Raw genomic sequence first — 57,806 nt, forward strand, 5'->3', positions numbered from 1 at the left:
GATTTACTGGCCTGCTGTATCAGCACGTTGCTTTAATAGGCTGCATGCTAAGAGAGGCTACAGCATAAATGTTAGCGCTGCTGGCTGGCTGTGAAGCTTGGCTTGGCTCCAAGGCTAGGGAGATGCTTGATGTCTCGGAGGTCACACAGCCATTTTCTTGGGTGGCAGGAGGGCACATGGGAGCAGGGCCTAGCAGTACCTCCCAGGCTTAGCAAACTGGCTGAGAAAAGGCAAGTCTGGCACTGGAGTCAGTGCACCGCATCTCTGGCCACAAGGAATGCACCGCTTATCGCAAGGCATGCACCCTGCTGCTGCAGAGATATGTGTGTAAAACTTAGCTTAGCCAATAGCAATGTATAGACAGGCGCGTGGACAGGTTTATGTAGCCAATGAAAGATGTACAGCTGTCACGTAAACTATCACCAATGGTATAAATTAGGTGAGGCTGTGCAATAAATGGAACGAGAAGCGTAACTCATATTGGGATTGTCTTCTTGATTCGGGTCGCTCCTCCGACATCGGTACGCAGGTGAATGCAGTAGCATAGTCAGAGCGCTATGAAATTGTGTGTTCTACTGGCATCCCTGGTCTCTTCTCTCGAGTCAGCCCTGCAGGGAAGGGTAAATGATGGACAACAGTCTGGGAAGCCCTCTGTTCCCAACCCTAAAGCCAAGTCTTTGCAACTAAACCCAGAAGAGTCTTGAAAAGAGGCCGTACTTCTCATTTTGGTAGAAATGTTTTAATGTTTTAAATGATCATCAAGTCCAACTGTCGTTTACAGAATAATGGTTTACTTCCTGGAATGTTTGGAGAATGGTGTTTTATTCAGGAAAAATTTTCCAGATAACTCAAACCAATAGCTTAAAAAAAAGTGCCCAACTTGAAATGCAGTCACTTAAAAAATCATTCTTACAGGCACAATTTCAAGTAGTAGGTGTAGCCAAGATCCCTTGTAGTTTGCCTTATAATTCCTCTTAGGTTTTTGTCTTGTGCAATTGGTATCTCCCATATCTGGCAGCACAACGCTTTCCTGGCACATAGGGCAAGCGATCAGCCACATGATTATGTATCTGAGATTGCTCACATGCAAAAAATACTGAAACTTCTTGACTTTTAGTTTATGGCCATCGGTCCTCGTCCTGTTGATGAGGACCACTGAAAAGAGTCTGGAACCAGAGTTTCACAATTCAATACATGGATAGTTTTTCCCTTCCCACCTTTCTTGATGTATGGTATCAAGAGTAGAAACCACTGAGAAGGATGCTTGCTGTACCTTGCATGTATTATATTACCGTGCAGTGACATAACTGATTTGGCAACTGTAAGCATCCTGTTCAAAATGACTTTCATGCTGGACGTGCACTGTTGTTTGAAAAGCACAGTAGGTGCTTGTTGATAACAGTGGTGTAAAGTGTTAACCATCCTTTCTTTCTCTCTTTCCTAAAGCTTATACAATGAGGACAGAAACCTGCTGCGTGCTAGAGAGAGAGAGAGACGAATTAGGGAGGCTCAGCAGGAGAAAAAGAAGCTCCCTGTGAATCCTCCCCTCTTTGCAGCACCCTATAAGGTAATGGGGGTGTGGGGTGTGGTGGAAGAAGAGGAGGAAAGATGGTTGGAGCGTAAGAGCAGAGCGCTGGCTTCTGCAAATGGTGTAGCAGAGTATGGGAGGTGCAGAAGCAGCATCTTCCCATCTGCTTAACTTAAACTCATCGGAGTATGTGTTTACTGTGTTTGCACCATCTTCAGAGCTTTAAGGTCTTTGGGTTGGGCAGATTCATTTGGGGGCTACTTCCTGTAGTTTGGGAGTTTGAGGGAGAGCACCCAAGAGCAGCTTGGCTGCCTGTCTGTGTGCAGCTGTGATAGAAACAAACGGCTCTGATGTTAGTGTTCCTGAAGACTGCAGGCACACCTACAAGTTTGGCTCAGAAGAACTAATACTGAGTAGAGCAGTCCCACTTGCTTTGGAGGGACTGCACTGCAGGGTCAAGATGAGCTTGCATAACTTTGCTTGTGGTGATACATGGTGATGAAATTAAGATCCCGAGGAATCTCTCTTACAGAGCTGAGTCTCTTGAAGTTGAGGGTCCATGCTTTTTCCATTTCTGCCTCTGTTCTCTTGCAGGCTCATAAAGGAGATGACTTGTCAAACCGAGTTCGGGACGTGCTGGGCAATTATGAGGATGTCATGGGGCTCATCAATTCCAAAACCCCGTGGAATTTCTTAGGGCTTGACAAAGTTCTGGTGAGTAGAAGTGCCATATCTTCGCTGAGTTTTGGGTAATTGTCTGTGAACACCACAGGTTTCTGCTAAGTGATTTCTACCAGATGGACTTAGCCCTTGGGAAGCATGACACCATTCTGTTTCCTGCTCCATCAAATGGTTTTTGAGCAATTTCTTGAAGGAAATTTAGTGCAGAAGTGGAATTCTAAATCATAAGCAAGATCCTGAAAGCCCTCTAAAATGTTTCAGTGACATAAGTTCAGGTTGCCTTGGAAAGGAGAGGAGTGGACTTGAATGGGTGAAGTGCGCTTGCAAAATCGTCCACAGGGGACTTGGTTGCATGGAAACTGCTGGTTAAACTGGGCCTCACAGAAGACCTGAAATAGCACCCAGATAGATTATTTTAGAAGTCTCCTGTGGACTTTGAGACTGGTGGCTTTGATTTGTAGTCTGCCATCAAGTCTTGGGTGTCAAAACCAAGCAAGCAGCATAAACACAAACATGAGAACAAGTCGATTTGGGTGTCACTTTAAAGATTTCTGTCTCGCTGGATGAGGCAGAGCCCTTCTGTACATTTCTGTGGTGCCTCAGTATTGCTTTAGTGTGCGTAAAGCAAAAAGTTTAACACGGTTGTTGTTTTTCATGAAATGTGGAAGTGAAACTTAATGCTGGAAGCAATGGAAAGCAGATGTATTTTAGCTTTGCTTTGCTGGAATTCTAAGAGTCTTGCTCCATTACAGTCAAGAGCTAACTTGGTGAGAGGTGAGATGTAGGATGTGTTGCTTGTTTCTGCTCCTCCTGCACTGCTAAGCCCACCCAGCTGGCTGCCTGAAGCTAGAACAAAACTTGAACAAGTGCATCCCCAAACGTACATTTTACAGCTGCTGCAGTATGAGATGCCTTGTTAGTGCAGCACTGGAACCAAGTTTCTTCTCGTTCTGCAAAGAAAGTCAGATAGGAAGGTTTCTTAAAGTTGGTTTTCTCTTTCAGCTTTCTTTGAGTTTCATTTTGCCTTTTCTCTTCCACCTTTTGTCTTGTCTATAAGAGGCACTTCAGATTTGTAAAATGCAAAGAATTGTAACATTTTCCACTGCAGTTGATGGGACTTTTACCACTGCAGGAGCAGGCTTGAGCTGTGACCTGTGTCTTCCAGAGAGAATTTTGCCCGTAGGCGGGGAGCCCCCAGGATGCATTTAGAGCTAGAAGCCCCCAGTGGCAAAACAGCTTCATCCCTTAGGATGAAGGGCAAAACACAATGGTGGTCCCTGGGCATCCTCAGCCCCTGACTGCTGTGGTCATGGCCTGTTCCCAGTGGGATTTAGTGATGGAAGAGGAGGAGAGCCAGGCACATTGAGCCATGGTTGTCACCGTGCCCCACGATGATGCTGGGAATCGGTTAAAGTTGAAGCACGCGTTTGTAAAGCACTGGTTGTCCTCCAGGTGCTCCACAGGGTCCTCACATGAGCCCTGTGAGGTAGGTTGCTGTCTTCTCCTCCATTTTACAGATGGGGAAACTGAGGCACGGAGAAGTTTAAGGGCTTGCCAGGCAGAAAAAAAATGGCATCTTCTGTTCTGGGACCTCCTATCCTGCTATTTCAACCCCAAAAATGCTCCATCAGCTGCTGGTTACTCCCAGCTTATCCTCCAGCCTCCATCTGCAGCAGATGATGGAGCAAGGGAGTGGACATGGGGGCTTGGGAGATGCAGCAGCAGAGACTGTGCTCACACTGGGTCATCCACCCCCTGTCCCTTAGGACCACCCATCACCCCAAGGGGTGTCCCCAGCCCAAAGGCTGATTTGGGGTGCCCTGGGTAGAGACCCCCCAGCAGCCCTATGCCAGAGTCATACACCTAGAGCCCCTTATAGGACCCTTGTGCCTATGGAAGGGAAAACCCACAGGATTCTTTTGTTGCCCTGGTGACCACAGCCACAGTCAGGAGGGGATGAGCATCCGGATGCTGTCTCTTTGGTAATTTGATGGGTGATATAGAGCTGGTCCTGGGGCGATGCAGGCTGGGGAGACCCTAAGCTCTGTGGGAGATGGAGCAGAGCCTGGAGCTCGGCTCCTTGGCTACCAGAGAAACAGGAGACGTGGGACAGTGGCCATAAATCTCCTTCATTTGCCTCCTTGTGCCAAGGCTGCTGCAGCCACAATTAATCAAGAGGCCCAGAAGAGCTGATGGGAAATCGATGCCTCCAGGGGCTCCTGGGGAAGGTGCAGGCAGGACTGAGAGCAGCGATGCTCTGCGGGGTCCCAGCATGGACCAGTCCTTAACAGCTCCAGCAGCCTGGGGAGCAGGACCAGTGTGGTTTCCCCGTTCCAGCACCATCAGGCTGCTCCTGAAGGCTGGATGGGTGCTCCATGTCTTGTTATCGTACCCTGGAAAGCACTGTGTAGCTGTGGTTAGGTGTTTAATAGCCGAGCATCACTAGGACCTCTCCATTCAGCTCACCTCCAAGCATCACGCAGATGCATCTTTCCCCTACATCAATTCTGGGAATGCCAGAAATCCTCCCAGGAGTGGAGTTAATGATGGGCAATAGGCTCATCACCAGAATGGGAGCAGGAAAGGCAGGTAGCCCCATGATCCCAACCCAAGGAGGTTTGCTTCCCTCCCTCAAGGAGAATGAGAATCCCCTGATGTGGATGGACTCACCCCAGCCAGGCGGATGCTGGGATCCAGATCCCCCCTCTGCTCCCTGCTTGAAGGCACAGGTAAGAGCCTGGGAGCGGGGCTGTGCTTTGAATCTGCCACGGCACTGAGATTGGAGGGGAAAACAAAGCACCCCAAGGACAAAACATCCCGGTGGGCTCCCCGGGCCCATGCAGGGGGGGTGTGCTGAGTTGTGCACCTAAGACTGGCTTAGAGAAAGGGTTCTGCAGTGCTTGGGGACTCTGGGGTGCCCTGGAAGAGATCCCAGTTTCCATCTCATATAAGGCTTTGTTGTCCCTGGACTTTCCCATAGAGAACCTGGTTAATGCTGGCATGATTTAGGTCCATTTAGGAGCTGAGCCCGGCTGGAACAGGGGTGCCAATGTGTCCCCTCCCAGGCTGGAGCATCCCAAGGGAAAGGGGCTGGATCTGCCCCCTCATCCCAACTCCTCCAGTCCCTTGGGTGGCCCATGCTAAGGGCTCAGCAGCCAACCCAGGGTGTCACTATCCAGAGGCATGTGGGGTGAAGGACCCCATGGGATGCTCAGGGCCAGGCAAGTGAGTGAAGCCTCCCCAAGCCCCTTGCACACGGTCATTCATTCCCCTGCCACCAGCAGCCCCTTGGTGGGTCACTGTGTTACAAAACCTGTGCCTAAAATCCAAGCAGTTCCCGAGGTTAAAAGAGGAAAATCTGTTTAAAATCCACCTCCAGGCTCTCCTGGCTGTGCAGGAAGGGCACCAGCAGAGCTGCCCATGGGGCTAGTGGGTGGTTTGGGGTGAGCGATGGCACAGGCTGTCTCCCTGCTCCCCTCATACCCCCATGGGCTGGTCTTTAAGGCATCTACCGGGATGTTTTAGTGTCCAGCGTGCCGGGCCGGTAGAGATACCTCCAAATGGCATAGTAGTGGATGCCAGCTCCAATGGCCACAAAGAGGTGCCAGATGGCATGGGCGAAGGGGATGCGGCCGTCGCTCTTGAAGAAGACCATGCCCAGGCAGTAGGAGAATCCACCGGCCACCAGCTCCGGGAGGCCATCCCTGTTGGGCTGGGAGCAAGCAGGGAGATAAGGCTCAGTGATGGCCACGGCATCCCTTGCCCTTCTCTCTGCCTCCTGCTGCACCCTGCCCTCCAGCCAGGCAATGGGGACCCAGCACCCTGGCTTGGCTTGGAGGACTTCAGTGTGATGGAGGCTGGGTAGGAGGTTCAATGGTGACACCTAGATCTGGTGGGGACCCAAAGCACTTGCAAAACCAAGCTGGGCCATGTCGTATTTGGGGCTGGCTTTATCCATCCCAGGACCCTCCAGAGACAAGCAAGTCCCACTGGGATTTGCCCCTTGCGCTGAGCCCACATGCTTCCCAACAGTGGCTTACCATGGAGAGGATGACCAGTGCAGGGAAGAAGCCCATGATAACGTAGCACACCAGCTCCACCAGCTTGTACCTGCGACAGACAGAGAAGCTGCTTGGAGGCAAGAGCGTTGAGTTTTACACTTGTAAGTGCTATAGGAAAAGGGCTGGAAGTGCCACCTCGGCAGGTCCCGTGTCCGCATGTGTGAGCCACACCACTGCCATGGGGCTGGCACCCTGGCGTCAGAGCTGCCAGCTCAGAGCCGGGAGCTTGGGGCTTCTGGGACAGGTATCTGGAGCCTTTTGCTTTCCGTTTGGTGCCACCATGTGGAAGAAGCAGCTCATAGCAGCACATCCCTGCTCCGCGTCCCTCTTCCCGCATCCCTCTTCCCGCATCCCTCTTCCCGCATCCCTGACACCGAATCTCCTAAAGCCAGAATACAGATGGGGAAGGACGTGGTTCAATTCTCCACTTCCAGCTGACCAGAAGCCTGCCAGGAGCACTGTACCTGTCTGTCTGTCTGTCTGTCTCCATCCTTCTTGCTCTCCCCTGCAGCTTTGGGCATCTATAGGGGCTGGCAGAGCTGGGCTCTGCAATACCCCCCAGCACAGAGCCAAGCAACGGCACTCACCGCTCATGGAAGAAGAAAACATAGACAGTCCCGACAGATGCCATGATCCAGATGATCCAGCGCATGTGGGAAGCCCAGGGACCCAACTCCCTCAGGTTCAGCCTGCAAGACCCAAGGGCTGGTGAGGATCTCGGGCAGCACCCCAGTCCTGGCCATGGGCAGAGAGGTGCCCCATGGCTATCCCATCAAAGGGTCTTCCCAGCTTGCAACTTCAAAGGGGTTCTAATCCATAAGATAAGGTTTTGTGGAGCAGGGTAGGGTACAGCCCTGAGCAGAGACAAAGCCACAGAGGGAAACCCTATCTGTTGGAGCTGTTGTGATTTTCTCCCATCCAGGGGGTGGCAAGTGATGGCCCCCACTCCCCAGCAACTCACCAGGGAGCATATGATGCTGCGATGAAGAAGTAGATCACCATCCTGTCAAACATGTGCAAGCAGTGCTCCACTGTCCTGTGGGATGGACAGACAGACAGACAGGTCACAGCCCATAGCACCAGGGGCCTCTGGACCCTTTCCCCCTTCTCCTGAACCCCCATCAATCAGGGCTGGTACCTGAGATGCCTCTTCTTCCAGGAGATGGTGTGGAAGATGGTGGAGACAATGAAGAGGCTGGACAAGCCAAAGCCATAGATCCAGGCTGAGATAGTTTCCCACTGGTCATCAGAGAGGATGTAGAGGATGGAGCTGCCAAGGATGCTGGGCAGGATCCAGAACTGGAAGGGAGAAGCAAATCTTTGCTGACTCTGCATTTCCATGGAGCAGCTACGGTACAGTCTCTGATTTGCCTTTTAGGTGTTCCTTTTGCTCCTGGTCAAAGCCACCACCCACCCATGAGGGGCAGGCTTTCTCCCCTCTATCTTGGTGCAGCTCCAAAACAGCTTCTCCAGGTGAAGATGAGGAGGAGGAAGGCACAAGGAGGATGGCTACCTCTGAGTCATCCCCCAGGACTCAGAGTGGGAGGAACCCTGATGTGGGAACCGCTGTGTAGGCAGCCCCGTGGGGCTCCTGTCACCATCCCTGCTGTGAAAACCACTCTGTTTTCATGGAGCTCTGCAAAATACTCCTGCCCCACTAAGCCCACAGCATCCCTGGGGGCATGGGGAGTGAGAGCAAGGGATATGCACACCAGCTTCCCAGTGCAGAAGGAGGGAGAGTATCCCATTGCCCAGCATCCATCTGCCTCACCACAGCCCTGAGACCCTCAGCAGCAGGGCTGAACATGGGCATTTCTAGGAGTTCCTTGAGGTTCCTCAAAGGATCCATGGGGAGCTGAGCACCATCCCACCTAGCCCTGGGGTAGGGACAGGGACTCACTGCATGGGTGGCACAGTTGGCTGCGTGCTCATACTCCGTCGGCTGGTACCTGCAGTTGGATGGGACGCGGTGATTCATGAACCTGCAACGAGAAGCATGGAGAGAAACTCACTCAGAGGATGGGGTTTGGAGGAATCATGGAATGGTTTGGGTTGGAAAGGACCTTAAGATCATCCAGTTCCAACCCCCTGCCATGGGCAGGGACACCTCACACTAAACCATGGCACCCAAGGCTCTGTCCAACCTGGCCTTGGACACCACCAGGGATGGAGCCTTCACAGCTTCTCTGGGCAACCCATTCCAGTGCCTCACCACCCTCACAGTAAAGAACTTCTTCCTTATATCCAACCTGAACTTCCCCTGTTTCAGTTCAAACCCGTTACCCCTTGTCCTATCACTACAGTCCCTAATGAAGAGTCCCTCTCCAGCATCCTTGAATCCCCATGCTGCCTTTGGTTTCTGGGTACCACCTGCAGCTACCTCCTACCCACACATCCCAGCACAGATTACTGCAGGGGAAACCCCACCATCCTCCCTTGGAAACCTATAGCTTTATTCCTGTTTCTCTTAGTCTGAGGTATCAGCTTGCTCTCGGTGTTCAGAGGAACATATCGATTTCCCCTTGCCAGATCAACACACAGTGATAAAATATAGTGTCTGTCTTGGCCAGTCCATTGCTAGGTAGGTACGGCTGTATTAAGAGGCAAATTAAATATGCATCTGTGGTAACAGGTCAGAGCAAAGCCTCACTCAGCATCTTCTTCTGGCAAGGGCCAGAACTGGAGGCTTTGCAGAAGGGAATAAGAACCAGGCAAACAGGGAGTGATCCTTCCCTGCCTCATCTGGTAATCAGGGCTTTAAAGACACTGCCTCTGCAGCTCCACACCTGGACTAACTGCTTTAGGACCCTGTTTGCTTCCACTTCTGGCACCATCTGTGGTGGGGTTCACAGCTGAGCTGTGCCCAGCGAGGGGGCTCAGGGGCTGGCAGGACCTTGCTGCTGGGGACAGGGTGATGCAGGGCATTGGGGAAGGCAGGAAAGGTCCCCTCTCTGCATCCCTGAGCCACCCACATCCATACAGACTCTTCTGGCATCTCCTTGCTCAACCCCTCTGAATGAGCCACTCGCTGCTATTAAAAGTGAGCCAGGCTGGATTAAATACCTCAAATTACATGGATTTGAGGCCAGGGGGAGTGTGGCCACAACAGACCCAGGCCAGGGAACCCGTCCTCAGCCCCTGTCCTGCCTGCTGCCAGACCTTGGTACCATGGGAATATGGGTGCTCATCACCAACTATGAGTTAAGAGGAGAAAGCAGAGGGGGTAAGCTCCCACTGCACTGCAATGGGGGATCCACACTGGGTAAATCAGCACTTATGAGGACTGAGCATCCCTCGGGGTGTGCTTGTGCCCAGTGCACTGTCACATCCATCCAGGATGCCCCCCCATCCCGATGCTCTAGTCACAAGGAATGGCCAGGCTGGCTGTGCTGGAGCCATGTCCTCTGGCAGGAGGACATTGCTGTCCCCAGCGTTGCCAGGAGACTGTCCCCAGCTCCCCTTTGCTTTCTGCTTCCCTTTCTTTTCCCTTCCCATAATAAGGCGGCGGGCAGGGGAAGGCCAGACATCCCGCGTGACATCGGTTGCTGAGGAAACGCCTCCCAAGCCTTTTCCTTGGATTTATTTGTTTTAACAAAGCCCTGCACCATCTCCCCTCTGTTCTGAGCTCTTCAGAGCAGTAACAAGGAGCAGAGGCAGCGCTGGTTCCCACAGCCCCTTCCTACAGGGCTAAGGGACATCCAGACCCTTTGGAAAGGGATCCCTGGGGTGCAGATATCCTCCCTGTCTCTGGTACAGGGATGGACAGGCCAAGAAGGACCACCCCAGCCATTCCCATGGGATGAGGTCAGACAGCATGTGTGTCCCTGAAGCCCAAAGCCACGCTGGTGCAGCACACTGCTAACATCTGCTTTTCCCAGAGGGAGAAATAGCCTTGAGGAGGGACTTCTTTTTGACCTGCTCTTGTTTCCTTGGCCTGCTTTCTAATAAGCATCATCCTGTGAAAGATGGGAAAGGGAGCATCACAGATGTGGGACCTGGCTGCACAATGCTGGGACAGCCTGGCTACAGCAGCTCCTCCTGGAACACCCAGCATTGTATTTAGGGGTAGCTGGACACAATTTCATGGTCCTCTGTGCAGGGCAGGATGGTCCTGCTGCAGCACCTTGCTCCCTAGGGGTGCAGAGGGCATTCCCTCACCTTCTCTCCTTTATCTATCTCCCAGACCATCCTGGGATGGTAAGCATCCATCCAGCTCCCAGACCATCCCGGGATGCTAAGCATCCATCCAGCTCACGCCATCCCTGCGATGGCAGAGCATGGGGAGCCCTGCAGCGTTCCCAGCCTGCAGAAAGTTGCTGTATTGGTGTGCCAAACCAGCCTCAAATCTGAGCCTGGACAGATACACGCTTGGAAAGGGCACCTGCAACTCTCATTAGAGCTGATGAAAGGCCAGAGAGGCTGGAGGCTGCTCTGTGTTTCCCAGCCCCAGCTCTGTGCAACTGGGATCAGGAGAAAGGGAATTGCTGCAGCCAGGCAGAGCTCTGGGGCTTTTCAATGCAATAATAAGAGAAACACCTCTCCAAACTTAGCTCTGATCCCTGCAGAAGGACTCCTGCCCGGCTGGCTCAATCCACAGCCATTGCCTGCTCCATGTCATTGCAACCCAAGGGTTGGGGATACCCTGGCTGTATCCCTGGGGTGGGAGGAGGTGAGGGAGATGTGTTCATAACAGCATCCAGCCTACACTGCCTGGGCAAAGCCACAGTGTCAGACCCCACTTGGAGCACTGTGTACGGGTCCTGTGTCCTCAACATAAGAAGGACATGGAACTGTTGGAACAAGTCCAGAGGAGGCCATGAGGATGATCGGGGACTGGAGCACCTCCTGTATGGAGACAGGCTGAGAAAGTTGGGGCTGTTCAGCCTGGAGAAGAGAAGGCTGCGTGGAGACCTCAGAGCAGCCTTCCAGTATCTGAAGGGGCCTATAGGGATGCTGGGGAGGGACTCTTCATTAGGGACTGTAGTGATAGGACAAGGGGTAATGGGTTAAAACTGAAACAGGGGAAGTTTAGACTGGATATAAGGAAGAAGTTCTTTACTGTGAGAGTGCTGAGGCACTGGAATGGGTTCCCAGGGAAGTTGTGAATGCTCCATCCCTGGCAGTGTTCACAGTCAGGTTGGACAGAGCCTTGGGTGCCATGGTTTAGTGTGAGGTGTCCCTGCCCATGGCAGGGGGGTTTGAACTGGATGATCTTATGGTCTTTTCCAACCCAAACCATTCTATGATTCTATGACATGGCTCACTCAACACTGCGGGTCTGGGAAGCTGCAGGCAGGCGATTACACCTTGGCTGGATGCTTCAATGCATTTTAGCAGATGCTTTAGGATTGCAAAGTCCAAAAGACACAGACCTGTCACACCTCTTGCACAGCAGGAGCAGGGGCATGGTCATTCTCAGGGATGCTGCATGGGAAGCAGAGACCTGAGTGGCTCCCAGGCACCTTTTGCTCCCAGTGCTGCTCCTGGCAGATGCTACACAGACCATCTATATGAAGATGGGGGGCCTGGTGGGGGTCCAAGCAGGGGTTATTCATGCAGCCCCAGGGTTTTCCCCTGCCCTGCTTGTCCTGCTTCCCCCTGGCCCCTTTCCCAGGGAGGGAGACTGAAAAGGGCCAGTGCAGCAGGCTCCGGCCAGGGGAACAAAGAGCCCCTTGTCACAGGCAGCCAGGGCAAAGTGCAGAGCCAGCTTCCCAGGCTTGTTCCTTTCTCCTTCTCTTTCTCCCACTCTGTTTTTTTTGTGGTTCTGGGAGCATTTACTAAGTTTTTTAGAGACTTTTATCCAAGAACAAAGTTCTGACCTCGAAAATCGCTCCTGCTTTGCCAGGGTAGGGGAGAAGAAGGTAAAATGGGGATCCAACTACTCCTTAGGAGGGCTCATGTGTGAGCATCTGAACACCAAGACAACCTGCATCAGCACCATGCACTCACACAGGCAGAGCCACGGGACACTTTGCAGAGCTGGGCCCTACACACACAGGGTGGGAACAGCCCTGATGGAGACCCAGGCCAGGATGTGGCTCAGGAGAGATGGGGTTTAGCTCTGCCTTCAGTACTGACTCTCTGCCTGGCCTCTGCCACATCACTTCATTGCCCTTTCCTTCCCTTTATCCCTCTCCAAGTGAGGATAATGATTTGTCATCCTTCAGGTGAGCTGGTGGATGGATAGCATGAAGAGGGTGCAAAATCACAGGCATACAGATTAGGTATGGGTATATATGATATATACCAAGATAGATATACATATATACACACACATGGTATGGACAGGGAGGGATGAGCTGGGGTCCCATTGAGCAGCTCATCCCTGCCTTTGGAAAAAGCCAGTCCCACACTCACATTCCCAACCCTGCTATAAATCAGGCTGTATACATGACACATGGCTGTGCATCTATGCATTGAGGAGCTGGGCTCCCCTAAATTTTGCCATGGGGCTGTGACATCCCCTTCACAACCCATGAAGCACTAAATGTGCCTATCTATGGTGCTCCCAGGTGATGTGACTCTTCCTCAAACCAGCTAATGTCTACAGGTTTCACCTGCAAATAGCTTATAAAAGGGCTGGGCTTGCCAAGGAGCTGCTTTAATGTCTTTGGAGGTTGGATGCTGGTTTGCTTTGCATCTATCTTCTTGTCCCAGGGATCTGTGTTCTTATGAGGCAGCTCTTGGGGATTTGACTGCAAAGAGAGGGGATTTCTCCTTCTCTTTATGACTGGTATCTCAACTGCTTTTAGAGTAACAGCATTGTATTTTCATGGTGGAATCATGGAGAGGAAGGATAGAGAAAACATTTGCTGGATGCTGACCGGCAGCAGTGGTAAGTCCTGCTGGGGTCTTTTGGGTTGTCCCTTGGTGGAGCAAGTGTTGTGATGCCTGAGGTGACATCAGTGGCACAGATGTGTCCCTGTAGGGCAGGCTGGCCCCAAACCCCTCTTCAGTGCATGGTCTGGATTTGCCCTAACGGACCCAGAGGCTGCACACCCAGTGCTTGGTCCTCAGACTTGTGCTCCCATGCGAGCTGCTGTGGTGGCATCCCTGTAAGCTGGGGCTTGGCATGTGCTCTGCTTCTGACCTGTAATCTGGTAATGCTGCAGCTGCAGCCCCTGGTAAGAGGCTTCATCCCCTTGAGCTCCTCTGTGGCTTGTAATTAGCTCAGGCCTGGGGAGCTGTGTGTGATGATACTGCTTACGTATGGGATGCAGTCGCTGGATCCAGGAGACAGAGCAGGACCACAGGGATCTAGTCAGGGCCTCATCAGGTCCAGGCCATAGATTCTGTCACTTGGTAACATGGGAAAGGCTTCAGCTCCCAGTGCAAAGCCCCCAGATCCTGCAGTACCACAAAGCTGCCTTATCCAGCCCAAGAGCACTTGGGAAATCCCGTTTTTTCCTTCTTACCATTAACATGGGAGTGTTTGCCACTGGAAGCAGAAATGCTCAGGCTGATGCTGCCCAGCATCACCATCTGCAGAGCCACCCACATGGGCACGTGTGGCACCCCATTAAGAGCTGAAACCTCTGTTTCCATCCCTGCTCTTCAATGCTTACATGCTCCTACGCGAACATATGGTGCTCCTGTTTTGGGAAGCTGAGCTGTGTGCTTTAAGCTTACAGGTCAGCTCCCTGGTGAGGGGAGAATGGGCAGATGGGGCAAGCCTGCTCCATAGGCTACTCCTTTGACTCCAGCTCATCCCATATGGGAAGAGGCAAGGAGGGCTGATGAAGCAAAACAGTGCAGTGTTTTCTGTTGTGCTGCTTCTTGGCATAGTGCAAAGAGCTGGCAGCTTGGGTAGGGAGCAGGAAATGAAAGGCTTTTTATTTAAACCAGCATTTCTCAGCCTTTCTTAGGGGTAAAGAAGCAGATCACCAGATTCCTGGAGTAACCTGCCCAGGTGGATGCCCTCAGTGTGAGCCTTGCTTCCAGAAACGGGCTGCAGATTGAGTCATCATTCATCACCTTTGATTACCTTCATCCCAGTTTTGCTTGTTCCCAGCACTCTGACATGTGGTAACACCCTGGGCTGGCTGCAGACCATCCCCTGCCAATGCATAGCCTGTGTGCCATGGGAAAGGATGAAGATGTCTGCTTGCCAGCTTAGAGATGCTCCCAGACAGGGACCATGTGCTCAGCCCTGTCTGTGCTGTATCTGGCTCTGAACTGCAGGCACAGATGAAGGGGCAGGGAATGCGCTCCCCTGGCACATCCTGCTGCTGCAGGAGTGGGTATATGAGGGCCTGAGACTGGCAGGAAGACAATGTGCTGCTATTTCCCTGAACACCCTAAGGCTATATCCAATTCCTGTTCCTTGCTCCTCATCCTAGCAGAGACAAACATGGGAGGCATAGACCATTTCTGCACCTGTGAGAGCCCCTATATATCTATAGGGCTTGGCTGGCAAGTGGAAACTCAGCAGGTAATTCCCAGAATGGTTGTAACTGTGTTCTCATCCTCTGTGCAGGGATGTTTCTCTTTCTCTCCAGCAGGCTTTCTGCTCTTTATGTAGATGGTATCTCTAGCTATTCCAAGACAAATCGTGACCCTGAAGCTGCAGCAGAGCTGTTTATTCACAACAGATGGGATTGGTGAGCGTTTCCCAAATTACTTTCTGAGCTGGGACTTCTTGTTTCACTTGGTACTCGTGAGACAACAATAGCTGATTAGTCACAATGACTCTCATGTCCCAGGTGCCTTGTGAATGTGAGGAGGGCTGATTCCAGAACTGAGGATTCTCTGTTATTCGCTATTTGCTTGTTTGGGAAGTTGTTCCTTGCTGCCTTGCCTGCATTGCCCTGAGCACAGAAGTTAGTGGAACAAATCCTGAGCTGGTTCTGCCTGCTTAAACTCCGCAACAGCCCAAGGAGGGGTAAGAGAGAGTGAAGAGTTTGAGCTCTGGAGCCTCCCCAGCCTCTGACCCTGCCTGTCTCTGTGACTGAAATGACATGGGCAGGGCATCGTTTCTCACGTCCATAAAGTTTCCCCATAGCCTGAGGCAGGCTCTTATTTGGGATTCCTGGAGGATGCTCATGTACAAATGATAGCTGTTTTGCTCAGTAAATGCCTCTGGACCACAAAGGCACAGAAGGAGAACAATGAATTTCACCAGCCAAGCAAGCAGATATGAGCATTTCCATTAGTACTTGCGACAGAGTGCAGGTTGTTGTCTAATGCTGCAGTACCAGCGTGTGCTCCTTGCCCCTGACCTGCCCATCTCTCTCTGCTTAAAATCCCTCTTCCCCAGCAGCAAGCCTGGGCTCTAAACTGGAACAGACTTGGATCTGAACTCTTCCAAAGGTCAGCACCGCTTGGCTCAACTAATAGGCATCTGAAGTAAACATCTATGAATATGATGCTTGTGTTATCACGTTATGAGAGGTTGCCAGTGGATCACATAGAGCTCATCAGACTCTGGATCTTCACTGCATAAAAGCATTGAGGTTCAATTACATCTGGACAACCCCAAAGGGAGAGCTCTGGTGTTTGGTCACGTCTCTGCCTTGCTCAGCCCCTGTTCTGAGCATTCATCCCCTTGCAGCATCTCTCTGGGTACTCAACCAATCTCCTTTTGCAGCCAAGCACCTCGTAAGAGCAATGAACTGAAATAAGCCATGTTCTTTCCCCTTCCTTCCTGTAGCAGTTGTAGTCGGTTTGCATTGCTTTGTCTTGCTGTGGAGCAGTGTGGGAAGGGAGGAGGGTAGAGGAAGGCAAGCCTGGGAGCAGTCCTGGGAGATCCCTGTCTCTTGTATTCAGTGACCTGCCATGCTGGGAAGTGGCTTGAATTTCCCATGCATAGCGTTGGCTGCTACCCCATGAAGCTGGCCATAGTAAGCAGTGCCAAAGAATCACATCAGGCTGATATCCAACACCAGCTGAAGGAGGGAAGAAACCATGGGGCATGTGTTTCCCAGGCACCCAAGAGACCTTCCTTCCCCCACAAGGGCAAGGCACAGGGCTTGGCTTGCCCACTCCAGTGCAGTGATTGTCCTGCTGGCCCTCTAAAAGGAGGGAATGGGGCATTTTGAGGGACTATCCCATTGCAAATGGGGTTTTGAGTACTTGTTGCCTTCTAAAGACCTGGATCCAATAACTGCACCCTGGGCATGTAAACCACACATAAAATGAATCCTACCAGTGCCATCTCAAGAGGGTATCTGAGTCAGCCTGATGCAACAGAGCAACCAGTATGGAATTGGCCGGTGACACTGGATGATGCTGGGGATTCTGGGGGTCTCCCCATCTCTTGGAGCAAGTGCCTTTTGCAGCAAGGGGATCTGTTCAGCTGGGGCAAGCTGGCAGATCTCAGTGGGGATGGTGGGATTGGGGCTGGTGCTCGCATGGTGAGGAGCCCCTGCCTCTTGAGCATCTCTGAGCTGCAATACCTACACTGAAAGCATTTCCCTTCTCGCTGCTCCATCCCACGCTGGCTGTGGGGGAAGCAGAGCTCTTGGAAAGCATCTCGACATGTGTGGGAGCAGGCGAGGGCTGCTTGCGCTTTCATTGCACGCGGGGACCAGATCTTCCCAATGCAATAGCTGTGTTCAGGCTGGCAGCCTGGCGTTGTTTTCATCCTGTTTGGGGGCTGAGCACCCCAGTGTTTTCTCTCTCTCCTATTCCTACTGGTGGTTCTCTTCCTCTCTTGCCCAGAGATGCTGGAGGAGGAGTCAGTAAGCATCTCCTTGCTCAGTAACTGCAGGTGCAGGGAGCAAGAAGGAAGGTTTTCCCAGCTGTATTTCTCCAGACTCGGAGGCAGGGGGGTTGGAACTGGATGATTTTAAGATCCTTTCCAACCCAAACCATTCCATGATTTGCTTGTGAGCAAGTGTGGAGTCCAGATCTCCATCCCCTTGTGCTGGTGAGGAGGTAGCGGTATCTACATTGCAGACACCAGGCAGGTGAAGACAAGCCTGGACCATGCACCTATTGAGGCCCCTTCTTCCCCTAACCTCCTGCTTCTGTGCTGAGAAATGGTTGTGGATTTTCCTGGCTGTTCTTCCCTGTGTTACTCTGCACAGGGTGAGACAAGCAGACGCAACAAGATGTAGAGCCTTTTACATTAACAGATCCAATCGTGAACTGCTATCAGTTTATTAGGATGATTCAGTGCCCTGCACAGCCTGCAGCTCCAGAGCTGCTGAAGCTGGCCAGACACAGCAGCATCCCACTTAATCATGTTTCCTTTCAATTATGGCTTTGGATGGCCTAACTCTGGGAAGCATTCTGTGTCCCTGAAGGGGGATTTGGGCTGAGATGCAACCCCACAGAAGCTACACAGGGAGGAGGCACTGGTCCATCTCAGTGGAAAAAGTGGACCAAAGTGGGGTCAAAGCTGGTGGTGAGTGGAGGGAGGGATCGGTTACCGGCTCAGTGTAACCTGGCCGATGAGTTTAAGTGATGAAGATGCCACTTGCACCGATCTGCTGCTCTGGGGGGGGGAAGGCAGCACCACGCTGGTGAGCTGGGAGGAAGAGAGGAAAGGGTGGAGGGAGAGTGGGGGAATGACAGCCTGGTGGTTGGGTAAGCAGGAGGAATCGCATCTGCTTGCACCCTGTCCCTGCATGCTGCTGCTGGCGTCACGGCTCAATTTGGCCTGTCGGCAGGAGATGGGTATCATTGCCACGGCGCAGGCTGTGAGCGACAGGGGAAGCCTTGCAGCAACTGTGCTTTTCAGCTCCCTTTCCCCATGGTGGCAGATAATGGAGGAGTCTCCTGCACCCCACAGCGGAGCAGAAACCACAGGGCCTGGTTTATAACCACGACCTGCTCGAGCGGCATTGCCATGCATCCCCTGTTCCCACCACGGTGACAGCCCCTTTATCACAGCCACAATCCTCTCTGAAGCCCAGCTGGGAAGGATCTGGGGACTCCTCAGTGCTGCTCCAGCCCTGAGTTTTCTCCTGGCTCTCACATCCTCTCTCCTCCTGAATGCTCTCACATTGATTCCTGCCTTTCATCCCTTTGTTCAAAGCCCGGTGCCCTCGCTGCAGCTTGCACACAACAGGTTTTCCATCAACCACACTGTGTTTTATTTATTCCTTTTGGCAGGTATCTTGATGTCCAAGTTTCCTTTCTTGCTCCTCACTTAAAATTGGATAAAACTGTGCTAAAAATGAAGCTGTTCCAGACTTTTCCACCACAATGAAAACTTTCTGTCTTTATTTTTCCTTAAGGAAGGCCACAAGCAAAAGCTTCTCCAAGATGCTTGTGATTGCCTTGAAGGGATTGTGCTGCTGTGAGCCCTGTGGCTCCTGCTCACCCCAATCCCCATCTGGTGTGTGTGGAGTGAGGGGGGAACAGGGATTAGCCAACTGTTATTTTTAAGCACTAGGCTAAGAGGATCTCTGTGGTGATGGAGGAAGCTCTGGGTTAGCATCGGGTGTTGCTCACTCCCTTGGGGTGAAATCCAAGGAAGCCCCCATCTCCTCCTGCTGCCCATCCAGCCCTGGTACCTTGTGGGAGATGGAGGATGCTCTGTGGACCCAGTCCTTCCTGTGTCCCACAGCCCCTACCCTGCATGTGGGCTCTCTGTCACACCTCATCCCCATTTAAGAAGTCATCTCCAGAAAGGACCACAACAAGCTTTGATTCTGGACAAATCCAGCAACAGGTTGCAGATGGGTTCTGCTTGGGGACTGAGGTAGGGAAGCAGCCCCTTCTCTGCTAACTCCCAAAGAACCTCTGCACTACTGCTATGGGCAAAGGCATGGTTGTCCTCATGCTTTGGAGGAGTACAGCCTTTAGCTTGGCTCCATCTTCCCATGGTCCTGTCCTCCACATGCCAGCAAGGGAGTAAAAGGTTTGAACTCTCTGTTTTCACAACCGGGTGATGTGCAGAGGGTACCTCCTGCATCTCCTTACAGCAAAAGTGGTTAGGAAGCAGCTATAGGATCAAAATGGGGTTTGAGCACAGTTTTTGGAGGTGCAAGCATGGATTATCCCTATGGGATGCCTGGAAGGAGAGGAGCTGGTGGCTTAGGGGGTGGAAGGGAGGTCTCCTGCTCTTACCCAGCCCAGCATCCTTCAGAGATGCTCCTGCCTGGAGCAAGCAAGAAACACCATCACTGCTTCTTTCCATTCAAGTTTTCCTCTGGTATCTGCCTCTAACAGGACCTCTGGGGTTCTGATGATGGCAGCACCTGAGCTCAGCGTCCCCAGGAGCTGCATGAGCCTGTGGGACCCTCTGCAGCCATGAAAACATCCCCAACGCAGTCACAGGGAGCTGGGAGCAAAGCATGTCCTCAGTGCAAACCTGAGCACCCCCAGCACCATGCTGAGCCCCATCTGGCTGTGCAGCACGCAGCGCTGCGCGATCCAGCTCATCCCTGGCCACCCGTTGTGCTGGAGGTCTGTGGGTGACTGATGTCCCTACATCACCCACCAGCTCCCTCCTAAAGGCCACATCTGAGCCCCCAGCAGCGTGCATGGCCGAGTGCCCTCTGACCCGTGCACAGCAGTCCTCAGGTTTCCCCCTACACAGGTAATGCCATGAGGTTTCTCAGCGCTCCTGGGCTTTTCAGACCAGTCCCTGCTGCTGGAAAACCTCACCAGGTATTTCATGGAGCAGGGAGAAGGATCTACCACCGGTGCGTTGCATTGGAGCCCCCGAGGGGGCTTCTCGGGTGATGCAGGACCCTGGGCATCCCTGGTCCTTCCATAGAGGGTCTGTCCCCAGGGTCCTGGTCCCCCAGCAGCGGGAGAGCAACAGTGAAGTTAGACCCAGCAAAAGGCAGCGACAGCTCTCAAGGATGCTCAGAATCCCTTAGGGATGCAGAACAGCAGGTACCCTTCTCCCAAAAGAGCATCCCGCACCTGCCCTGTGCTTTGGGGCACTCAGCAGCTTTTGAAGGTCCTTTTGGGCTCTATCCCCGCTGGAACCGAGCTCGGGCAAGGGGGCTGGGGCTGCCCTGGGGCTCCGCAAGCACCCGGGGGTCGGGGACCGCCGCACCGACGGCTTTACCTGGCGTAGCGCGTCTTCTGGAAATCCAGGAGCCGGGACACGAACATCGCGGCGGTGCCATGGGGGGTCCCGGGGGGTGGGGGGGGAACCGAACCAAGTCCGCCGAGGGGCGAGCAGGAGAAGGGGTGGCCGGTCTGGTCCAGCCCGGCCCCGGCCCCCTCCCGATCCCCCCCGGCTGCTCGGGAGAGCGACTCCGGGAAAACAAAGGCGACCTCCGGGAGGGGGGAGCCAGCCCCGCTGCCGCCCTCGGATGTGCAAAGAGGAGGAGAAGGAGGAGGTGGCAGCGGGGAGGGAGGGGGGGGGATCCCGTCCAACTCTGCCCGGCCACAGCAACCTGCCCGCTCTCCGTCAGCAGCCACGGCGGCTTTAAGCACAGCTAAAAATACTCCCCCCTCCCCGCCGCCAACCCCCGGCGGATCAAATAGCAGCAGATTTGAATTGAAAATGTGATTAAAGCATCGCGGAGCTGGGGGGGGGAAGCGGCGAGTGCGGGCAAGCAGCCCCCCTCCATCCCCTCCATGGCTGGGTCCCCCGGGATGGGTACCAAGGCATCGCTGCCTGCCCCAGGGCAGGGCCAGCCTGCCCCGACATCCCCAGGGAGCTGCTTGGCTTGGTTTGGCTTTTCTCGATTTGATTTTAATTGTTTTTGTGTTTTCTCTATTATTTTCCAGAGGCCCCGGCAGGGTGGGTGGCTCTGTCCCAGCCCCATCGCTGTGGGGGGTCCATGGGTGGGGATGCAATTCCCTGCTTAGGAGAAGGGGGGCAAAGCAAGGCAAGGGCTGAAGAGCCCAGAATCCTCACCCCGTCTCTACCCTAAGCTTTCACTGCTCCATCTTCTCCATCACCCAGGGAGGCTTTCAAAGGAGGTGACGTCCCAACATACATCTGAGGTTGCGCAGCTTAGAAAGGGGATTCAAAAGGTAATGGGGGCTCATACATGCATCATCCGTGCCCACCGTGTGCCAGAGATTGCAGGCACCTTCAGGTCAGCATCTAAGGGACAAGAAAGGTGACATAAGGTCAGCAGCAAGTGGAGGAGGAGAATCCTGCTTCCCCCCAGCTCAACCTCTCCTTGCTGATGCTGTAATGATGAAAGGTGGAGCAGATGAGCACATCTCAACATGAAGGGTTATGCTTGTATGGCTGTTTCCATAGGAAATAAAGCACGCTCAACTCTTCCAAAAGCCAAAAGAGACAAAAATTAAAGAACCCCTTAATTCAAGACATGAATTAATCCTTGGACGCTCTCCAAGGCCATCCGAAAGCAGCTCATCCCCCCAGGGAATGCAAAAGGGGTGATGCTCCAGGTTCATGCCTCATTGTGGGGTGTCTACAACGCACACAAGAAGCACCCTACTTCCCCAGTGCTGGGAGCTGGCAGCGGGATCAGCCTTCCTGCACACTTCCCATCATAGATGGAAGACCCTGTTGGAGACCATGCTGGTGACAGCAGGATCCAGGAGGTGCAGGGGGGAACAAAATGAGGCCCATCTTCAGGAGGACCTTCTCAGCGTATCTGGGACAACCAATCCCTGGCTGAGAGCAGCAGGTCCAGGCTGAGATGCAGAGTGAGATCATCCCTGAAAACCTCTCCCACGTCCTGCCACTTAGCTGAGAAGGTATTCGTCAAGCTCCTTCCCCAACCTGCTCGATGATGAGGCTTTGGCAAAGGCTATTTCGTGATGCCTGTGCCCTGCTTTACCTTTTCTCTGGGCCTGAATAAGGAAAGGAAGGAAAACAGCGATAAACTGTGTTGAACAAACAGCCCCCATCCCCGAAGCCCCCAGGCTGCAGCCAGGGGTGCTGGCAATGGGCACTTGAAGCGAACCATCGGTCCTGAAATAGAGCTGTCTCAGAGGGCAAAAGGCAAATCGAATGAAAAATAAGTTACTATTTTTGAAGCCTGAATCCAGTTGTTATGGCAACCAAAGCCTCGCGCATGGTGCTGGGGAATGGCTCCAGCCGCGGTGGCGCTGCCTCCAAACCTGGCAGGCGGAGGATGGTGGGATGCGGAGATGTCCATGCTCACATCACCTGTACCCCACTGGGACACGTACCCTTCCTCATGGCAGCTCCTCTCATGTATTGCTGCCCACAAGAGCACCTTGGGTTTCTTTCCTCCCCTATCCCTGGTGCTCTCCCCATCTTCTTGCAAAGATCTGAGTAAGTGTAATGATGTTAAGGAGAGTTCCCAAGACTCAGGAATTCACTGAATGCATTGACCTTTGTCTCCAAACCAGAGTTTTCCTTTAGAGGAGGAATGGGTCATGAAGGCCAGGGCTGCTTCCTCCCCAAACTGTGCAGATCCCAGACCATGCAGGAGTCCCGTAGTGGAGACATGCCTCTGTGTTGTCCCCTGCTCCTGATGATGGATCCCAGCACCTTTGGGTGCTACAACAGTGGTGCTGGACTCTGGCAGGGCACAGTGTAACTGCATTTCCACAGGGAGGGGGGTTCCTGCAGGAAAAACCTCCCTGTGGGAGAGGATTTACGTGAGTAGGAGGCACAGGACGCATGGGCGCATTGGTAGCAGCTGTAGTGGAGGCAGAGGTGAGCAACATGGGTGCCAGGACCGGCTCAGGGGTGACCATGAGCCACGGCAGGATGGACGTAGGGCAGCAGGGAGGTGGGGCAGGGCCACTTGGGTTTAAACCATTGGAGGGGTCCCTTTGCCAGCAGCGTGGGGGAGCCCAGAGAGTCCCTTTTATATCGGGGGGAGATGGCTCCGTCACTCATGAACCCTCCTGGGCAAGCTGTCTCAAGTGGCACAAACCCCAGTACTCAGTGCTCCCAGCACGGCTGGGATAACTTTTCAGGCCCAAGTCCTTGATTTTGATCCACTTTCCAGACATTCCCTGTTCAGTTGCCTTATTTTGCTTGTAATTTATATTCTCTCCTGACTAGCTGCTCCCTGTATCTGTCAGCCCGTGACTCCCCTTGCTCTGACACCGTCTCCTGCCCTGTCCTGCAAGCTGGGGACCCTCAAGAGCATCTTCACCCCAGGGCACAAAGCCGCTGCCCTCAGCAGTGTGCCCAGGAGCAGAGCCCGCCGCCCCGTCTGCTGCGCCCTGGAGACCTCCGGTGGCACGAAGCAGCACTGCAGAGGCGCCGGCAGCGGGGAACGGTGCTGTTTGACCGCGGAGGGTCCACGGGGACCGCGACACTGTCACGGCGGTCCCGGGTGTGGACAGCGGAGACATGCCCGTGTCGGGGCGCGGCTGTGAGTCTCCCATCCAGCCGCCGACCCCGGCGGGCCCTGCTTAGCTTCAGAACGGTGCTCCTCCCCTTTCCCCCACCTCCACTGCTCCCAACCAAGTTGCGCGCCACCACCCGAGCGCATGCGCGTCCCCTCCCACTACCGCAGGGCGCGGCGGCAGTACGGTGGCCGGCTGGGGCCAGCGGGGCGGGACTGCACATGCGCAAGGGCCGCTTTGCCCGCCTGCCCGCAGCGTAAACAAGGGGCCGGCGGGTATGAAGAGGCCGCGGGTGCGCGGCGGGGCCTGGGGCCGCCGGGGTTGAGGGTCCGCTGCCTGGTGGAGGCGTTCTCCCCCCCGCCGGACGGGGGTGGCGAGGGCCGGCCCGCCATGAACTTGGCCAGTCAGAGCGGCGACGCCGGCAGCGGCCATCTGCTCTTCGCCAACTTCAACCAGGACAACACGTAAGGGGGCGGCGCCCGGGCCTGAGGTGGAGGGAACGCGGCCCTGAGGGGGAGCCCGGGGGATGCTGAGGTGGAGGGGGTCGTGGTGGGGTCCCCCCTCTGGTGCTTCCCCTTCCAGCAGCCTCTGCCGTCGCCGCCACAGAGCGGGTCTCGTCCCTGTGTGTGGAGCTGAGGGGTGATGGGGTGCCTGAGCATAGTGCCTTTACCGCAGCCCCGGGTGTTGCCCTGCGGAGCTCTTCTTTCTTGTGCGTGTGAGGCATTGCTCGCTGTTGCTTTGGGGAAGAGCTGATTCCCCTTCGTGGTGGTGCCCAAGCTTTTAGGAAGACCCAGGCATTAAGACCCAAGTCTTCCAGGAGGTGCAGAGATTTTATCTGAAAGCTCATTATAGTTGTCTTTTCATACAGCTTATTTTATTTTCCCCTGTTGTCTGTGTTGAAGCAGTGTAGAATCATAGAATGGTTTGGGTTGAAGGGACCTTAAAGCTCATCCAGTCCCAACCCTGTCCCATGGGCAGGGACACCTTCCACTAGAGCAGGTTGCTCCAAGCCCTATCCAGCCTGGCCTTGAACACTGCCAGGAATGGGGTAGATTTAGAGGTATTTTAATGAGCTTGTGCTTATTTTGGCTTTGGAAAAGAAGCCCTTCTCCTGTAGGCCTTGAAATTGTACTTCTTTGTATTTCAGCTCTAGAAATAGTCAGATCATTCATGCTGCACGTCTTGGAAGTCATTTAACTGTAGCAGTGTATTTAGCTTAATTAGCATATTAATTTTAAATGAGGTATTAAAACTCATTGGTTTTCAGTTCAAGAAATCACTTATAGTCGGAACTGGAGCCCTGAAGATCCTTTAAAGAAGGATTTGACCATCTTAAATACCTAAGAGATGAAACTGGGGGCCAATAACCGAAAGAACTTGTACTTGAGAAAGGAGGAGTTTTGTTTTAGGAAGTGAGTAAGAGGAAATGATCTCAGGTTGGCATCACAGCATAATCCACGTGTGTGGTGGTGGTTTCTTCTTTTAACAACTCGTTGGCTTTACAAGAACCCATATCTTGTCCTCGCAAGAGAGATCTCTTGACTGTCTTCAGGATGTAGGGTGTTATATGGGGACTGTGAAGGTGAGAAGGTTATTTGTGGTGGCTGCCAAGATCAAGGAGGAAGGTCGCATCGCAGAAGGAAATACTCTGTTTGCTTTTGTAGGTTTTGTTGAGGTGAAGAGATGAACAAGTGGAGCTGGATAGACTTGAGACAAAAAACTTTTAACAGTAAATAACTTATGATAAAGGATGGGGGGGAGGCAGTAGTCTTCTGTGTGTTTGTAAGTAAATCATTATCCATATACCGATTCCAGCCAAAGACTTCTGCAACTACTTTTGAGGTTTTTTCATCAAGTACCATATAGAGGTCACACTGCCATTGTGCATATAAAACAAGCCCATGTTTTCCTTAGATACCATCCATTTTTTACCTGTTACTAGCTAAAACAAGTCATAACAACGAGGAAATCTCTCACCTTTCTTTTGCAGTTCATGAAGGTCATTATATGAGGTTTTGAAGTTCAAATGTGCTGTCCAGCACTGTGATCTGAAAGTTTTAGTATTTCCTCTTCTCTAAAGCAGTTGCCTGTTTTCAGTTGCACCTTAGCTTTGTGGAGAGCTGTGTGTATTCAAAGATCACTGAGTTGTGACAAAAGAACCCCAAGAACTTCTACAGGACAAGAGAGCTGCAGGCTTGACTGGAGAACAAACCTGAGACAGAAGTAAAAAGAAAGTAAATGTAATAAGTTTATTTGAATAAGCTCTTTGGCTTGTACAGCTTGAAATCCTTCCTCAAGGACAAGTGCGATTCCTTTTTAAGGGAGGGGGAAAGGAACAACGGGATAAAGATTTCTTTCCTCAACTTTGTATGTTACTTTTTCCATTTAACTTTTGTAAGTATCCAAAGAGTATTCTTCGATTTCTGTGCTACAGCTGATTATTTTATTTATTCAGCATTTGCATGCCCATGTTAAATATTATTTGTGTATGTAAATAACTTAGTGATTAGCTGATGAGAATTTTGGTGCTGGCTCTTCATGTGATCCAGACCTGGCCCATATATATCTTTGCACTTCAAAGTCTTGGGTTAGTAAGTCTTTTGTGTCACTTTTGAATACTTCTGCATTTTCAGATTCCCATCATAGAAATGTCATAAATATAAAAAGGCTCCTGTCCATATTTTTGTCTCAAAATCAGGAGAATAATTTAAAAGGCTACTTACTTTGAGACAAATGAACTGGCTGGCTGGTGTCAAATAAGTATTCCTTCTTTCTAATAGTGGCTCAAAGGAATCTCTGTAAGGAAAGTGGTAAGAATAAAACAAGTCTTGCAGACATCTTAGTGAGCAGCTTCTTACTCAGACACTTGTCTGATGTGGTAAGTGACCCAAATAACTGCATTATGTTGTAGTTCTTAAACTGTGTAGAACTTAGTGACTGTGTAATTTCTTTAAACTGAAGTTTATTCTTTTTTCCCCACCCATGATCTCTCTTAGTTTCTTGTTAGAATAGAGAAGCAAGAAGTGGACTCCTTGTTTATTAGTATACTGTTGTATATATCTAGAAGATCACCAAGTGACAAGGGTGCAAAGAACTTACCAGGAATGAATTACTTTCCATGCTAGGCCTCAGAAAGCTTACTTATTTTCACCTTAAATTACAAGTAACAAGTCTTTCTCCAGGCAGGCAAGGTAAACACATGCATATTCTTTCAGCCGGTATATGAAAGACAAGCTTTGTTTATGTTTTCTCAGTCAGTAGAGCTCACATCATGCTTTAAGGTGTGCTTCAGTAATTAGAGGAATTGCTGACAGACAAAACCGAAAAACAAATGACCCGGGTGCATTGTTGTTATAGCATTTAAAGCTTTCACCTTCAACTTAACAAGGTGCTGGTTACACTCTGGCTCAAGTGTGTTTTGCTTACCTAGGCAGCAGTGCCAATGGCCTTGTACTTGTTGCTGGTAAAAATAGGTATTGAGCTAATGTGTCATTGGGTTTATGAAGGGTTGGTAATTAATTATTGTCTCTTGTAGGAAGGACATGAGCTTCATGGTGGCTTTTAGTCTTGGGAAATCGAATTGCTGGTAGTGAGAAGAAAGTTGTCAACATAAGAGTTGCTGTTGCTTTTCCCTTGGTTTTTAGCTGTTTTGTTTTTCCCAGACTTAACTTTTCCTTGTTAATATTCATTCATGGATGCTTTATGTAGTGACATTGTCTCTTGGAAATAGTATCTACATTATTGCAAGTGTTGTCTTGCCTCTTTATTCCATATTGCCTTAAGCTTTATTTACATGGGAGCTTTGAATTATTGGCTGGAACTCTGCCTGAAAACACTCCACCTATAATGTAGGAGAAGCAGTTGGTTTGTGGCTTCTCTTTGATATGATATGTTTTCATTAAGTAGAAACATAGCGAAGGTCATTTTCAGAAGATGTTAATGTGCTTGGTTTGGTCCTGGACCTTTTCCCCAGTGAATCAATCATTGCACAACTCGTTGTGACTGGCAGTGTCTGGAAGAAGCTTCAGCTTGCAGATGAAAGTGAAGTAACTGATCTGAATTTGGGTGCCAGCAAAACCATGCAGTGGAAGGTTGTGGGTGATTTCAGTGTTTTAGCAGTTGGAAGCCTTTAACAATAGGTGCTTCGTAAGAAGTACAGCTTAAGCCTGAGTGCTCTTTGTATTACTTCTGGTAGAACTGCTAAAACTGAGCACAGATATATTTATTGGAAAAGCAAACTCCTACAAGCTCTAAACCCACGAGGAAAATAAGTAATGTACTAGAAGCTTGTAACTTCTGTTAAGGATAACTTCAAGATCTCAAAGCTTGTATCTGTCTATAAAACTTTCAGTCTCTAAGTTGTTACACAAATATTCCCAGAGAAATGCCTTTGGAAAAACTTAATTTGTATGGTGTTCAGATTCAATTTGCAGAAAACCCCAAAACCTGCTTGTGAAATAATGCAGGTCAAGAGACTAATAAGTAATTGTGTGACTGCACATGGAAACAAAATAATTGCTGTAGCTTTGAAAACATATTCCTGATGAAAGAACAAAAGGGAGCCTTGCATTTGGACTTGCAGTGAAACACTGGTGTATGCCTTATTTGCAAGGTTGCCTTTAGTCTCTGCTTTTGTGTATGTATGGAGTTATGTCTGACAGGTGTCAGTCTATATATGTTATTTCTTACCTAATTCTACCTTATTTTTTTCCAGGTGAATCAGTCTTGTTCTGTGTTCTGAGCAAATGCTTACAGCTTTAAAGTTGTATAGCATGCTTCATGTTGCAGAACTTCTAGTTCCCTAACTATATGATGTTCGTATTTCTAGTAAACTGCTTGGGGTGAAACAAACAAGGGTTAGCTGCTGAGCATTCACTCATCTCACTTTGTTTCTAGGTTCAAGTGTTACTCACCCATGATCCTTGAGGACAGGAGAGCTTGCAGGCTTTAAAGCTGGATACACAAAAAAGAAGGAAAGAGAGATCATGTAGCTGTTGTGCTCAGGAAGGATAGCAGAGAGAAAGAATTGTATGCTGTGCATTCACTGGTGTTGCAGTGGAGGTAGCAGCCAAGGTGGGCTTGCAGAGGAACTGTTCCTCAGCAGGCAACTATTTAGATGGAAGTTTGGCCTGAGAGTACTAATATTTCTTGGATTATGAACTTTGTTGTCCCAGCCTATTGCTGCATGTTAAGTGAGGAGCAAGTGTGGTCTCCTTTTGCTGCAGCAGATTTCAGTTTGTGTTGGTTTTCTTTTAAAACAGGAAAATCTCCTGTGCTTTGTCAGAGTGTTGCTGACAAATTTGTTGAATGTAGGAGTTTTTTGTGTCTAGATCTTGCCCAAAATAATGATGTTCTTGACCTTTTGATTAAAACCTGTCTGTGAGATGTTACAGCTTTGCTTTCAGCAGACATTTAGTAGGGGGAAATAAAGCAAAGTAAGTTTCCTTAGTAATTCTTATGTCATTTCATTGATTTCTTTTATTATTCCACCCCTCATCATAAGCCTTTGTTCGCATAAAGTTTTGTCTTTGGAAATTTACATTGGTTTTGAAATGGAGCATTGGTATAATGAGACTGTATTGTAATGAAGGTAGGTTTAATTAACCAGTTATTTAAAATAGAAATGGCTTCTGTTTATACTGCAGCTGCAATTGATTTTTGATCTTTGAGAGAGATGCCCTTAGTAGGATCTTCCTGATTAATGTAGAATATTTCTGAGTAATAGTTTGTCTTCTGTGGTACAGAAAGGGAAAAACTGGTTTTATTCCTTCTGTATGTATATTAAAGAAGCAAAAGAAAAACCTTTATGATTCTAACCCATCTGAAAGAACTTGTTTCTAAAGAGCCAGAGATTGAACCAGCTGATTTCCCACTCTAGGTGAGTGCACTTACAGTGAATGTCAGCATCTTGAACTACCTCATACCACCGTTTGCTTGATGAGGTTAGTTTTAATTATTTATGCCAGCCACTCTTGGAAAATGCTCTCAAGATTCATGTAGCCTTGGATCAGGCTGCAGTATTATCTTTGAAAGAAGGGGGCGAGCACAGTTGCATAAATCATGGCCGTATTGGTCATTTTGTACTGAGTAGACAACGTTGATGATGAAACAACTCAAAAGTCTACAATCTGGGATGTGTAATAGAGGCTCCACATAGCAGAGCTAAAAAACCACCTCTGTGTAGCATAGGAAAAGGTGAAATTTTTAATACTTTATTTTCAATTTCAGTTTCTTATCAGCTGCTGAAAATTGGTGGTAACAAAACATAACACTCGCATTGTACAAGGAGCTTCTGATAAACCACAGTAGCTTTTTGTTGGTCCCTATCTGTTTGAGCAATAAGTGAATGGCCTATTGATCATATTTCTTCCCCCATATGGTTACACATTTTTTTAGAGGTGAGGTAATTTTGGCTAGATACTTGTTTTGTGAGTTCGGTCATGTAGATAGCTATCAGGCATCTTAAAGGCTTAAGTGTAATATCAGTGCGGGGGAAGATGAGGGATTTAAATCACTGTGGTTGTGCTGGTCTAACTCAGCCTACTGAGTTCTCCTATTACATATAAAAAGCCTTTTTCCAGTAGTTTCATAAGAAGTAATTTGAGAGTACATTGAAGAAAAGCCCTCCAAGACCAAGAACGCTGTTCTAGAAGAAAAATGGATTGTTTTGCACTTACACTTGTATACTGCAATGGGTTTAATTATAGTGACTCGAGCAGGTCTGTGCAGACAAATTATTTGGGACTTCATCACCTTGATCCTGAAAGAAATAACAAAAAGCAGTTGACATGGCTGGAAAGGTCCATTCTGTGCTGCTGGTTTTTTGGCTTCTACTCAGGCTAATAATTTTTGTCATGTATGCAACTCGCTTTCACCAGTGTCTAAAGCTTATTTAAATGAGCTGTAGGTAGTCAGTAAGAACACGAAAACAGGGCTTGCTCACTGGTTTCAGTGATGCTGTCAGGAAAACAGTGATACAGCAATATTGCTGTGTTTAAAGCTAAGTACAACACAGGGTTCAATTCCGCCTAGTAATAACACTTGCAGGCAGAGCTGCTGCGTGGCATTCTCAGTGAGGAAATCATCCCATGGCTTTTGTAGATCGTTTATATTGCAAAGAGTCTTGTGACTCCCATTTATTTTTAACCTGGTTGAGTGCTTGTTTACCTTTGTGAAGTGACAGTTTTAATGCCATTCTTTGTTAAACTTCCTTTGGTGGGAAGCAGGAGATGATCTTGGAAGAGGTTTTTTTTCAGTTTCATAATTTTCTACAGAATTTGGATTTCCATTGAGCTGTACAGGAGTAGGTGAGGAAAAACATTGAAGCATCTTTGGCAACTCATCAGATAGAATCTGCTGAATGTACCAGATTTGTCTGAAGAGAAATGAAGTTCAGTATTCCAAAGGTGACTTAGAGGAGCAGCAATGAAATCTTGTTTTATAGTTGCTTCTCTGTCTTTAAGCCCAATATGCTTTTTTAATGTCTTGGTTATTGAATCTGAGGAGATTTTCTTCTCTTGCCTGGATGTTGCATATTGTAATTTGAAGACTTAAACCTTCTCAAATACAGTTTCTTAGCCAGACTGTGCTGGTTGTATTTTTTGTCTAGAAGAGAAGGTCATACCATCATAGAGAGGTTGATTTTATAGCCTGGGATCTTTATTTCAGAGGGAAGGCCATGTGAGGAACAATTTTTAGTCTTCTAAGTACCAAGAAATTGAAAAAAGGGGCTCACTTTGGAGCCATGAGAGGAAAATACAGAAAGAACAAAAAATCTAGGAATCTGTGTTGTAGTCTAAATGCAGAACTAATTGTCAGTGCATGTGAAGTAGAGAATCATCTTACTGAGTTCAGAAGGGCATTTTGGCAGGGTTGGGTTTGAGCCTTGTAGTGAATGACTCGCCACATCTTGGCAGATCGAAGCACATTTATCGGGATTTAATTAGTTTTACTCCATGTATCCTGGCAGGAAGAAATATATGAGCTATAAGCACAGTAATACACTTCTGCACAAGTGTATTGACTGTTAATTTTCTTTTTCTGTGGCGTAAAAATCCTCCTCTGCATGGGGAGAGGAAAATAAGAACGTGCCATTGTCTGCTGCCTTGATGTGTAAAGACCTGCAAGACAAGCCTAAAGGTTTTCTCTAGCATAAAATTGAAGACCTGTCTTTGACTCTGACTGGAAAAGCAATTAAATAGTCTGTGAGCTAAGTGTGAAAAATGAGTAATGGAGGAAAGAAGGGTTTGTAGTCAGGTTTTGAATGTTCTGCTATTGTTAAAATCTGTTTAACGTCAGTGAATAGCATTTTTAAGAGGGTGCCTCTGATCAGAGATTCAGCATAAGTACTTGTAAGGCTGAGACTTGCCAGTGTGCTTTGGAGGTGCTAGAGTATCATCAAATAAAACCAGAGAAAATTAAAGCTGGCAGTCTCTAATTCCTTTTTATTATTATTATTTTTAATACGAAAGCAATTTTGGGGATGCTTGGGGCATTTTACAGTGTAAGGAGCAAAAATTCCCAGACAGCCTGGTGTAAAAGGTCTTTGAGGTCACCTCTAATGATGAGCCAATGATGTAATGGGTTTGCATTACATTATTCAAGTCATCATCTTTCCTCCACGCTAAAGCTTTTAGGTTGTATGGAGAAGTCACTGGTATGAATGGGGCAGCAGGCTTATGTTAAGCTGTGAACTCTCATTCCATTAAATATGAAGCAGGATTGCACACCTGGGGTAATTCTGAAGCTACTGGGTATTTTCAGAGCTGAGGAAGCTGCTTGTGTCTTTCGAGGCTTTTTTGATCAAGCTTTTTATTGCTTTGCTTGCTGAACTAACCCAAGTGGAGTTTTAGAATAGGGTAAGAATCTGTCCAAGGGTAATCACAGCTGATCTAATTGATGTTCCTGACTGGTTTGTTTCTTTTCCAGGTCCCTTGCAGTTGGCAGTAAATCAGGCTACAAATTCTTCTCCCTTTCTTCTGTGGACAAATTAGAGCAGATCTATGAATGCAGTGAGTATCTTCCTTTCTTTTTTTATCCCCTCAATTGGCTTAATTTGGGAAGGACACCTTTCATTTTTTCACAGGTTGATTGACATAAAAGGAATCTTTAAGTGTATGATGAAATGCCACACAGAACAATAGAATGCTGGCAGGGTAAAACCATGTATCAGTGTTCTGTATTTAAATTTTTCTCATGCTGTGTCCTATAGCCAGGTTATATAGCAGTTTGGCATTTAAAATACTTGCGTGGGAAGTGTGTCTTTTGGGTCTTTATATTGGCTATTAGGGCAGGCAACCACTAATACACTTTCATCACATAAGCAAACAAAGCCTTGATTATCCTTAATCCTAATATTTGCTGTTAGACGAATACTTTTTAACATTATAGTTGCAGGTTTACTTGTCCAAAAAGGTGAATAATCCAAACTCCCATAACTTCTCAGTACTCATCACAGTTGAGTAGGATATGAGGTGAAACAGAGGGAAGTTTGGGGAGAGAAGTGGTATCCCCTGTTTTGCCAGGACTTCAGAAGTAAACTATGAGTGCTATGTGTAAACTCCATGTGAACAGATGGTACCAATAGCTATGATGTCAGCACTTATGGTTGGATCCTGGTGTGCCATGCTATACAAGAGAATTCAGCCTCTGTTCCCTAAGTGACCTGACCCTGTGGTATCTTAAGTTTGAAAATGGTGTATGATTCAGATCACCTATTACCTGTGGTGGCAGCCCTATTCTGTATACAGTCAATGGAGAGAAGTAATTGTGAGGTTCAAATTAGGCACCTGTGGTCAGGTTAAGCTGTGTTGCAGCTACCTTTGCCTGTTTGAGTCATGGGCTGGTTGTACTGGTTAATGGGTGGCTTGAATTCCATTTTATGCCGTTGAGTTGGTACCTGACCTCTCTAGTATGTGAGGCACTTACAATATCTTGACTGATATCACCTCAGGGGACCCAGTGAAGATGACTCCTGTTACACGAGACACTGACTAAACATATTGAAAGAGACTGGACTGAACTGTGTGGGACTGCTGCTTCTAGGTAGTCCTTGCAATTAAAAATACAGGTTGGGTCAAGTGCCTTGCTTAGAAAACCTTGACATGAACTGATAAAGCAGCTGGGATTGGCATTTAGACCGTGTAGTTCCAGTCTTGTCTGAAGACTGTTCTGGGATGCCTGTGTTGGCTTAACCTCATGAATATTGTGACGTTTCTTCCATGAGTGTTAAGTCTGTAAATACAGAGCATAGCATGAGCTAACATTTAGCAGAAAATTTGACAGTTTGACCTGTGTAAGGCAAACTTTGCTCATGGGATATGCAATATCTGCAGCAAATCTAAATATTTGAGACCTTCATATTTGGTTTTGTATGTAGTTAAATGATTTTCAGCCTTGGGCTTGCAAACCATGGAGGGCTTCCTGTCTGTTGGTACCTCCTTTTTGCAAGGAAGGGTATCTTTGAGGTCTCCCAGACATGTGCCACCTCCTCCTGATTTAGTTTAAGACTTTGCATTGATTTGAGTGAGCACTTTTAAGGTCTCCTCCCTTTCTTCTCTAAGAATGATCTGCAAGTTCTCATGTAGGTGTTTAAAGTAAACTACGGAATACTCCCCAGCTCTCTTGTGTTTGAAAGGTCAGCTGAACAGACTGGGAGGTTTCTTTGCTCCCATCACTGACTTCTACTGTGCCTCTGTACAAAATCACCTAACTCTGTGCTTGGTCTTGATCCCCCTGAGAAAATATTAGATTGGAGGGTGCTTTAAGGCTTAATAAATGCTGATAATGTGCTTCATGTTCTTGGGTTAAAAATGGAATGAAAGCACAGCTGATCATAATCTGGCTGGTTCTAACCAGCTCTGGTCTGTGATGCTACATGCTTGTGTTTATGATACTGTCTGTAATCTTGTTATGTATTTGCTTGTTTTCCCCTCACTGCTGATAGGTACATTGTTCTGCAGTTCTTTTTGTTCTTACTGTATTTTGAATTGGAGTTTCTAGCAAGGCTCAATTGTGTAGCATAAAGGAGAAAATACAAATAGAGAAACCCCTGTGACTAGCAGCATTGCTGTAGGACTTCACTAGTGTTTCTGAACATACGATGACTTCAGGTCAGCTGAAGGTAGGATGTGCAGTATACTGCACTGGTACTGGTACTATACTTGAATGGTTGCTTGTGAGGGAGCATACATGACTTGGCAGTTGTAAAGAGATTTTTATCACTTCTTCCTGTTAGGGAACACAAAGGAGCAGAGGTGCACCCTGTATTTTAAGTTAATTTAAATTAAGAGCTCATCACTAAGCCTTTCTCTAAAGGTAATTATCTGTATTATAGTTGTGAGAGTGGAGGATAGTCTATACCTTTTTAAGCATTTTCCTTGTTGAAAGTGTTTTCATCTCTCTGTGACTGCTTAGTTCTTGACAGTGCTCTTGCCTGTGTGCCTTCCCTACTGCCTACACTTCCCATCAGCGCAGTGTAGGACAGCGCTTTTCCATCTGAATCTGCTGCTAGTCCTCTTCTGCAATACCAGTTCTCCTGCCTGGGAGAGTAATAAAGCACAGAAGCTGTGTCTTAACACACGGTTTCCCCTGAATAGGAAAGAAGCTGTGCTCACCCAGGAGCAGGGAGCAGTCAGACTGTGGTTTCTTGGTGTCTGTGTGCTGCTCTTCTAACTCTTTACAAGAGATGCCTTCATTGTGAAGGACTCCAGGCTTCCATGGAAAGATAACCTATACTGTAAAACATCTGAGAATCTTCTGTGCTATTGGTCTGATTCAGAGAACACGGATCTCTGTGTTTGAAAGTCAGCTAATTGAAGCAGATTTCTGTTATTCATGTGTTGTGTGTGGCATCAGCAAAATGGAAAACAGTTCCTTGAAAACAAAGTCATTGCTTAAATGCATTATCCCCTGTTGGATGAGGAAATTGAATTTTCAAAGCCTCAGTAAGCTGTTTTGTCTCCTCTGGAAAAGTACCATATTAAATAGGAGATTTAGATAAAAGTCAATTATGTAGCATAGAATGCTGCAAATGCTTAGTATAAGCCTGCTCCTTTTCCATAAGGAGACTATTTCTCTCTCTCAAAAGAACATAGAGCATTAAATATTTTCTGTTCTTGAAATAACTGCCTAGAAAAAGCCACTTTCAAAGCAGATGTGTCACACAGCAGTGACTTTGTCATGCACTGAGAATGCTGGACAGGACTTTCTTCAGGGAGTTTCTGTCACTGGTAATGAGAACAGTGCCAACTAATTATTTAATGTGTCTCTTGGCCAAAACAGAAGCCTTAAGAAATAAGCTTGCTCTTTTTTTCTTATGGTAGCTTTATGGTTTGGAGCATGTTAAGCACTGAGCTAATCCAGATACTGATTTAGGCTGTTCTGATTTGGTTGTTTTGGTGGATGAAGGCCAAAGGCTCAAGTCATTTGTCTTGATTCAGTTCTGTAATGGAGGGGTAGGTTTAGCCAGTAGCTGAGAGAGAGCTGCAGAGTGTGATAATGCTCTCTCCAGCTTTCTCCTGCTGTGAAGACTATGTCCACTATGTCCCTAGGGCTTTTGGAGAGGAGCTTCAGGGGATGAGAGGGGGAAGCAGACATGCAAGAGTGACTGGTGGTGGGACATGCACTCCTACTGTACTATAATCCAATACTGTACTACAATTGAATGCTCTAAAAGTGCTGCTTTGCCAGAAATCCTGGACTCCCCTCCCTCCTGCTGTCTTCTCCACACTTTGAATGGTGACTTGTGTTCCTCCTTTGCCTCCAGTGCATAGTAGAACACTTGACAGAAGTAATGCTGTTTTGTGGCTATGCAGACACACTGGGCTTGGGTGATTCCTTTTGTATGAATTGCTTACAGGGACTGTCAGGTAAGAGGTCGTTTGTGTAAAAATGCCGGTAAGAGACGGAAGCAGTCTTATAGCAAATGGGTTTACCAGCTTCTTTGAGTACAAGAAGACAAGAGGTGTGTAGAAACTCCAAGGTGTTTGGTCATCAAAAATCTAAAGTAAAGTATAGCTTTAAAAATGAAACACACACACCAAAAAACCCTGAAGCACAAGTAACCCCTTTGCTTTCCTGTATTTCTGCAGAGGTAAGAGAAGATTGTAAAATACTGGAATTTGGCAGCTTTTTTGTATCTGGGATTTTTTTCCTGTTGGATCTTGGGTGGGAGCAGTAGGTGCTCTGTTCTGAAGCATAAACTGGCATGAAATCATGGGGAGATGAAGGGAGGAAACCTTTGTAAATCATCATTCACTATAGATTTTCTGCTTTATAAGCCTGTCCTGCACCCCACCTCAGCTCTGAGCTGCTGTGGTAGAATGTTTGCTGTGTTAGACTGTATTGTCTTGGACAGTATTTCCTGTTGAGGTGCATAATTCATCTTCCCTGAAATCTCCCTCTGTTTTCCCCTCGCTATTGTGATTCCTCAGCTGACACAGAAGATGTGTGCATTGTGGAGAGGCTCTTCTCCAGTAGCCTGGTGGCCATAGTTAGCCTTAAAGCTCCACGCAAGCTCAAAGTTTGTCACTTTAAGAAGGGGACAGAGATTTGCAACTACAGTTACTCCAACACCATCTTGGCTGTCAAACTCAATAGACAGGTGAGTAGTAATTTTGATTAGATGAAAACATGGGAAGGGGTTGTGGCTCTTATTCTGGCACGTCTGTTGATTGATGTTCTTTGCTTTGGTGGCAGAATTGCTGTTTGACATTAACTTACACTTTCACAACTGTAGCTTCTGTATGGCATCTTGGTGCTCATATTTAAGTAGTTTTGGTTCTATGTGTATGTATTTACTTGGGGAAAATGCCCTGAGTAAGCTGAGCATGCATTGAGTAGGAGGTTGGGCTAGAGACCTCTTGAGGTCCCTCCCAATGTGAATCATCCTGTGTCCTAAATAAGACACTTAACAGTTTTGGTTCAGGCCTAAATTTGAAGTTATGTGTTCACTTCTTCTGTCTTTTGAGTTTGCTGAATTATTTAAACATAAATAAAATCACTGAACTAGTGAAATTCTAGAGTATAGGACCAGGAACCGTAGTTTGCTGTTATTACTAAATCATTAGTAATACATTAGTCTGCAAATACAGATGAGTCTGTCTTCAAACAGCTCATTCAAAATAAAGAATGGCATCTCAAGAACATCTTCATAGTATCCATATCTGCCCTCAAATTTCAGATGTGGGAGGATGGGATTCCTGTTTAAAATAAGGGGAACAGTGGCTAATTTGATATCTGACATAGTAAGACAGCATTAGATGAGTAACATCTTGTTAGTTATCCAGATGTAGCCTACAGAAGTGTAAATGAGATGCTAAAGAACTTAAAGCCCCTCACAAATGATTAAAACATAGGCTCAATAAATGGTAAAAAAAGATCTTGTATGGGGCTTTTTTTCTGCTTACCCACAGCAGAAAATTATTCTCACATGTGAATTTGCCTCTTGAAGGAGGGGAAATACGTAAAGGTAGGTACAGAGTAAGTATTAAATAGCTTTAAATGAAGGTTTCTGGCTTGCTGCCTTAAACTAGTAATGTATTAAACTAGTAATGTAAATCATTTTCACTTAAATCAATTTGCACTAGTGTGACTGAGAGAAGTCAAGTGCACTGGTCAGTTCAAGTCATCAAGTGTAATGTTGCACTGTTGAAGCCTTGTCAAGAGGTGTATCTTATGTGTCTTGTGTCATACTTGTTTCTTCCCATCAGGTGGGTATAACTTTTTCTCTGTTGGAAGGTGCCTACCGCGTTTTTGGATGCATTTTCTTTTAGGATTGGTAAAGTAATATAAACTCCAGTTTGATACCAGCATTTCATCCTTTTTCCCACGTCTAGAGGCTGATAGTATGTCTGGAAGAGTCTCTTTATATACACAACATACGAGACATGAAGGTACTACATACAATCAGGGAGACGCCTCCCAATCCTGCAGGTAAGCGTGTTCTTAGAAGCCAGTATAACTCTGAAAGGTGTACTCTGTGTCAACATAGGATGCTTCCTACAGGGAACTGTAGCATTGGTAATTCCACTTTCAAATAAAAGTAACAATTAAATACATGAGTGCTGTCTTAAAGCCTACCCATTTAATCCAGGTGAGGCTTTTAAGAACAAATAGCAGGCTCTGCCTTAAAGTGCATCCTCCCAGCATTTTAACCTCCTAGAGTGGATGTGTTAAAACGTTAAAAAGAAGCAGTAGAACTACAGACTAGATTTTGCTAGCACTTAGTTAAAGGCTTTGCCAAGTTAATGCTTTAGGAGTCATGGCGGCCATGGAAAATTCTACTGCTTAATCAGTTGTAGCTTCCTTTTCTCATTTAACATAAATTAAAGCTTTAAATAAATAGTTGAATATGTTGCAGGTTGACTCTGAGATTATTTATCCTTGTTGTGATTCTTCTGATACCTTATGAGGATAGCTTGAGTTATTAATTTAATATTCAAATGCAGAACCAGGAAGTTTTGCTGCCTAAGTCTTGGAATTTACCCCTTTCTAATTCTGTTCCTGCATGCCTTCTAGGGTTGTGTGCTTTATCAATAAACAATGATAACTGCTACCTGGCCTATCCAGGAAGTGCAACTATTGGAGAAGTACAAGTCTTTGATACGATCAATCTGGTAAGGATCTTTGTGAATGCTGTTTCCACCTCTAAAGATGCAGTTTGGGGAAATGACTGCATTGCTCAAAGAGGAATTACTAGACGTTCAGGTTCCCCTGCATCAGTTTGCAGTGTGTCTTATAGCGAGGCTTCACAGAATGCTGGCAAGGAAAATAGATGCTAATATTAGATAGGGTGAGCAGAGTTGAGCACATGGGTAAAGTAATTTCTATCTGAATTGCCTTTTAAGTATCCTTCTACTGCTTGGACTCTCTATGCACATGCTTCTGTATACTTAGCAGATAGTAAAACAAACACTGAAGCTCTTTTCCATAAAGTGAGACCCATATTTGCCTTGAATGTTATTAAATATGCAGTCTCAAGCTGCTTTTAACCTGTACTGTCCTAAGGTTATATTTTATTGATTCACTCCTGCAGAGAGCTGCTAATATGATCCCAGCTCATGATAGTCCCTTGGCTGCTTTGGCATTTGACGCGAGTGGTACTAAACTTGCCACTGCATCAGAAAAGGTAAAGTGGCTTTTTCTTGGCTTGAAGCGTTTTCAGTAGGTTTAACCACACACAATTCCATCCACAAGTGCCAAAAAAGAAGGCTTAGACTTACAATGACAAATCTTAGTTAAGAGCTGTTAATGATATTTGACACACTTTCCATGCTGTGAAATGCTGGATGATAATAAGATTATTTAAATAAACACATTTTAATCTGGTTGTAATCAGGACAATCCTCTTTCTTCCTTCAGTGCAAGATGCTTATTAGAAATCAGTTGTCTTGGTTTAATGCTGTCTTCCTAATGAAAACAAGACAGTTAAAGTCAGAATAGAGAGAAATGTCTTGTTGGTCTTTGGCAGACAGTGAGAAATTGTCACTGTACAGTGTATAAACTAGAAACTCTGAAGCTTCTACTCTTTGAGTAATAGGCTTCGAATATAAAGGTGTAACTGATTGCATCTGATAAAGGCACAAAGACATCCAGGTGACTGTACTTGTGGTACATGTCTGGTGGTGTTATTCTCATGATCAAATATGATAAGAAGGGCTGTGCTTGATGCATAGCTTGTTCTCTACATTAGGAGCTCCCACCTCTTGTTGTTTCTCTAATCTTCAAACACATCCTACGAACAAGCTCCATAAATATTTCATGCTAGTATGTGGTGTGCATCGACAGCAGTAAGTTACAGCAAAGTGGTTTGCTGCTTGTAGTTGTACCCTGCTCACTAGAGCTCATATACTGTGAATGAACTTGAAATGAAATATGGTTTTCTTTGTCTTTACAGGGGACAGTAATTAGAGTGTTTTCCATTCCAGAAGGACAGAAACTCTTTGAATTCCGAAGGGGAGTGAAGAGGTAAAGTTCAGCTGAGCTAATCTGGAGCTCATTCCTTATGGTAGACCTCCAGTATGTTCTGCAACTGAGCTGACATCCTGATTCTTGCCTCTTTCCGTTTTCATTCATCCCTGCCTGTACACTTATTACAGTTTCAGCTTGAATGTCGTCCAGTTTCACCCCTTTGGACTTGACTGTTCCACAGAACAATCCTGTCAGAACTGTACTCCCTCTGTCTTTTAAGAACTTACTGGTGAGGGCACTTGTTTAAAGTGAATCACCTTTTGTAAGCTGTATTGTGTTCTTACAGCAGTTGGAGGTAGCACATCTAATATTCTCACTCTCTTCTAAATCCCTGTGATCTTTGGTAGCCAGTGTGAAATGGTACTATGATTTGTGGTGGTACTAACTTTGTAGCTCTACTGTACTTTATACAGAGGTAAGACTTAGTTCATATTGTTACTAATTGACCCCATACCTGATATACATCGGAGAATATCATTAATGGGGATCTGGCTCTTGAAGCGCTTTAAGAAGGTATCAGAGAATTCAAAATGGTTATTATGGAAATGTTCTTTTTTCTTATTTGTGAAGCAGTGGTGACTGAGAAATCTGCTTAATTATTAAGCCACATACTTTGGCTTAATTGTGAGTCACCTGCCATCACTGACAGGAGAAGAGCAGCAGGTGAGTCTACCATACAGCTGCAGTTCCTCCTAGCTCTCAGTATGGCTTTTGTGAACATAATGAAGCACCTTAGTGGTGAATGTGAGGAAAGACTCCTACCTATCAAAATGGGGGAGTAATAGTCTCATTTAAGTCAATTCCCATGAGTTAGTAAACACTAGCTTTCTTCTTACACCAGTTATTAGAGTGTCAAAGATACAATGCTTTGGTTTTCATCCCCCCCAGGTGTGTGAGCATCTGTTCACTGGCTTTCAGCATGGATGGCATGTTTCTGTCTGCATCCAGTAACACAGAGACGGTGCATATCTTCAAACTTGAGACTGTGAAAGAAAAGTAAGTTTCAGAGATGCCTTAGAGTTTGTAAGGAAAAGGCCATAAAAATTCTTACACACAACAGAACGAGTGTGGACAGACTTCTGAATGCTTCCCTGAAGTCAAGGGCATAAGAAGTCACTTATGCATTAGCAGCTGTAGCTGAGCTGTGGTACTGTTCTCCCAGTGAAAAGAAGAGAATTTCTGCTGAAGAGGAATGTGAAGCAGTTCTAACATTTGGTTACATTTGTGTTTCGCCTCTGCTGATACCCATATGCTTTCCACCTGCTAATAGGGCTTTAAAAGGCACCAGGTTGTAAAATGTTCCTGTTTGATATGAGAGGACAGTCTGTCTTATGTTTCTGTGGAAGTTGTTGGAAACAATGATTTGCTTAGTGATAAACAGGTGAGTAATACCTTGAAGTGTAGCACTTTCCAGTAGATCTTGCTCTTGTATAATGACCCTTACGAAATGCAGTTGTATAAGCAGAAGGGTCAGTTTACAATCAAACATGCTTAAATAAGAGGCTGAGGTTATTGTAGGACACATTGTGCCCTGTAGCATAAATGGAGTGCATTAGAGTTCTCTAGGGTGTTTGTTATTTCTGAAGAGAAACAAATAGCTGCTTAATACCCTTAAAACCAGAGATGTTTTATAGTGTTTACACACCGTTAATGTGAACACAAAGTTCTTCTTCTGACTTGCAGACCTCAGGAAGAGCCTACAACCTGGACAGGTTACTTTGGAAAAGTGCTGATGGCCTCCACAAGCTATCTGCCCTCTCAAGTAACAGAGATGTTCAACCAGGGTAGAGCCTTTGCTACAGTCCGCCTGCCGTTCTGTGGGCACAAAAACATCTGTGCACTTGCCACGTGAGTAAAGAAATGGAACCTGCATTCACCACCCTTCTGGGTGCTTGGCTGTGTAGAAGCTGATGCTGTAGAACATAACCTCACCTCCAGCAGAGAGGGTAGTACGTGGAGCTATGGATCACCTGTAATCATTTCAAAACCTCTCCCAGTTTAAGAGCAGCCCTGTGATGGGAGGAGGAAAAGGCATAATATGTGGATTGTGACTAGACTAAGTGTTGTATGAAGATGTCTTTTAATATTGAAAGAAGAATGTTGAGAACAAACCTATAGGCTTAACAGCATTTGCTTCCATTTGTGCTGAGGGGGTGGATGCTGTGTGTTGTGTTCACGAATTGCAAAATCAGGCAATGCAGACCAAGCATTGAAGAAGTCTTTGAAAGCAAGTTCATATTATTCTTATCTCTAAAACAGCATAGCACTCATTAAAGTTAATTTTGAGGACTCAATTAAATCTTTATTCTGTCTTCAACAAAGGCAGGTCCTATTTGGCACAGCTACAAAAGCAATAAGCTGAGTGGTAGTAAACTTACTTTGTGGGGGGGTTTATTGTTTTTATGCTAAATTAACTTCATGGCTCCGCTTTCACTTCTCTGAGCTCAAAGCACCCTTTAAGCAGTGATTAAGCCTTGTAATGTTTCTGAAATAAGTAAGTGCTTCCCATTGGAATACTTGTCTCTGGGGTTGCACAAAGCTGGATAACAGGATGGTAACTTCTGAATCTGTTGTACTGGGTTATGTAAGATGCTTGAGTCCTGTGAGCCCCAAAATGTGGTGATGTCTCTCCTACATGCAGCTCTGTCCTAGGTGCTCTGTCTGTTACCAGTTTTCTCTGTCTAGAAGCACAAGTGGGGAAAATAATGACTTTAAATCATGGGAGGGGAGCAGAGTGTGCTTTCTGAAGTTCTTACTTGTCTGTTGCTCTCCCTTGAACCTTCCTAGAATCCAGAAGATCCCTCGTTTATTGGTGGGAGCTGCTGACGGATATCTCTACATGTACAACCTAGACCCCCAAGAAGGAGGAGAGTGCACACTAATGAAGCAGCACAAGTAAGTCCACATTAACTGAGTTCTGTTCTTGGAACAGCTCGTTTCTTTAATCTTTCCAGACCTCTGACATGAATGAGTAACTTCAGAACCCCCCTGAGCCTTCACTCCTAGTGTCTGCCTCGCTAAGCACCACTTTACCAGCAGAAACTTAACACTGTCTGATTACATTGAAGGATCAATCGCTGTTAGCTCTGTGATCCTGTTTCCCCTTACTTGGCAGTTTGAGTTGAGTTACTTAAACAAGAACTTGAAACTACTGACTCCATCCTCTTCATCATCAATAAATGAAGTGGTTACACACATGAGAAGGAGATGTTACTGTGACTTCCCAGAGGGGAATCTGGCCTAAGGAATTATCTGTATCATCTCTCTACTGCTAACCTTACAAACCTCCTTGCATATAGGCCAGCCAACTAAAGTTCTGTAGCAATACTGTAGAATGTGTCTGGAAAATATGACAAGGAGCTATTTCTTACAAGGTTTGGCAGGAAATGGTAGGGTAATATAGTGGGATTACTTACATGATCAATTGTAGAATTAAAGCCAGTAACTCATGATGATAATTCAGGTTTGCAGCTTTGGTCAGTCTAATACTGGTCAAAAATCATACATTTATCTGAGCAGTTTAAGGTATGATCTCTGGTTTCACTTACAGATGATGTGAAGTCTCATAGAGGGAAGCTTTTATCGAGTTAATGTGTGCAATGCTCTAATACCTTCATTAGAGGGTTTTCTAGTGTATGTGTATGAATCAGCCACCTCTGTGGACAGAGATCAAGTGACAATCTATAACATTGCTGATTGGAACAGGGGCTGTTTTATTCTAATCACACCCTATAGCTCTGATCTTTTTTGACCCTTACCATCAGCTACTAGGATTCAGATCCTGATGCTGTGTCAGAGGCAAGCATGTCAGTGTTAAATATGAAGTGTTGTCAGATGCCTTCTTGACAGGCCTGTGGAATGGAGAGACCAGGTTTCTCCTGTTGCATGTGTAGACGTGGGTATTTTTGCACGTCTAATGAGAGATTCTTATGTAGCTGTCAACTAAAGCAGTATCATGCCCTAGCAGGTCACCTCTGCAGTTAACCTCTCTTTGCTTGGTAGGCTTGATGGCAGCATGGAGCCAGCCAACGAAATCCTAGAGTCTGCATCCCACGACCGGCCGCTGGTAGCACAGCCCTACAGTGCCGCTGTGACTAAAGGTACATATGTGCCTTCCTCACCCACAAGGCATGGTAAGGAGAAGGCTTGAAATGGGGCAGCGAGCATCTCTGTGTATTGCTTCATTCTAGATGGCTGCCTGAGCTCGTCTACTTCAACACATCATAACTGTGTCTGATGGGGAGCATTGGTGAGCAGTAGGAAAAGAGCACTCGTGATGTACAGTAGCTCCTTATAGATGGATCAGTCAGCTTTACTACTTCCTGGGTAGAACTTTGGTTTGGACTGTGGTTGATTACTGTAGTGATAGTCGCAGTACTTGCCAAATAGTTCTTGAGATGCCCCAACATGATTATTTCATATGGGAGTTTTGCACCCAGACATTGTGCAAAGCATCTGAATTATAGACCCCTTCCCCTTTTTTCTTTATTTGAAAAGATTAAGTGTTCCTGTTGTTCCTTTATGGGAGCAGTGACCCTTTAGCCTAATTTGCTGCTTTGTTAAAACAAGAGGGTGAGAACTTTAATACTGCAGCTCTCCAAGTCAGTGGAGCTTTTACCATCTTTGTATGGCACTCAGGTTAGTTGCAGTTGCAGCTGTAATGTGTGAGTGGAGAGTAAGGAAAAACATGTTGCACACATACAGGGTAGTTTAATTTTGATCATGAACCAGTTTTGGCTTGGGAAAAGCACAGTCATGATAAAAGCAAACATAGGGCAGCAGTCAGACTGTTAAAAGTCATGTCTGGTACTTCAACTCTAATGGTTCACTTTGGCTCCAAGCCTTAGTCTGTGCTGCTGATTCCCCCAACTTGTTCCTTTGCCTGCAGCCTATACAGATGACCTGGGTGCTGTGGGTGGAGCTTGCCTGGAAGATGACACCAACTCGCTTAGATTGGATGAAGACAGTGAGCATCCCCCCATGATCCTTCGGACAGACTAAACCTGGACCTGTGAACTCACTCCTGAAGCAGAGAACACTGGCTTGATGTTTCTTGAGGAATCTCGTGTTATGCTGCTATGAACTTTGACATGAGCTGGGAGAGAGGATGACAGACTCTTACTGTTCTAAGTCGTAGCTGTAGTTCTAATTCTATACAATTGGAAAAATATATGGTTTTCAATTCAGTGGCTTTTAATCTTGCTTATCTATTTTAGCTGTGTTTATTTTTTTTGTTGCCAAAACCTGCTGTCTGTGCAGCCCTCAGAGCCTACTAGCTTTGCATGCGTTCATGTGCCAAGCAAGCATAGGAGGGGGAGAGAGAGAAGCCACTTTATAACAAACTCAAGTTTGTATTTTTTTTATATATGTATATAATATTTAGCTTATATAAGGAAGGAGCAGAGAAGTGGTTCTGGAAGCTGAGACTCAGTTCTGCACTGACAAAGGTCCAAATGGTTTCCTGTGCATGGGCTTGCAGGCATACCTAGTGACTGACATGCAACCTTTCAAATGCAATGGCCTGTTTTGGGGGATTCTCCCTTCCCTTTCCTGGACCACTTTGTTAATTAAAATTCCTTCTGAATGTTGTGTATTTGTGGGACTGTTCTGTTTGTTGCAATGGAAAACTGGAAGTGTTTCCCTGCATAAGCATGTAGAATATAGAAAGTGCCTTTCCAGGGAAGAGAAGTAGTTGATGCAGGGAGAAGGCTAGAATGAAGGAGGAATTGCTAGAGACTCTTGTTTGTACACCTCTGGTGCTTTGGTGTCTGTAGCCCATACTGGCTGATAAGCTAGTGGGGGTGTTCTTTAGGGAGGGTTTGTTACTTTCTTTCTCTCCTATAGGTTGTCTTATTTCCTTGGTGGAGTAGCAATAACCTTGGGGTTTTTATACTTTTCTACCTTTTCCAAAGCAAGGATTCTCTCAGGCTGGGGGGAAGCCCCTGTGGAGTATGGTAGGCCTACTCTATGAACAGCCTTAATGTTTCAGCTCGAAGGCATCACTCTCAATTCTTGCTTCTCTTCAGTCTGAGGCTGAGGGTACTGCTCTAATAGTGAAGGTTCATGATTATTTTTGCCAGATACTGATGTAAATATAAATGATTTTGGAAGATTAATTTCCTTCTGCTGGATAACAGGGGTTTTGGTTGGTGTTTTGTTGGGTTTTTCTCCTCCCCTTTCATCAGTGCACCTCTTATGATACACTCCAAGGCCTGGTTGTCTCTTTGGCACTTCTGGACTAAATCCTTAACTGCCCTGACCCTGGCCAGGGCTTCCCAAGGCTGAGCAGTAGTGCAGACTGTTTTTAGGGTTGTAATGTGCCTTTTCATAAGTCTTGGATAACAGTGGGCAAGTGATTAGCAAAGTACTCAGTGAGTGTTACTTTCCTTTGCCAAAATGAGCCTGCTTTTGCCTTTTGTGGAGCATTGTGGGTTCTTTCCTTCCCCTCTGCTGACTGCTTGCAAAGAAATCAAACCAGAGAAGGAAACTGCAGCTCTTGAGAGGAGGGCAGAAGCTGAGTGCTTCAGCTACGTGTGAACTCCTTACCATAACTAGAGAGGGATGTGCTTTTAGGATTTGGGACTGTTAACATGTCTTCTCTCAAAGAGTGTTCTTTGTCCCCAAAGCCCTTTGTAGGTAGGTGTGCTTTCCCATCTGTGGTAGCTGCCTGCATCAGTGAGGCTGTTGTTAGTCTGTGTAAGTGGAAGATGCTTTAACATGAGCCCATGTGGGAGAGAAGGGATCAGGCTTGTTCAGCTGCTGAAAACCCTTGACTGGCCTAAGCAGTTGGCTGGAGTGGGTTGTGGTGTCCTCTGCAAAAGCAAAGGCATCCAAAGCAAACCACTGAGCCATGCTGAAATCTTGTTTAGTCTTGACTTTAAGCTCTGGCTGAAAAGTAAATTCCACGGGCTGGAATTATTATGTTGGGGTTTTTTTACTGCAAGTGCTATCAGCTTTGCTGTGGCTGCAGAGTAAACTACAAGTCTTCAAGTAAATACAAGCTGGATGAGCTTGGCTGGCAAACAGAACCACCCAGGAGCTGTCAGATGTCTGCTGGTTCCAGGCTTAAGCTGGTAACATTCCTGATAACATAACTTGGAGGCTTGGCACAGACTCCACAAGTTAGAGTTAGCAGTAAACACACATAAGCACAGGTCTGCTAAGCACTCAAGTTGTGTATCTCTTGTGTGTTAACAAAGGCTGTCTTACATAGTAAGATATACCCCTTAATGTAATTGCTTTCACTGCTAAAACTTGAGGTCATGTATCATACTAACGTTACCCCCTTCCTAACTTTCACACCTTCCCTTCCACAGGTGAGTTGGAGATCCTGTATTCATTGTTTATGTGCCTCCCATGTGCTCTTGTGTGCTCCTGGGCCATGCACTGGCTGTTGAACTGTGTGCCCTGCAGAGAGCAGAAGTATTGATACTCTGGGGTTAGTGAGCAGCATGGAGCTAATGGGGTGGAATAGGTAGTTTCTGGTCCCCTCTGGCAGTGTATTTAACAGTGGTGACAGTAGCTTGTCTTAAGTTCATTGCATGAGGATGTAAACTTTGTCTCAGATGAAGCATGACTAATACAGTTCCCTCTGAAGGCCTGAGGCCCTCAGTCACCACCGTGTTGTGGTACACTACCAAAGTTAGAAGCCTCTCAGGTTGGGGTTTCGTCCAAATAACACAAAGCTTTTAATGTCTTTTATTTAAACATACCAGCAATGCTGTTTGCAGCTGCATCCTCACCTGAGCATGCAGCACACGAGTGCACTGTTACACTCTGTGGATCAGGTGGCATCTGAACGCTTATGTTCTGCTGGTCTGACAGCCCTGGATTCCCCAGGGTGAGCCAAGGAGGCTCTAGCCCTGTGGCCATGGGCTTCCAGTCATACGATATGGGAACACCTTTACAGCCACTCTCATTTTAGACTGACCTTCCTTGGAAGGACAGTGTTTGTTCTGTGACTGTACAGCAGTGATACAGGCTGTACTTGATAGCTTTTTAACTGGGTAGAGGGTTGGGGACAGAGATGGGCAACTGACACAACCAAAGCTGGGGAGGGGGGAACACTTATAAACGTGGAATCCTAAACTCAGGTTTGCAGTGGGATGTGTTCCCAGTGAGTACTATAGAGAAGGAGCTGCTCTTCTTGATGTGCAAATAGGTAGTGAGCAAACATACCTGGCTCCTGTCTCAGCATCCGTGTGTTTACTCTATTTCAAGTTGTGAGGCAGAAATCTCTTTATCTCTGGTCTCTTATGTCCCTGTTTCCAAAACACAAGTGATAGATACAAATCTAGCAGCTAAAAGGCTGGGCTTGGCACAGGAGGAGGAAGTAGAAAGCATGAAGAGGTTGGTAAAAGCTGTTCCTTCTGAGGCCCTGTTCATTTGTGTGAGTGCTCCCTCTGGGATCGGATGCGTGCATGTACCTTCTTGCTCCAGGTCCTATGCGAGCGAGCGTCTTGGGCCTCTGCAGAGGGTGGGGATGGAGGTGGTGGCTTTGCAAGGCTGCCTGAATGCAGACACATACCTGACAAGACTCCTAATACAGAGACAGGGGAAACTCCTCCATGACCTATGTGTAATAGTAACAAGGGAGGAATGCAGGGAGAGCCACCAGCTCAGTGCGTGGGTTAGCACAGAGCCTGGGGAAGCTGCTCAGCAAAGAGCTCTCTATGTTACATCCCATTCTGTGCTTCCTTGGCTCTAATGACAGTATTGGCACCAAAGCAGCATGCAGCAAGAGGGTCGAATTTCTTCCCTTGTAGGCTGCTGAGCTATTCAGTAAACCCCTGGTGTGTGCAGATGCTCCACTCCTGTTTGCAGAGCGAAATGAGCCTTTGTCTAAGGCATTGGCAGGCTGCAATCACTGCAGAGGTTTGGAAGGTTTGATTCTGTGCTCCAGCTGTGCTGGCTGACAGGTTTAACCTGTTACCATCTGGGAGCAAGGCAGTGTCTTCTCCACACGTGCAGAACAGGGCTTTCTCTCCCTGCAATCAGTGCTGCACCCTGAAAGGCTTGCAATGGAGAGAGCGTGGCTCTGACTGTCAATAAGTCCTTTCAGATTCCAGTTGCACAACCAAAGGGATTCAGCAGATTCCTATTTTTCTAACCATGCCATGCCTTCATTTTAACGCTTTTCCAGTTGCCCCATCTCACCTTACACTGCCTTGGGAGTAATGGACAAGAGGTTTCTCTTCTGGCTTGCAAATAGCTGCAGTTGTGCCCGTTACAGGTGTCTCAGTGCTGTGGCTTTGACCATGTGGCTGCAGCGATCTGCACCCTCACTCCCCCTGCACTGTTGCATGTATCCAACTCACTTCTCAGGAGCGCTTCCCACACCTGCAGCTCTGGGTTCCTATGGGGTGTTGACTAAACCCTTTGTCTACCTGGACCTATTTGCCCTTGCGTTTGCTTCCTTAGCTGGGAAAAGCCCCCCCCTGCATCCTGCAGTGCTGACTTTCTCTGTTGGGTATCTGTGTTGATAAGTGGGAATATCTAACATTCCACCTCACCAAGTGTCTGCCTCCCACCGCTGCCCATCGCTCTTTGTAATTTTATAACTGCCTCAGAAATTAAATCTGTGTTGCCATAAATACTCCGTGTCTTCTTCCTTTTGTTTGCTGCTTGGAGATGGGATCAGCGTGATGCTGCGTGTGTTGTGTACCCTCTGGCCCAAAGCACCAGCGGTAATGGGCCTTGGTTCTGGTTGTGTTCTGTAGCTGCTCCCGAAAGGCTCCCAGCTTGGGGTTTGCTGGGGCCAGGAAAGGACAAACTGAGTTTCTCCTGGTACATTTTGCTTGCAAATGTAATTTTCCCTCTTGTTCCTCCTCAGAGCTGCTCCTCGCAGGACTTCCATTCATGCGTCCTCCTCAGAGCTGCTCCTCAGGTGGGTTTGGATAATTCCCTTTATTCTTGCTTTCACGGATCACATCCGAAGCAGTGCTTTAACCACTGTGCAGTCACTTCAGCTTTGTTGCTTCTCACCTTCAAGCCCAAGAGGAAGATCTGAAGCGAGCCCATATGGATGGCTGAGGAGGCACCTCCTGCTCCTGTGTGCATCCTTCCTCTTGCAAAGCCATGACAAACACTTTGACTGGGGTAGGCGAGAGGAGAAAAAGCCTCTCTGCTCCTGACAGCAATGGTGGAGCACATGAGGGTGAGGCTGTCCTTGGTTTGCTGTGGCTGCCCCATCCCTGGCAGTGTTAGGGCCAGGTTGGGCAAGGCTTGGAGCAACCTGCTCTAGTGGAAGGTGTCCCTGCCCATGGCAGGGGGTTGGAAGTCCCTTCCAACACAAACCATTCCATGGTTCCGTGGTGTTCTGCATGACCACTTCATTGCAAGGCCTCGGCTGTGGAGCTGCAGAGCTTCTCCCTTCCTTATCTAGCTCTGGGAGGGGTGATGCTGTCCTGTCAGTGCCATTTATGCACCTCTTTGCTTCAGGTGCAACAGGCAGTGAACCCAGGTGAGTGTTTCTGAACAGTTCATTTGCTCCTGGTGCCATTTCCCATCTGCTGCCTGGAACAGACCAGAGCTGAGATACTGCTGGGGGATTCAGTGACAACTCCCAGTCGCGATGGTGGTGCCAACAACTCTGTCTACTGTGCCCTGGATGTTGATGGTCATCCAGACCCACTGGTGCTTCAGGAGGTCCAACTGCCCCTCTGCTCCTGCCTGCAAAGAGTGCAGTGTTCTCCAGTAAGCAAAAGGGTAACTAATGGCAAAGATTTCCTTGGGTAATGAATGGCTTGATATGATTTAATGCCCAGCCTGCTGGGGTTGAGGACATCTGATGCCTCCTGTTCCATCACCTCGCTGGGGTTTGGGTATTTTAGCAGTGAGTTTCACTAAGTTACAGGTTATAATGAAGGCTTTGGAGTCCATGTGAGTCCATAAAATAAGTGAGAGATTGTGACAGTTTTGATACTTTGGATACTGCTTTGCAGGGGCAAGAGAAGCTCTGGAACAGAAGCTCCTGTTTGCATCTGGGGCTGGGGCTGTGCTGAGGAGAGCCAAGGGATGCAGTGGAATGGACTCACTTTGTCCACATAAACACATCCACCTTTGTCCATGTGCTGGCCATCACCTTTGGGTACCAGTGTGGCAGGTACCAGGCCATCACCTTTGGGTACCAGTGTGGCAGGTACCTGCTCAGCATCTCCCCTGTCCCTGCCCTTCCCCTCCTGCTGCTCAGGGCAGCAAGTGGTGCTTGCAGACCCTTTCCTGGCTTTTCGCTGTCTGCATCCCCAGATGCGGGCTCCCAACTCCTTTCATCAGTGCAGGGCAGGCGGGAGAACCGTGTAGGTGAAGGTTGGGGGGTGCGGGATGGAGCGGAGGGGCCGCTCCGCCGCTAGATGGTGGTGCTGGGCCCCGCAGCGCGGTGCGTATCCCTGCTCCCTGCGCGGAGCATCCATGTTCTTTCCTCCATCCCCGGCAGCATCCCAGCCTTCTGCCCCCGCGATATCCGTGTACTCCACCCTGGAGCATCCCTGCTCCTATCCCAGCCGCTTTTACCTCGGAGATTCCCCTGGAACATCCGTCTTATTCCCTCCATTCTCTGGCAGCTTCCCAGCCTTCCCCCTCGCTTAAAGCATCCTTGCTCACTTCATGGGAGCATCCCAGCCTTTTCTCCCCTGCTCCTTCCCTTTTCCCTTCAGTGCAGGTATCGGTGCTCCATGACTGAGCAGAGCAAGAGCAAGGAATGGTCGGTGTTGGCTCAGAGGTTGGATGAGGGAGGGCAAAGGCAGCTCCGGGATCCAGAGGGCTCTTGGATGCTCTGTGTACCATGGGCTTCCTGCTTGGGAAAGCTGCTGGGAGGCTGGAGAAGGAGCTGGGAGATGCTGGTGGGGCCAGGCTATAGCCTGGTGGTGCCTTTAGCTGTGCCTTTAAGCCGGTGTCTGTACTTCCTTCCCATTGAGTCCTGGCAGGAGGGGTGAACCGGTCTGCTTTGTAAGGAAACACAAGCCCTGCTCCCTGTGCACCACTGGGGTACGGGATTCTCTGCTCCAGGTTCCCTCTCAGCACCCCGAGTCCCTTCTGTATGGGTGACAGGCACAGAGGACTCGCAGACAGCATCTCTTCCCACCTACAACCAATGCTGCAAATGGAAGCAGGGAGGCAGAACCAGACCTTATCTCCCTCCTTTCTAATGTTTTGGATAGGAAACAGCCTTCCCAGTCTCCCAGGGCAAAAGGCAATTTGCATTTCAAGAGGTCAGGACTCAGCTATTTCTTTTCACCACCTGAAATCAGCTATTAAAAGCCTTTTTGGAACCCAAACAAGGCACACAGAACCATGGCCTCTGCAGGCTTGAAGCGCTCCCAGCATCTCTGCTGCTGGAGGATGCTGAACCGAGGTGATGCAGGCATCACAAACTCCTCTGTATGGGTATAGCTGGGTCTCCCCTGGGAATCAATGGGGGTTTGCTCCTATTCCTATGGCTTTAAAGAAGGCACTGGGGTGAATATAACCCAATACCCACCTCCCTGCACCCTCAGCCTGGCCCTCCAACCCCATCCTGCCTAATGAAAAGCCTCTGGCAGCCCCGCTCTTGGCTTTGTGTTCTCAGCTGCTGCCTCTGCTGCTTATTTATATTGGAGTTTGCATTAGCAGATGCACTCTGGGATATTCAATTACCTATAAAGAGCTGGAGCAAGGCAGCGCTGGAGCCATCGAGGGGGCTGGGGCTTGCTTCTTCCTCCCTTGGTTTTTGGGGTGTTTTGGGTTCTGTTTTTGACTCGCTTTGAAGAGGCAGAGCAGTGGGGTTGGGCTTGAGCATCAATAAACAGAAAGGGGGGTAAAAAGGGGGGGTTAAACAAATAATCCTGGTATGAAATGAAGCAGCTGGGTGGAAAAGCGGCTCTCCGGTAAGGATGCAGCTCCCAGGGCTATTTATAGCTCTTTTGTTTCTCTCTCTGCCCCCTCCTCTCCCCATGCAGGCTGTGGGTTCAGTGCGTGTGGTTCCTGCTGCTCTCCATCACCTCTCGAGGGCCGGGCGATGCCTTTCCTTGTCCCTTGTGTATGCATCTGCCTCTTATTTCCAGCATGGGGAAGGGCAGGAGTGGTGATGCTGCCATCGCCCTCAGCTCTGGGTGCCAAACGGGGGGGCACAGTGCTGCAGGACCTATGGCAGCAGTGGGGTTGCCCCTTCCCTTTGCTCCTCAGCAGCGTTAGGGGCTGCTGTAACCCCCAAATCCCCCTTTGCCCACAGCCGTGGTTGCTGGCGCTGTGATCCCTGCAGCTCCAGGGCACTCTGGTGCATCTTCATCCCTTGGGATGCTGCAGCAACTGGGGATGGAGGAGCCTTGGAGATCATCAGGTCCTTCTCCTCCCCATGGGCACCACCCTTTCGGATTAGATGATGGCCAAAGGTCCCTTCCAACCCTAATGATGCAGTGGTTCTGATCATTCCTCAACCCATCCCAGCAGAGCTTTCCTCTGCTGCCCTCAAAGGCATCCCTCTGAGAGCCTGCATCCCTTGGCCCCACATCTCCCATCACATCCCCCTTGGATGGTGCTGCTGCTCCAACCCCTTCTCCCCACACACTCCCCCTCCAGTGAGCATCCACGTGGGCTCCCATCTTTGTGCTTTTATGGCCGAAATACATAATTCCTTTATTATTCAATTAGGAATTTAACTCACAATCAGGTGATCGCTTTAAGAGGATTTCCTATAAGGCAGGATTTGCATAACGGGGCTATGAGTAATATATTCCCTTAACTGGTTTATTCCTTTATCAGATTTCTCCCCCCCCCTCCTCCCTAAGCACTTTAATGCATTTACTTGCCCATTGTCGACACTTCTTCATGCTCTTCCTCCCTCCCCAAGCTTATGCAAATCCTCTGTAAGGCGTTTAATGCACCGTGTGTGTCAATAGCACCGAGATGCTCGCAACAGCGTTAAGCTTCATGCATGTCCCCGCTGATTAAGAGGGGTGATGGGGCCAGCCCCCTTTCAGCCCTCGCTATGGGGCCGGGGAAGGGAGCTGCGTTTGTCTAGAGGGAAGGATGGAGCTGAAAGTAGCTCTTTTCTTTGTCAGGGCAGGATGTGAATGGGGAGCTGTGGGGCTGGCCTGTCTGCTGCTGTTTGCTGCTCTGCCACTCAGCTTTTGGGGTGATGGAGGGGTGAGAGTGATGGGGAGGGATGTGATGGAAGAGGAGAGGGGTGAAATAACACACAACTCAATGTCTTCTGGGTCTTCTTTTAGAGGGAGTTAACAGGCTTTATGGCCAGAGGGGCTGAATGTACCCATTGGGTAGGGGCATTGCCTCCGGAGGATGCATTTACACTGTTCACCATAGAATGATAGCCTGGTTTGGGTTGGAAAGGACCTGAAGATGATCCAGCTCCAACCTTGGTGCAGTGTTCACTCTGGAACCTACAGACAACCACTGCGCACAGGGATAAGGGCAGCACAAGGGGCTGCGTTGCCTCTAACTTGGCTTTTCCCTGTTTCCCCATCACCAGAGGGGCTCAGGCCCAAGGGTTTCTGGGGTCTTTATCTACCTCCAAAGGAAGAGCTCTTCTCCCAGCCTGGCTCTCTAAAACCCGGGTGAGTGGGAGCCGAACCAGCCCTTCCCTGCCCTTGTTCCCTCTGCACCCATCACTGATTCTCTCCTTTTCCATCCCATCCCCTGCATGCCTCAATTATGCAAAGCTGCAATCAAGGAGCTGAATTAGCAGCTCCTCTTGGCTTAATTAATGAGGGATGCAGATCTGTTCCAGCACAGAAGGGAAGGGGGAGCATGCAAAGGTTGCGGCATCCTCTATGGGTCTGTCCCACTCTCTCAGGCTGGTTTAGCCCATTTGGGGACACCCACAGACCGGGGTATCCACATGGACGAGGTTGCTCCTTGGCCTTGGGATGATGCTCCACAGTGCATTTAAACCCAGTGCTTTGGGCCGAGAGCAATTCCCCTTCCCACCCTGGTCCTGTTGTAAAGCTTGAGGGAAACTCCATTAATCCCCCCGGATTCCCGTGCCGTGCTCCCGCCAGCACCGGGGATTTCTGTTCGCCTCCAATCGGATTGTGACAAACCCTCCGCTTGCATTGAGCAAATTCCCTGCCTGATCCCTGCTCCTTGCAGGCCCCCATAATCCCCCAAGTGTGACTGCAGCCAAGAGACAACATCCCTGATTAATCCCTCCTGTATCCATGCAAAGCCGGTGCTGCTGAAGATGCTCCCGGTGCCGGCACTTGCACGCTCGGCTGGCACTGGGAGGGACCTCGGGGAAGGATGCGAAGGCTGCGATGCTGTTTAAAGGAGCTTTCCCAAGAGGGGGTTGCAGGCTTGGGAATGGTGTCCCATTCCCATGAAGTAGGAAAGATGGATGTGCAGTGCTCCTCGGAGGGCGTTTGGGGGATGTTCGGATGTTTCATCCCTATGGCTCTTCCCAGTCCTAGGTAGCGTCACCCACCCTGGCTGGTCCAGAGGGGACATGAAGTTGGGCACAGGATGCCCAGGATGAGCATGGTTTGGTTCAGGAGCTGCTTTAACCAAGGGATGGACCATTGCTGTGCCCATATGGATGGGGATAACAGAGATGGCCACTTCCTGTGGTACCCAAGGGTTTAAAGATGAAGGCGAGGGGGTGCTTGGGCAGTGGGATGGGGTGGGATGCAGCACCTGAAAGGTCTCTCCTTCCTCTCACCTCCACAGCATCACTGCTTAACGAAGCTGGAAGGGCAAGAGAAAGCTGCAGCACAGAGGATTGCTGGAGCCCATCCGAATCCAGCATCTCCGAGCCAAATGAGCCGGCAGCGTCTTATCACGCCCTGTGGGAATAATCAGTGCTCGACCAGGCTCCATCCAGGCAAGCGAGGTGAGGCTCTGAATAGCAAGGACCCGTGGCTGCAGGGTGTTGGTTGGTTCACAGAGCGGAGCAAATCCCTCCTTGTATCCCAGCAAATGCTTCTGGGATGTAACTGCTCAAACCAGGAGCTGGGAAAGGCAGGAGAAAGGGAGAAGGCGAAATTGCCTCTAAGAAGCTGGGGTGTGGGATGCTCTATGGCCCCTGGATTTGGATGTAGGCTCCAGGATGGGGCTGTGTGCATGGGAGGGGGTCTCTGGCCAGGTTTGCCCCATTGCACTCGGAGCATGGTGCCTGGCAGGCTTTCCTGGCTGCCAAAGTGGGTCAAGCAGAAACCCAAGGAGCATCCGAGCTCCCCAGCCCTGCGCCAGCTCCATCAGGGCTGAATTATTCAGGGCCAGCTTAAAATATGGAAGAGCTCAGCCCATGGGATCCCCCCATGGCTCCATAGGGAAGGGGCAGCTCAACCTGCCCGTGGTGGGTGAACGGTGTCTGGTGGGTCTGATACTGCCCTTAGGGATAGGGAAAGCACAGGAAAGGACTCTGAGCTCTCCCTTATGGACTCATCTCCCCGTGGTCCCCTATAGCCCTCCAAGCCATAGAAGCTTCTTCAGGTACCCCAGCACAGCCCTGTTGCACCCATAGCACAAAGTGCACCCCACTGTCCCCCCAAAATAGGGATGAGGAGGTCGTGATTTTAGACAGGATGGTGGAAATCAGGAGCTTGTTCTTTGCCATAGAGTGTTTGCTTGCAGCATCCCCCCTGCGGCTCAGCCAGCACCAAATGCATTTGGGAGCTGAGATGCTCCCATGAACCCAATTCCTTTTAAAGGACCCCCAATTGCTCCATACCTGGGGCTTCGGGATGGGGAGAACCGGCTCCTGGGGAGGATCCCTGCGGAAGGCAGTGAGTAATGCTGCCTGGCAAACAGCAGGGCCTCAGTGGTGAGCCGTGAAAAGGCAAGAGCACAGATGCTTCATCTCATCCTGCTCTTTTAGCGCAGCTCTCACACTGTCGGGGTACCGAATAGGCTGGAACCCCCTTTCCTTAAGCATCTTAACCCTGGAAGGGGATGATGGGGTCTGGTGTAGGGTGAGGGGACCTACCCCAAAAGGAGTGAGGTGCTTTGGGGTTTTACTATGACTCTATTGAACCAGAGCTGAGCGAACCCAGCTGAATTCCACCTTGCACTGGTGCACTGAGCTGTGCAAGTGCTCAGCCAAGGGGGGGGTGGTTAGGGTTAGGGTTAGGGTTACCGATAGCCTCGGCCAGCTCACCCACCAGGAGGGAGAGGGACACCCATGGTGTTCCTGCCTGGAGCATCCTCCCTGCGGATACACCTCTTCTCTCCTGGTCCCCATTGCCCCACGCTGTTGGTTCCCTCCCTCCTCTGCTTGCACCCCCTGGTTGGTTATGCTGGGGTGCACAGGTACCCCACTTGCTTCCCCAGAAAGCTGTGTTGTGTTAGCCAGAGCTTGCATCCATCATCCAGTCCATCCATCCATCATCCTGTCCATCTATCTATTCACCTATCCATCCATCCTACCTGTGCATCCCAGCCCATGCTGACCCCCGCCTTATGCCAAAACCATT

At 48.3% G+C, this 57,806-nt stretch overlaps 2 protein-coding genes and 1 long non-coding RNA gene across 5 annotated transcripts; 2 read left to right on the forward strand and 1 right to left on the reverse strand.

Moving 5' to 3' along the window:
- Nucleotides 1–3,619: 3,619 nt before the first annotated feature.
- On the reverse strand, nt 3,620–20,511 carry MMD2 (monocyte to macrophage differentiation associated 2). Its single transcript, XM_061345764.1, has 7 exons — nt 20,240–20,511; nt 8,171–8,252; nt 7,409–7,569; nt 7,232–7,306; nt 6,858–6,959; nt 6,250–6,319; nt 3,620–5,921 (listed from the first exon to the last, which is right to left on the reverse strand). The coding sequence occupies exons 1-7, from the start codon at nt 20,284–20,286 to the stop codon at nt 5,718–5,720; spliced, it is 741 nt and encodes a 246-aa protein (XP_061201748.1). The 5' UTR covers nt 20,287–20,511; the 3' UTR covers nt 3,620–5,717.
- On the forward strand, nt 13,059–22,140 carry LOC133208099 (uncharacterized). 2 transcript variants are annotated; one of them, XR_009724235.1, is made up of 2 exons: nt 13,059–13,105; nt 20,911–22,140. It is a non-coding gene; the product is annotated as an uncharacterized LOC133208099 (long non-coding RNA). The 2 variants fall into 2 exon arrangements; XR_009724233.1 differs by lacking the exon at nt 13,059–13,105 and adding an exon at nt 19,124–19,759.
- A 1,498-nt stretch (nt 22,141–23,638) lies between these two features.
- Nucleotides 23,639–45,997, forward strand: WIPI2 (WD repeat domain, phosphoinositide interacting 2). Of its 2 annotated transcripts, none has more exons than XM_061345750.1 (12): nt 23,639–23,897; nt 32,362–32,444; nt 36,867–37,036; nt 38,271–38,367; nt 38,953–39,050; nt 39,470–39,562; nt 40,331–40,401; nt 41,293–41,400; nt 42,088–42,252; nt 43,192–43,299; nt 44,407–44,504; nt 45,293–45,997. In XM_061345750.1, exons 1-12 carry the CDS (start codon nt 23,824–23,826, stop codon nt 45,403–45,405), a joined length of 1,278 nt encoding a protein of 425 aa, XP_061201734.1. In that variant the 5' UTR covers nt 23,639–23,823; the 3' UTR covers nt 45,406–45,997. The 2 variants fall into 2 exon arrangements, with proteins under 2 accessions (XP_061201734.1, XP_061201724.1); XM_061345740.1 differs by having other exon boundaries at nt 23,641–23,897; nt 44,407–44,537.
- The last annotated feature ends 11,809 nt before the right edge of the window (nt 45,998–57,806 follow it).

Source organism: Neopsephotus bourkii, unplaced genomic scaffold (assembly GCF_033783945.1).
Source record: "Neopsephotus bourkii isolate Nb327-2 ecotype Australia unplaced genomic scaffold, CSIRO-AGI_Nbou_v1 NB_39, whole genome shotgun sequence".
Taxonomy (NCBI): Eukaryota; Metazoa; Chordata; class Aves; order Psittaciformes; family Psittacidae; genus Neopsephotus; species Neopsephotus bourkii.

Bases quoted from the DNA above. Each gene is read 5' to 3' on its own strand.
- MMD2 (XM_061345764.1), bottom strand. From the start codon at position 20,286: ATGTTCGTGTCCCGGCTCCTGGATTTCCAGAAGACGCGCTACGCCAG. The intron at 7,307-7,408 runs GTACCAGCCCTG...TCCATCCCACAG, and splicing joins TGGAAGAAGAGGCATCTCAG to GACAGTGGAGCACTGCTTGC. The intron at 6,960-7,231 runs GTGAGTTGCTGG...TGGGTCTTGCAG, and splicing joins GCAGCATCATATGCTCCCTG to GCTGAACCTGAGGGAGTTGG.
- WIPI2 (XM_061345740.1), top strand. From the start codon at position 23,824: ATGAACTTGGCCAGTCAGAGCGGCGACGCCGGCAGCGGCCATCTGCTC. The intron at 39,563-40,330 runs GTAAAGTGGCTT...TTGTCTTTACAG, and splicing joins TTGCCACTGCATCAGAAAAG to GGGACAGTAATTAGAGTGTT. The intron at 44,538-45,292 runs GTAAGGAGAAGG...CTTTGCCTGCAG, and splicing joins TTCCTCACCCACAAGGCATG to CCTATACAGATGACCTGGGT.